We start from the raw sequence: 72,089 nt of genomic DNA, 5'->3' as shown, positions 1-72,089 counted from the left end.
TAATTGTGCTTGAAATTTGCATAAAAAAATTTAAGTAGTTGGAAAAAAAAGATGCGAGCCACAGCTTCCCCCCGAAATTCCACACCTCAACCCAGGACTTTTAAAAATCTGATTCAAAGCTGTCCGTACACACACCCACTTTGCTCTGTCCTTGGGTTTGCTCATCGTTTCAGTTTCAATTGACGTGTAATCCTGCCTTGTCCTTGGCATTTTGCGTGCAGCCACCAAGGACAACTCGATAATGCTCTCTTTTTCGCGCTCGGCGGGTGGGATAGTTGGTGGTTTTGCTGGGGTTCGGTGGATGTCAAAGTCAAGGCGAAAAGTGCGCGTGCAAGGACTTCAAGGACTTCTACTGACACTTAGCTTAGTACAGCGAATATTGATTTAGTTTTTGTTATTTGTTCTCGCTTTGCCCTTTCTGTGGGTGCTTTTTTCCGAGATTTAATTAGCGTGGCAGTGTTTAAATTGAAATAGTAGCTGATACTGTGGGTGAGGAAGTTGTAATGGATAGTAATTGCTATGGAAAAGTGTATGAGTCACAAAGTATGGGTAATGCAAGAAATAATTCACACAAATGCGAATCAATCTTTAAGAACATTTCCTTATTTCCTAAAAGTGCTGGATAATCGATGCACTTTAATTTTATTGTTGAACATGCAAAAATCTGATGGCATTATCGCCCCCCAGAAAATTCAATCAGCTAAACCCATTCACTAACTGCTAGAAAATGTATTTCCACCCAACTCCAACCCCAAATTCCGATTGATTTGTCTCCGTTTTCGCCAACGAGCAACAGCTGCATACAAAAGAGGCGGTCTTCCTATTTTAATTTGGTTAGAAAAGTTTTCCCCGACCAGAAGGATGCAGACGTATCTTAAATTAGATACAAGACATCCACAATTGAATGACCAAACAGGCGTCTTTTGCTGCTGCACTTTTCTAATTTTCTCTCTTAAGCTGAGCAGAAATTTCCCCACTCAGGACAATAAAACTTTTCTTTCGCTTCCTTTCCCAAGCTGCCACCAATTGCAATGAAAGAAAACTTATCTTTTGTATATATACGTATATAAATTTGTGGTATGCCACAGAATTTTTTGGTTTGGGCCAGAGGAAAGGAAAAGAAAACTTTATGTTGGCTGAACTGATAAATTCTTGCCGTCTCGGACTTGATAAAAAGGCAACGAAGGATGCCTCCTCTTAAGACATTCAATTGAACAAATTCCGAGCCAAAGTTTCCTTGGACTATCGGAGCTGCTTCCTCCCAGGACTTCTGCATAAATTGCATATAATTGCTTTGCCTGGGACTCAGCTCCTCCAGAGATTTATGCGCACATACTCTGGGGTCGGTTTCTTCGTCTCGCTGGTGAAATGATAAAAATTTTATTAAAACAAAAGCTGCATAAATATATTTTCTCAAATGGCGTTTGTTCAGCTGCCCGCTGTGCACTTTTATACACTGAAAAGTAATAGTATACACTAGTTGAACATATTTCCAAATGAAGATTGAATTAACAAGAAAACTGTTATCAATTCTAAGCACAATATATAAATATGTCAAGTATTTATTTTCGTTTTAAAATATCAGCCAACTTTTGTTGCAGTTTTTCGAGTGTACATTGCTCTATTCGCAGTATCTTATATGTTTATATGGCATAATTAGATTTGATGTCCCGCGGTTCATTTCGTCTGCACCTCCTCCACCTCTCAGCACTTTTGCTCAGATGGTTTTGCTTTCATTCACACTTTGGTAATCCGCTTTTGCCATGGATATTTTTATGACTTAATACGTTTTATTTCATTGCAGACGGGACAGGACTGTGGAAATAAATCTTCCGTGAGCGTCATCACCAATTCAAATGTCCTTTCGCTTGACCAGAGCTCAACTCGGTTTATATCAGTTCACGCTGGGGTTCCAGTCCTGCGACATTTGTGGCCATTTTCTCTGCATTTCCTTGCTCATGTTGTTTCGGTTTATTATTGACCAGTTTGGCTGGGATTATTATTACACTCACACAATGCTGACAGTTGGCCATTGATTTATTAGCCGTCTTTGGCATTTTCATTCACTGTTTGTGGTCTCCAGTCAGCGTCTTCCCAGTGTCTCAGTTGGTTGTCTTTTACTGCTCCCTTAGTGGGGACTCCCTCTCTTTGTCTCCTGTGATTAAGGCATTGACAGTTTGCGAAGGGTCAAAGCGTCTGCATAATGGGATAAAGTAGCAGTAGAGATATGGGAATTTGTCATGAAATTTACCCAAACAATAATTGTCTTCAGATTATTTAATTTGTGCGGGGCAGTTTGAGAAATTATTACAGAGAAGATATTTAATTAATTATGTTTAACTATAATTATAATTAAAAGGAAACCATTGTATATGTTCTTTCCATAACCATTTTTAAATACAAAATGGGAAAATGTTCTTTAAAATATTTGATCTAAATGTAAAATAAATAAATGTCTGAAAAATCTTTATTCGTCACTAAACAAATAGTTTTGGGTGAAGTCAGAAAATAACTAAGAAAATCCTCGGCAGTTGTCTCAAAAGTTACTTTTGATGGCATACCAAAATACAATAAATAAATGGGAATTCAAATTAAAGAAGACCGGCAGCTAAATAAAAGTACCAGAGACATTCCGGCTCCAAATGAGCTATCTAACAGATGCCGTGCAGGAGCGTTTGGCAAATTGCAAAAGTTGCAGACGCACGGGCGAAAAACAGACGCCAGCGCAGTTAAAAGTAACAATAAAAACGGTTTGCAATGTTTGAGATAAAAATTAAAAGACGACGTCATTTAGTCTGAGTCTCACTTTGCCCGCTTTCCCATACCTATATCCACCTCGATGCCCCAGAGAGAGATCTGGATGCGATGGTCGCGTGTGTGCTGCCCTTAAATGGCACACAAAATAGACATTAAAACCTACAGCGGTTGCGATACGGTTCCAGCAGTCCAATTCCCACCCGAAACCTGTCCACCCCTCACTAAGTTGGTCCACAACACGTTGACGAGGTGTGTACACATAGAGAAATTGCACATAACTTGAAGACTTTAAAGTTTGATATCAATTTCTTTTGCATTTTTTTGAGATGGTTATTTATTGGTTTTGTAATGCGGCTTTTTTGGGTTTTTTAATTGCTTTTTTTAGGCATTTAAACTTTTTCTTGTATTCAGAAAATAAATCTTTAGTTTAATTCATTAATAAATTTTAAAAATTATCTATTAATATTTTTGTTACACATTTATAATTTTTTCTTCGAGTGTTATCGTTTTTGTGCCCGGGATCCTGGGCCGGATTTTGTTTAATTTTATTTGCCCGGAGCTTAATGTAACTTTTATTGTTTTCGGTTTCGGTTTTGGACTTTCGGCTAGGAAGTTTCTTTATTTTGGGGACTGGAGACCATCGACCGTCTGGGGGCCAGTGTCATAAATTCGATTTCTGCAGCATAATTTAGGGCGCTTTGGCATTGATGTTTTGTGCTGATTAGATTTAAGCACGGCACGGGACAGAAGCGTTTTAATTGTTCCATTCGGGGCATTCAACGTCACCTCATCAGCAGCATTTACACGTAATGGCCTCGTTAAACTGACTTTTGGACTGATGAAATCCTGACAGATTCAGATCCAGATCCAAAGCCAGATCCGAGACAGCCTCGAATGGACGCCATTAACTTGCGTTTAATTGTCTGCACTTTTACGAGAAGTGCCACGGAGCTGGCTAAAATTTAGGTAAGCCAAGGACTGGAATAATCGTCGCCTGGCCAAAGCTCATGTGGCCAAGGAAAATGCCCTATCTTATGGCTTTTAGACAGGGGCTTTTATGGCGGGCCAAGAAGTGACTGGCTGTAAAATGAAGCGAAATGCATTCAAACACCTTAGGAAAAAGGGCAATTTCATACTGGCCGATGATGGTCGGATAAGGATAAAGATTTGCAGTTGGTGTGGGAAAACGGATGACGATATGGGGTGGTAAAAGTTTCGGTAGTAATATAATGAGTTTCGGTGTGGTTAGTCCTTTTTCTGTGTAAAGTACACATTCAACATGAAATGAATAGTGCTATTCTTTAACATTAATATAATAATATATGTAGATATATTTTAATATTTACAATTGAGAATTCATTTGAATAAATCAATTAGCTTTTAATATTCTGCTTCGGTTTTCTAGATATTTATTATGCAATACATTGTACAATGAAAGTACATTTATCAAGCATGAAATAGTATGAAAAGAAACCGCAGATATCAAGAGTTATCGCTTGTAAGAGATACCAATCATATTTATAGTTACACCCGCATTTAAGTCTCTGGAAATATTAAAAGTAATTGCAACAATACATTTTGCTTTATTGTGGACATTTCATTACAGCTCCGCATTGAATCTGAATAAAGATCAATTCATGTCCCCGGCAATAACTTTTACAACGACTGCAGTTAAATCATAAGCCGACCCCTATGCCCACTCCCAGATTTCCTATAAAATATATCCCCTTTCTTAGACTTCCCCCTTTTCCCAGCTGAGAAACCTGCCCAGTTGGATTCGTGACCAGCAAAGTAATGCACAGATTTCGTATTTCCATTCGTAAAGTAACAAAAGAAGCCGCCCAGCAGCACTTTTATGACTGACTGAGCGACTTGCAACAAAATTGAATTTTATGAATGGGTATTTATGAATTTTATTCTCCGTAAGTTATAAAAAAAAGCTCTTAGTTCTATACTTTTAGGGTGGTGGACTGCGACTCCGATGACAAGTCGAATTCCACGAATGAAATTGAACATGACAACTGCGATGAAACTTGTTCTGCAAAGATTCCTTCTAATATCTTAACAGTGGAATGAAAACATATATTTTTGGTTTGAAACTAATGAATTTCGTTTATTTTTGAATTTTCATTTTTTTTAAATGTAATGAAAATAAAATGAAATACAAATATTTATCCATATTTGCTAGTTGGTATAATAATAATAATCAAATAATTTGTAATCTTTTATATTTGGTTTAAAATTAATTTTTTTCTTAATTAGAAGGGAATTTATACATTTTTATGCTCAATAACAAATTGGAAATAATTTAATTATTATTTTGCATTGGTTTTTTAAAATTATGAATGAATTAAAAATACAATTAATTAAATTATTTCCTTTCTTGTCCCACGGTCTACGTTAAAATCCATCCAGCTATTAAAAACGCCAAAAATGCGACGACATCTTTTGAAATCTCCTGCAAAAGTTTCCCATTTCAGTACCTCCCAGTCTCCATTCCAATTTCCTTGGTTTTGCGACCCCCATTAGAAATTTCAGCCATTTAACTGCAAGGCAAACAATCGTAAGAAATGCTTTTATATCAACCAAGAATATAATCCGGCACACAAATTTTTAAGACCTATTCGCCTAACGCTCGAAATTAATTTCACTAACAATCGAAATGAATGTCAAAGGTGGAGGGATGATTTTAAGGGGGAAAAGACATCCTCCAAAGCTCAATGAAGCGCTTAACCATTAAAATCAATCAAAGCACAAATTTATTAGACAGCTACATTGTGAGAGAAAGGAACGAAAAGACAGCAGCCAGTTTTTATTAGAGACACAAGTATGCACCATAAAAAGCCCGAAACTGGCAATGAAAAATCAAATCAGCCAAAAGCGATCCAAAAAATTATGACCCGCCCAATAAGACGAATAAACTGTCCAAAGATAAACCCCTTGAAACTCGAGATTGCGGACAATTGTCCCAAATGGTCAGCTCTAATTCATACTTTAATGGGGTGTTCTCCAAAAAACCCCACCCATAAAAAAGTTACTTTTGCATTCGTTTTGCCTCATATTTTCCGTTTCCCTACTCAAATTCTTTTTAGAGCGGTAATTAAAATTCATTTGTCATACTTTGTAACTTTTTAACAATGGTTTCAAATAAATTTAGATCTTGACTCGTTTATGGGCATATTAAAATCAATTTGGCATTCAGTTTTGACATCATTATTTTTTAGGGCTCTTGGCAACATTGTATTAAATTATTTGGGTTCGTTAATGAAATTCAATTCAAAGGATAATATATTTAAAACAATATAAATCTTTGGAAGAATTAAACGTGAACTTAAAATATATCTATACAAAACAAATGTTCCTTTTTAAATAAATAAAGGAATAAGAACATACACATTTTATACATTACTAAGAATACCCTAGCGCACAAAAAACTTCGCCTACCGCAAAAATTGTTCTCCAAGATTGCACATTCTCCCTTGTGTACAACAATTTCTTCCGGAAACTTTTCATTTTCGCCAACAAATGTTACCAACAAACGAGATACAAAGAACACAACGCTATTCGTCTGCATTGGCAATTTTTCTTGTTGGCCTGCCTCACTATTTGAATATTTTCCCCGACTTTTCATTAGCGCCAACTGTTCAAGAGAGAGAAATATAACAAAAATATGCAAATTTGGTTTTGGCAAAGTCACGATCTTGGGCAAACAATTTGCTGATTACGCGCCAGGAAGCCAGCCGCGGCAGGATGAGGAATTGTTGTCATTTTTGCAAACGCATTGATAAAATGATTGATTACCCGCAGCCGTCAACGACCCTCTCCTTGGCGAAAATTCAAACATTTTGCAATCAAATTAACTCTTTAGACGCTTAAGCTGAAAAAAAGGAATTTATCAAAAATTGTAAATGGCCAAAACCATTAAAATTATTAAAATCATGCTTGCCTCGAGGGGTGGTTAGCGAAAAAACAGGGCGTGTCCTTTGAAATTTATCAACTCGCTCGGCAATGATATGCAAAATCATTTCCGCTTTCCGTCTTTCGTTTTTTTTTTTTGGTTGCGCATTTGTTGATTGAAGGGATTATCGAGAAAATATGCGCATCTCTCTGCTCAATTGAGTTGGTCAAATTCAAAAATTTACCACAAGATAGCAATTACACTGTGCAGCATTTTTAGTGCTTTTTAAATTTACCTCGATGGATGCTATATTTTTGGATTCGTTACGAATTCCCAAGATAAACTGCGTTTTCAAAAAAGTTCCCCGACGCAAGGATTCTTAGCAAAAGGACCTCAAAGTTCGAAAAATTCAGAAATTGGCCAACTTTCCGGAGCTCTCAGAGGCATATGGATTCATGGTTTGATTCGATGCTAAAGTTTTTTAAAAGATACCTTCTTTATATTTCAAACCCCATACTTAGAATAATTTTAGGATTTTTTTTAAGGCAGAAATAGATTCCAGAAAACATAGTTAAAAAACTTAAAAACATACAGCTGCGGTCAAAATAGTAGTAGTGTTGCCGCCCTGTGTTTTTAAAAGTTTGTTGTTGTAATTCATCTTCTTCTGGTGATATTGTATTGATTATAATTGTACTATTAGACTAATTGGATAAGAAAAGTGACAACAAAAAACTTTTAAAAACACATGACGGCAACACTACTACTATTTTGACCGCAGCTGTATACTTTTATGTTTTTTGACTATGTTTTTTAAAACTTGTTTCTCCCTTAATAAAAATCCTAAAATTATTCTAAGTATGGGGTTTGAAAGATAAAGAGTGTATCTTTTATAAAACTTTAGCATCTAACCAAACCATGAATCCGTTTGCCTCTGAGAGCTTTGGAAAGTTGGCCAATTTCGGAATTTTTCGAACTTTGAGGTCCTTTTGCTAAGAATCCTTGCGTCGGGGAACTTTTTGGAAAACGCAGTTTAACTTTGGAATTCGTAACAAATCCAAAAATATAGCATCCATCGAGGTAAATTTTTGATGCTGCATAGTGTTATTGAAGGCTTCGGACGACTTTTTAATTAAAGCTTCTTTTTTAATATACTAACAATATTTAACAAATATAATACTCCATTGACTTTATAATAACAATTAAACAATTATTAACAAACTTCATAACGACTTAAATTTTTAACTTCGTTTGCGTTTTAAAATTTCTTGTGGAAATCCGAATTTTTAACTTATAATTATCAGAAATTGAAGAGGTTATACAAGCTATTAAAAACGAAACTTATATGGCTTTACAATTTTGAACTAAACATATCATCGTTCTAGTCCATTAGTGCTAATTCCCGTCAGCTATCAAAATACGATTACTAAGCAACGAATAAAAAAATTTCACATATTTGCATGTTCTCCGGTAGTACTTTTTGTTAGTAATTTTTCCTCACTAATTACCCGCCGACTACTAAGCCCACCCACCGATTATCGCCCACTACCAATTACCAGGTTCCATTCACCTTTTTGGGGGCCAACAGCGGCAGTCAGCAAATAACAAACAACAAAGCGACATTGCATCGAATGGGTTTGGGGATTCGGATTCAGATTCGGAATAGGAATGAGTATAGGTCTGGGGCATACGTCAGAAGTCTGACGCTTTGGCGCAAAACGTTATGATTAATGAGTGAATTATGCGCGAATAAACAGCAAAGGCAGCGAAGCAGGAGTCATGGCCTGAGCCAAACTGAAACTTCTCTTTGTCTGGCTTGTTGGTTTGTGTTGTGGATATTCCGTATATATTTAATACTCTCCCCAAAGGTTTTTCTGTTCTAATCAGAAGGTAAAGGAGCACTCAAAAATAATTTAGATTTTTAATACTAATTACAGTTTAAACTTTAAAGAGAAGAATATACAAACGAAAATTATACAAACAAGTAAATTATTCTTAAATCCTTTTAAAATATATTTTGACCCAACTTAACAGTTTTATTAAAATCTAAAATATTAGGCCCCCTATTAAAAAACATTTATAATATTTTTGTTTAATTTGTTACACACTGATTTTAATGCAAGAAATACAGCAAGAGTACTTGAGTCTTCGATTTTCGAAAGCTGCCCTTTCTAGTTGTATTTTTTTCCTTTGATGGGTAACATGCCGGCAGCAAATTTGCTCCAGCAGACGGCGGCGCGCAGTTCAAATGATTATGCACAGAAATGTTGTATGAATTTCGCTCTTTTTGTGCATTTTTTCCTGAGCTACCTTTTGAGTTGCACAACGCGACGTATACGCAATAAATCTTGATCCCTTTGGGTGGGAGTCGCTTACAATATGCAAACAGCTGCTCCAAACCGTGTCCTGTTCTGTGTCATTCGCCAACGGCAAAAAGTTCTCATCTTTTATTTATTTTAGATTTTTAATAATGATTTTCGCAGCCTCAGTTGTTTTTTTCCGTTACATTTTTGTTTCATGTTTTTAGCTGCTGTATTTTTTTTTGCGCATTTTAATGAATTTGTTGTTAATATATGAGTATACAAATATAAATTTATATCCCATTCTTTACGCTTTTCGCGAGACTCTTTTGTTGCTGACATCGCTTTTCCACTCTTCCCTTTCTTTTTTTGGCCTGTTTCCGGTTCGTTTTTGGGTAAATTTGCGCTTCGCTGCTAATTAAAAATTGTGTCTATTTGCATATTTGTAGCTCAGCATCGGTAACGCCCAGCGGCCGGCTTGGACCTGCATCTGAGTTTTGTCTGCCCGCCTGTCTCCTGCAAGCTTCCCCACCCAATCCTTAAAAACCAGCCACTTGGCCACCAATTCTCCCCGCCTGTCTTATGCCTTTTATTTAAATTTCCCTACCGTAAAAAAAGCTGTTTTTTATAGAAGCTAAATTATCTTCAGTTTTATAGAATTTTAAGAAAATGTAAATTTAAATGGCATTACAAAAAAATAAATAGTACCTTTAAAGTTAATCGAGAGGTGTTTGAAGGACGTGAAAATTCCACCCAAAAGATTTATGCTATTATCAAATGTGTTGCTGTTCTTAATTGACTCCAAACTAATTCGAAAAAGACATTGTACCATCTTCCAGCCAATCCGGAAACCAATAAATACATATGTATGTCCACGTTGCCCCAAAAGATGAGTTTTAATACTCCCAAACGTTTTTGGGTGAGGCACAGAAACTTCTTATGTGTTTGTGTTTGTATTTCTATAAGCAGTTATCTAACCTTGTTGTTGACAAACTTCTACAGAAGGCTGTGTACTTTGGTCCAGCATTTTCCTGTTGAAGTCCTGTAAGTTATATAATCTCCGCTCAGTGACGTAAACAGGAAACGAAAAAGATGTACATATGTAGATGTACATACCACAGTTTGGTTTGACTTAAGGATCGTTTACACTGTAGCAAAATTAAGGCCCGTGTATACAATATCACAAAGATTCCAGCGGAATTTTTGGTGAACTCTGAAAACTTTGGTCACACTAGCCGATGTGAGGACTAATCTTAAGGGCTAGTACTCAATCCAACAAAAAGTCGTCCAAAACAAAAACTTCATATGAAACAAAATTTTTTGACGTTGTTTTTCATATGAAGTTTTTTGTTTTGGACGACTTTTTGTTCGGTTGAGTACTAAGCCTTATTGGCAAAATTTTCGTATTTTCCATTTGTAATAGCCTATTCCCACAGCTTAAAACCCTGTTCCCACGAAGGGATCCTAACTGTTTCACAGACAACTGTAATAGGGTCTTCCGTAAGGTTTTGCCGTCCCGAAAATTTCCCAGTTAGTCCGCCATCCAATTTTGACGGACTTTGACGGGCTCTTTTATGCGATAGTTAGGCGAGAACAAATCAAATCGATGGCGGGAAAAAATTAAATAATGCTTAAGTTCATTGTTTTTTGGATTTTTTTTTAATTATTTGTAGTTTGTTATGAGCGGAAAAGCATTTGCAAACAGGTTGCTACGAGTGGGCCAAAATGTAAGCTGTTCTGCGTACGAAAACATCAATGTTTGCAGCAAAGTGTCAGAATATGTTTTGCACTTCGTAAATATAACTAATATTCATTAAAAGTGTACTTTGTACTCCTATAAAGCTCCAAAGTTGCTATAAATTACCAAAAACAGCACAAATTTGGTTTTGTTTACAAAATTGTTCATATTAATAGAGTCTAGGCAGAGGCGTAGTAAGAGCGGATACGGGAGGTTAGGCTCCCCCCAGTCAGCAATATGTATGCATGCTCGTTGTAGGATATGTTTTAAACGTTCAGATATGTTTTTAAACTATTATTTTAATCTATTTATTGTATTATTCTACAATAAAATTAGGAGAACGCAATTTTACGACAGTTTTCCCGAGTTGAAATCCCCCTTCGTTAATGTTGAGCTGAGCAACTGCTCTTCAGTCAGCTGTTATTGGATGGTAGATGGTGGATGGAGTTCTGTGGGAACAAGAGTTTCACATTCGTCAAAAATCCCAACCGTTTCAAACGGATGGACTCTATGGGAAGAGGCTATAACTGTACTCTGTGGGATAAGGCTGTAATGTAAAAATAAAGTGCGTGTAGCAGATGTGCCAGTGGAACCCTGTTATAAGTTGTTATAAGTTGCTTATCGATATCTTTTCGATGTCTCGTAATTGCAGTCCTAGTAGCCATACTTTTTTCGCGTGCATTTGGTTTCCGGATAAAAAGTTTAATACGCAGAAGTTAATTTTATTAATACGCGAAATGAGTAATTGTAAAACTTTGTTGGATCTGCCACCTGAAATTCTGGACTTAGTATTCCAGGGACTTTCTCTTAACAACAAGCTCAGATTGGCTGAATCTCATCCGATTCTGGCGGATGCATTCGCTTTCCATGCCAAAATGTTATTTGGCCAAATTGTCCTCCATGAACTGCCGTCGAAGGATTGGTTACGACTTTTGCGTTTGTACGGGTCCAACGTGCTTCAAATGAATGAAGGCTTATATGTTGTGGCAGATATAATCCCTATTTTGAAAACAATAGAGCAGTATTGCCACAATATAAAATCTATTAACATGTGGATTCATAAGTTTAATGTTGACGCGGTTTGCTCCTTGCTGCTTAAGTCGAAAGAAATGAATTCTGTCGGCCTACGAATAGTTTACTGCGGAAAAAATTATCCTTTTGACCCGACGCATATTATCCATGTTTTGAGCCAGTTGCCGAATTTGAGATCATTAAATATAGGGTATATACCCGATGTAAAACGTGAGTTGAAATAGACGTCTTAACATACATATGTACGTTATTATTATATTTATTTTCAGTCCATCTTGTTCAGCAACTTGCGAACCTGGAAGAATTGAATCTGCAATCAAAACCACAGAATGATTTAAGTTTAAATATTTTCAATATTTGTGCGCCACTAAAAAAACTACGTTCGCTTCGTGTTGTCGGATGCAATGTAAATGGGCCATTCCTGAATGATAGTCCGTCATTCCAAATTCTAGAAGATCTTAGAGTTTGCGAATGCGAAATAGTTGATGAACTTCCATTTTTTCCAATGCTAAAACATGTTGCGATAGAAAACTGCCTTGGAGCAGATGTACGCTATCATGAAATTTGGTTGCATAAACATGCAAAGACCTTGGAAACAGTGGCATTGTTTGTTGATTTCTTCTGCGAACACAAAATGATTTATTTGCTAAGAGCATGCAGAAAATTGAGAAGACTATTTGTGCAACCTGACCACTTTGAAACTATTTCAAAAGCATGCACTTCCAAATTTATTAAACTTTTGGCGAAGAATGGGGTTACTCCGGAAAAACCTTTCATTTGGATAATTATTGGAAATACAAGACGTAAAGCAGTCAAAAAAGTGGTAAGCACCTAAAATAAGCTACATTTACTCACATAATAACATTTAAACTGAACACATTATAAATACAGTTTTTAACAAGTATCTAGTAATGCTAAAAATTATTTTTAGTTCCAGGAGGAGCCAATCTCGAATCTGTTGCGATGTTCAGGAGGACTGATTGTGGAGGAATAACATAATTTTACACAGTTGGAAAAAAAATAATTATTGAAGATAATCTTAAAAAAACATTCTTCCAAGTAAAACATATTTTAATAATTTTAACTATTGTAATTTTCTCAAGTAGGGGAGAGTGGGGGAATTTCGTCACAGGGGCAATTTCGTCACCTGCAATATCTCGGAATCCATAAGTCGTAAAAATATATAATTTTTTTGTTTTAGTCCTTCATGACGGCCAGACACAACCAATGCATTTGTTTTGCACAGAAGGCCAAGATAATTAAGCTATAATATTAAATGTGTTTTAACAGTTCAAAAGCTACATTTAGTTCTCGACGAAACTTTTTCTGTATGCCACAATTCAAAAGGAATAATATACACGATTTTTTATATAATACACAGTGCTATAATGTGCATTTCTGCGTCAGTGATTTTTAACTTCGCGCCTAATTTCGGAAGAAAAATAATTATTTCTAAAAAAGTACGGTCTGGGGAAATTTCGCCACCCTACGCTAAGGGTAAATTCGCACCTAATTTAAATACATATTTTTATATTTGACGAGCTGGCTAACGAACAGACTACCAGCAGCAGCAACAAATATAGGACGTCAACAAAAATGGTACGCTTGATCAGTGTAGCATATTTTCAGGCGTTAAACTCCCTACATTTTTCAGGTGACGAAATTTCCCCAGTTGTGTGGTGATTTTACCCCCCTATGTGGTGAGATTGCCCCTGTATATTGGTTTTACTTTTTAATTTTTTATAAATCACCAAGTTAATTAAAAAAATAGGGGAATGTGACATTTTAAAGCTTAGTGCTAACCGCATTCAACAATAAAAATAGAAATATGATAACGTGTCTCAAGATGGACAATAAATAGCTTTGAAAAAATGCTGACGAAATTCCCCCACTCTCCCCTAACGCAAGAATTTTTCTTTATCACCAACCATCATTAAAATCAATTTGATCCGTGAAATATTATTTCATCTCTCTATTTACTTAGTCGCGATAATTAAATACATAATAATTATAAGTCAAGGCCTCTACTTGGTATACGCAACCCTTCAAAAGGTACGCAATTAAATTAACCAAAAGTTGATTGGGATCATTGAAAAACGAACAGCGAGCACCTGTCTCACAGGTCAAGGAGAATTTAAGGAACCCCTGTTCCGGGAACCACAACGGCGTCAAATCTAATGACCTCTTTGATTAGTTACCGTGCCCGAGGGACTTTTCAGCCGGGTAACGAATGTCAACGCCTCGACTAATAGTCCCGTTAGTGCGGCCTGTCAATAATGCCTAATGAAAGCAGCTGCCAGGAAAACTCGGAAAATCACCTGTATGTCGGGCGACTTTCACCCAACTGTCAGCGTTTAATTTACAGCTGCGGTTGCGTTCACTTCGTGGCAGAGTCAAGAGTCAAGTGCCAGGGTCAGTTTTAGATTAGTTTTTTAAATAAAAAAGCACTCCCTGAAAACTATGTAATTAGCGTGTTTTATGACTGCATTCCGTGCGCGAAGTTTGGCCAACTCCTTTGGGTGCAATTAGGCAACGGTTAGAAAACTTTTTCAATTGCTCTCTCGGCGGTGTTTATTCACTGTCGGTACCACATTATTGTTAAACTATGACAAGGAAGTACCACAGATTTACCATTCGTTGTACACATGCGAATGAAAATAAAATTACATTAAATTGGGAATTCAAAATTAAAATATTTTTTTTTAATTTTTTTAAACTATAATGTTTGATCATATTTTAAACAATATTTTAGGCAATACATTTCAATTTTCTTAAATTTAAATTTATTATTATATCGATTCAAACTTTCTCATAATTCTCAATATATTGAACTACCCACAATTTTAAATAATTTATAATTAATAATTATAATTAATTTATATTTTCAGAAAAATTAAGACGCACTTTTACAAATGTTAAACGCTCCAAAAGTAGATCAAAATATTCTACAAATTCAACTCATATAGAAATATATTTCCATAGGTTAAACGATAGCAGCCACAGTCAAGAGACCCAGCTAATAAATTTATTAACATGTGCGGCTAAGCGGATTAAAATGCGCACCCGAAAAACATCAGCCAGGAGAGTATTTAAAACTCAAACATATTCAAATCCAAGTTTATGGCAGACCAGGAAAAAAGGCAAAGGAGTCGGGAGAGAAAGCCAAGTCAAGTGCAGACGGGGCCCATCGAAAACACCCGTCGACGTCGTCCTGGGACTCGTAATAATAATTAAGCCGATAACACTCGCAGATTTTGCACTTGTTGGTTTGGTTTGCTCGGCGGTGTTAATGATATATAGAGCGGGGGTTGAGCGGGTCGGAGATCATAAAAAATGTCTGGCTGAGGCAAATGTTTAATTGTTACACATATGCAAACAATAAGCAACCCCAAGGACCTCGGTGAATCTAAGGGGATCTAAGGTCTAATGCGCTTACTGAGGGCCCAAATTGCACGTGCAGCATTTTGCTCTCTGACTTGGCATTTTTTTTTAAGTTAATTTCATCTAAAAACACTTTCTGAGGGGTAGTTTCTGTGTTTAACCCCCCGCTGATTAAATTTTTTCTTTTCACTTTATGGTTAATATTTATCAACGTGCCAACACGAAAAAACTTCATCAGTTTCGAGGGGTTAGTTAGGTAGACCTATAGCTATATTTAAATGTAACAGATGTTGCAATGAGGGATGCTAATCATCAACTTCGGTGTCTTACGGGTATTTCTTATTGTGCGAGTGGAAAATAATGTTGTATCATGGCAATAAATAGTGCGATTATGCTAGCAGGGTTCGAGGTTTAAGAGGAGTGGTTAACAGTTCGAAGAGTGGGATGGTCTCATGGCAGCGTAAACCAATCCGTAAATAAAAAACCAGAATACTTGGATAACCTAATCAATTACTATATTTTTATATTTGATATTAAAATTTTTATATAACAAAAAAACAGAAAAAGCATTCGATGGTACACAAATTTTTGTATTAATATTATTATTAAGTAACTTTGATTGAAAAAACTAGTTTTAATAGTAATTTTTAAAACCAATATTTTAGGTTATACACAATATTCAACAGAAAAAATCATAATAGCTACACATTAAAGGGCAATACTCCCACGGAATTCTCGTCAAGCTATCAGTTGGTAACCGATCAAAATTAGGCGCCATTAACACATCCTTTTGGGCCAGAATTCACAGTTCAACCAAACAAAGCTGGCCTAACAATGGGCGCTAATGTCGGGGCAATTAATAATGGTCAACAAAAAGTACAGAAAGCAACTGAACTTTTGTATATTTCCTGCTAATATTTCCTGACCGAACAGCAGATAAGGATCAGCTAAAAAGCAAGGATTGCCCGGGGCGGATGTGTGCATTAGTTTGGGCTGGAGCGAATACATCATCGGGACACAAATGAATCCTTTTTTACTGCTCGGACCCAGACACACGTGGGCACCAATAACTCACCTTTTTCGGACACCTGACGCCGCCAATTTGCGGCTTTGTTATCGACGTCACTGGTTTTTTTCTCCGGCTGGCTGGTTGTATATTTCCTCGGTTAGGAGTCGGCCAAAACAAACGCTGACATGACATTCCATTAGCACACAATTTATCAAAGGAACGGCACTTGGTGGTACCTGTTCCCCCTGTTTTTCAGATCTTATCGCGGTCAGCGCGCTTCCTTTTCGGTGGGTTTTCGAAGGGGAAGTGCAACCCCGAGTTGGGCAATTAGTCAAAGTTTCCGACATTAATGTCTCCGTTTTATTTATATTTTCGGTGTGGTCGAAAATAGTTTTGCAGCTCAACGCCTCCCGAAGAACCGAGAAGACGAGAATTTATTCCGCCGATCTTTGATAAGGAACCTTTTCTGTTTTTTAATTTCCTCGGCACCCTCGCTCTGGCCAGTTAGTATGCTAATTTGCACAGCCTTTTAACGCCTTACGACTACATTTTATGGTCAGTCAGGTGTCGGAAAAGGTACGACGTGTCCCCTCCAGGCCCATAATTAAGTGTTTAGGCGCTCAAATAGGCGTAAAACTTTCAACTCAATTTGCATTTCCCACATTTCAATTTTGGACATTTTTTTTGTTCGGTTCAAGAAAGAACTTACTCAGCTATAAATGACGGTTTACGGTTTTTTAAAAGTTTCTTGGTGCGATTTTTACGATTTTTGAGGGCAGAGGTGCCGAGAGGTGGGAGGATTTAGCAAGCGGTTGAAGGTGTTCCTTTAATTAGTCGATTTAAAAGCCATAAGCCGCGCCACCTGACTCGGAACTAACTATAAAACTTTGCTTCAGGAGTTTTAATTTTAAAGAACAAATTAATTCATTAAAATTTGGTTGTAAAAAGGGGCTTTACGATCGGAAGTTATTTGTCTAACTTGTTTTTTTTTGTAAGCTTCTACCAACAGATATTTGATTCTTTTTATATACTTTTATACCTTCGAGTCAGTGGACTCTATTAATACAAGAATCTAGAAAACAGTGAAGAAATCAATTTTAAGAGGTCTTTATTCATTTTTAAATGTTGTTCTTTGTAGGAAATTTTTTTTTTATTGATTGTCCCAAGAAGTTTTTCTAAAATGTATTCAACCAATTTTTTTATACATCTTTTTACTTTCATTTTCTATGCAAGCTTCTAACGATTTCCCATTTTTCGGTATCACTTCCCACTTCAAACTCGTAATGCTTAGTTCTCAATGACAACAAATAAGTCTCTTTCAGAATGATTAAATGACAAACATCAAAAAAACTGCAATAACAAGTTGCCACCCCCCGGTAAAATCCCTATAGCCACCCTCTAATTGAGTGGAGTAACCAAGGGCCGATAGGCCGAGAAACAATATGAGCATAATTATTAATTGCGAATAATTTTTCTTAAGACTCATTAAGTGCGGCCGACCAGCCGACGCCTTCGAGGACCACAATCAACCACCGCCCACGCGTTCTTTGCCCATTGTTGGCCTCCTCTCTTTGTCGCCAAAAATGACAAAAGAATTGACAGGACATAAATTAGAAAGTAGCCCCGAGAAGAAATGAAAATCGGGGAGGTTGGCGAAAGTGCTGCACAGTGGCAGTGGCGAGCGGGATTAAATGTGTTAAGCCAGCGGATGTGACATTTCTCTGGTTATCACACATAGAAAAACGGAAATAGAAACTAATTCTAAAAATCTTAATAATTAAAATAAATAATTTAGTCCGTTAAAAGTCTTATTTTGTAAAGTATCAGTTCTTTGACAAGATTTCATATGTTTTATTAATTTAAGAAAAATCTGTGGTGAGTGTAGATTTGTTTTCAGTGTGGTGATGGGGATTTCCTTCATCTCCTCATCGCTGGTCACGTGTCCACGCGTTTGTCGGCGTGTCTTCCGATTTGTTGTTGTCACTCTGGCGAATAACTCCGGATTTGTTGATCTATTGTTCGGGCTGAAACACTCCGAAATTGCTGAGGTGTGTATGTTGGTGAAAAGATTGGGCGTGTCCATTGATTGGGATTTGTGATTGGGCTGTGATTGTTTGAAAAAAATCCTTAAAGAGAAGTAAAATATATACTTATCATTTTTTTTTTGTTTCCTTAACTACTTAGAAATATTTAATTCGCTAAAAATCACTTTAAATTCGAATTCGATTTTTTTATTTGGATCTCCAAATTTTTCTCCTAATTACCACCCCATACCATCGATTGCTTTCCCAGTCCTCTTAGCCCGAATCTAATGAGATATTTTCCCAGCTTCTGGTAGGCCTACAACAATGTTGACCCTACGCCTAAGTGACGCCATTGTGAGACACACGTACGTACACTTGGCAAAAAAAGTAAACTTAAACTAAAAACTGAATAAAAATTCAAAACTTAGATAAAAGTTCGTGCTAAAGTTTATTTATTTTTTAGTACTTCTCAAAATAAAAAAAATATATTTAATAAACATCTAATTTGTCTTTCGTTTCTAACTTTAAAGCAAAGTCCTTATCTTTTATAGAGAAAAGGGTTAGTGATTATTAATCCAATAAAATCGTTAAGAAATAAGACTTTATTAAACACTACAAAATAAAAAATTCTGCTGAAATAAGCCTTTGATTCTCCAACTTCCCAATTCAAAAGGATTTCTCCCCGTGCTCGGGTATGTGCGGTGCACAACGCGTGATAATGTTAAATCAACATTATTTAGGCACCCATGCATGCGTAATGCGTCTCGAAATTGCAACCAAGTCGATGGGCACTGGGGGTTGGGGTCGAATTGCAAGGGTTGAGCTCGGGCAAAGACAATTTCGCAGTTACCGCTTCGAAAGTTTGCATTTAAATTAGGGATACAGGGTGTCTGTAACTCTCCCGGCCCGACGATAAAATTTTAGCACCTAGGCGAACGGCAAGTAAACTCAAGCAAACATTGTCTCTGGTTTTATGCATTTTCCATAACGACATTCTGTGGCCGAACGGCAACGAACAATGGCCAAAACAACACTTGACTTGGGCTGTCATTCAAAGTGACAGCACCTCCCCCATTTGCCGCCCAAATGGGCCACAAAATGTGCAACCGGAGTCTATTTTCACAATTCCCATGTTTATTTAGCCACGCACGAAGCCGTTCGAGGAGAGAGGTCCTGCGAGTGAATGTATCTTACGGTTTGCTTTGGCATCAAGTGCAAGGTAAATAGGAGATATTTTACGCAAATTCATCGAGTGTTTGCCCAGGGGACGTGGAGGATGGAGGGGTGGGTCCTGAGCAAATGGCATTTATTGTGATTTGCATTTTAACGCTTAGATGCGTTTTTTGTGCAATTGCATTTCAAATTGGTCATTGCCCTGCGCCAATTCTGGTGTGAAGACTATTCAAAACAAATATATATAAAACGGTAAAATAAATATTTTACAATCTGTAATTTAATTTTAATAAGATTTTTCAATATTTTTTTACAATTTGGAAAAATTAAATAATTTTAAAAAAATTTTCTCTGTTTTATAATTTTAAATAGATTTCTTACACTTACTATGTTTATTGTAAGCTAGTTTAATTTTAAAAGCACTTTGCGAAATATTTAATTTATTTTTTGTTTGCAATTTTCAGGCTTAAAGAGCTCCTGATGAAGTCCAGTCCCTTAAAACTCATGTTAATTAAATTTATTGACTGTTCCACAGCCTTTGTCTCAATTTGTACGCAAATTAACCAAAGTATTTTTTTAAAAACACACTGTTGCGAACAAAAAACAAGAAGAGCAAATTAATATATCAATATACAAAGTGTATTGAGTGCAATTTCAATCAAATTGAAAAGAGATTCCCCGCTGCGAGGGCTGCCAGACGCAAACCGACACGACTGCCACCCAAATTGACATGTTTCGGAGCGAGCATATTGTATTTCATATGGAATTCACCTCCCGCTTTTATTCAGCTGGCCACCAAAAAAATGTAAAAGAAAATGCTCAAACGAAATCAGTTGAAAAGCAGGAAAATCTGCTTGGAGTTGTGCGTTTTTTCCCTCCTGCTGATCCTGCTGCCGCTTGTCGCATGCAACAAATTGTTTCAATTAACTAAATTAAATTTACACTCCTGCAGCTTCCATGTCGACAGAACAACAATGGCCATTGAATGCATTTGCCTCGAACGTGACATGACACTGACAGATGCAAAAGGAAGCCAAGGACCTGGCTCGGCAGCCCCCCAAAAATTAAGCCCGAGATATCGGATGCGAAAAATATATAGCCCACGTGTGTGCGCCGAGGAGGCAGATGAAAATGGCAAACATCCTGCAACACGGGGGCCCGACATGCAAATTTATAAAAATTAACTGTCCCAAGTAGGCGCATTCCGAGTTGGAACAAAGTAACGTACACTTGAAAAAATAAGTGCATGGTATGACAGAAATAAAAGAAGAGTTTAAAAAGATAAGTGGTTTTTTATATCGGTGTGCTAAAAAATGGTAATCCCATAATTTTTTGTTATAAAAATTGGAAAATTGGAAATTCTGTGTACTACGAACCTTTTATGATCTTATGAAATTAATAAGATATTTAATAAATTAAAAAAAGTTTCTACCAAAGATGTCGTTTTAACTAGTTGATATCCAAATCGTAAAACATTTTTTTAATTTGTTGAAAATTGAAAATAAAGTTGTTTGTATACCGAAAAAACCAAGTCTAAAACGGTAATTTTTTTTATATATCATTCACGTTTTGCCAATTATCTTCAAACTATCTTCAAGTTTAACTAAAACAAACATCCGTTATCTAGTCCCCCTCTTAAATGCTATTAAACGAAAAACCAATACAAAAATAATTACAAGAATCCACTTACTCAACTTTCAATCAATTTTCTGGCAGTGTTTAACTTTCCAATACCCTTCCGCCTTCGACATTGTTGCAGTGGCATCAACACGGCAACATTGTTCGTCAATATCAATTATGCGTTCAAATGAATATTGAAGTGTAGCCGCATGCCAGGCCCACTCCTCCCCCTCACTGCTCACCCGTCGCCACCCTGTACATCACCGCCCTCCCGAAAACACCACAAAAGCCACCGCTTCACTCCCACGCAACTGAAAAGAGGGCGGAGAGGGGGGGGGCCGAGGCGGCTCATCAAGCATTGCTGGCGAAAAATTGGCAATTGTACAAAAGTGTTAACATGGCGCCGCATCCTGAACAGACTGACCACAGGACACAGGACTCTTGGACACATCCATCAATGCCAGCAGATTTAATCGCCATTTAAATTGTACGAAGGGAGCACACTGGAAAAAATTTGTATAAAGCATTTTTTGTTTGATTTATGTTTGGCAATTGAAAAGAATTTTCCAAAGGGGTTCAGAATTAAAAAAAAGGCGCTTAGATCAAAAGGTAAAACTATTTTTAAATCATCTTAAATCCTTTTCATTAATATATAAAAAATTCAATTGATTCCAAAATATTATAGGTATGTTTTATTTTTTATTTTAAAACGAATATTGTTTTCAGTGCACTAGAAACGAAATGAGAATGGACACCGAGTGCCCTGGACAGCATTTACTTAAGCGTGTTATCGGCGTAAAATAAATCTCGATGGAACGGTCAAGGAGGAAACTCGGCCCACTGCAACCGCTCTTCGTATCTGTTTTAGTGTTTTCCAATCAGGGAAACCCGAAAGGACATTGGTCACGTGTCAGCCGCTGGTCAGTTGTATTCTGGCCTGGTCAGTTGAGTGTGACGTGCGTCACATAATTGCAATAAATTAGAAATTGTCAGGCGGCATTTGAAACAATGTGTGTATGCTCCCCCTATGGTCACCCCTTGACCAAAGCCCCTCTCCGCCCGCGAACAGCCCCTGGAATAGAGTTAAATCTTTGCAGTGGCCAAACAATTTGCGCTCTACAAATTTGCCTTAACGCACCGCCAACGCGGGTTCGGTTGCATTTACCTCGGCAAACAAATTTGGTAGCACACGCAGAACGGCAAAATATTTGCCCAAGTCAACCCAGGGACAAACTGGGTACTAAAAATTAATGCAGCACGGAAAGCGAAGGAATGGTGACACCAGGAATCGCGGGAAATTAAGACGCACTGAATGGAAATTCAAGGAAAAAATATTCTCGATTTAATTCGCTTCAAAAATTCCCTTTATTATAATAGTATAAAAAGTACATATACAAAATAATACTAAAAAAAAGCAACAACTATAAAATTGTATGCTAAAAAATTACAATCTTAACAGTTAAAAAATTATATTCTCTGTATTTCAAAATAAATCTACCACTTTAAGTAATCTTAAACCTGTGTCAAATATTTCCATAGAACGAATATACCCAAAATTATTTTTTGTATCAATTACAGAAAAAAATTAAATCGGAACACAAAAGGCAAATCCGAGGAAGTTGTACAAATAAAATTTTATGATTTTCCTGCAAGTGCACGGCAGTGGAAGGAAATTAATCCCGAAAGACAATGAGCATAGCGACTTAACATCGGCTTAACATATTTCACGTTGTACCGGAGGAGAGTGGGCCACGCCCATAATTCTAACCAGAGCGGAAGTGCCAGGCAAATGGGGCGCGCCAATAACAGTAAAAACCAATTGCCAATCGTTAGTTTTTATAAGACTTTTTCCTTCCGAGTCGGCCTCTTTTTTTCGGTTTTCTTTTGCGTAGTTGGAAAGTTGATGGAATCGTCAAAGGAAAATTCATTTTCACTTGACCGAGGGCTACACAAAATGTCTGCCTTGATTCTTCCTTCCCCCATGAAAAATCAAAGTCAATCACCGGCAACAGATTTGGTCAAAACGGAAATGTGTCGCAATGAAGTTGTGGGTGGTCCTTGGACTCTTGGCCAAATTAGACTTGGACAAGTTGCTTGTTGTCCTAGGAGACTGACTTGAATGGATTTTTTCTTGATGCGTCATTTGGGACTTTAATGAGTTCTAAAGGAAAAATCGGAATAAATGATATAACATAAATAAATGTTAAAGCGAACCTTTAACTTTTGTTGCTCCAAAAAAATCTCATTTATCCAATAACTTTCACCGATTAAAAACTTTACCTATCCGTACCAATAAAATAGTAACCAATTTCACTCACAGTAACAAAACGAAATCAATCAACAATTATCCATTTATGATTATAAAATTACCAATAACAGACAAAACCGCAGAGAACAAAACCAGGCAAACGTAATGGGAGCAAATTGAAAAGCAAGCATGAAAAATGAAAAACAAAAAGGGCAATATCCCAACTGAAACCGAATCGAAATGAAAGACAGCACGGAGATTATGCTCCATTAACATAAAACCGCAAAAGCGAATCACGAGATCAATTAAAGGCCTCACAGCTAGCCGCGTTATCGATAACTAATGGATCACAGTGGCAAGACAGTTATCAAAATGTTAATGATTTCCAATCACAGCCGCAACGATCCGACCCGAATTGTAATTTTTCGTCATGCCGGAGGGAAACTCTTTGACAGGGGTCCCATGCACTATGGGGCATTTGACCACTTTGGTTGGCCAAAACCCATTTTTTAAAAGTCGTTAAAACAAAAAATGTTGTTTGGGGATGTGTTAACAAAAGACCATTTAACAATGTTACGTTTACAGAAATCCGATAGAGGTCGCCTCTGTTAAGGTAGGAGCTGTTAAATCAGCTGTTCGATATGCAATTATCGAGCTGTTGAATTTCGACTTTTTGCTTGCAGTTTTAAAGTGCTTTAAATTTGAGTTTTTAAGCAATCTAAGTAAACTTTTTGGATTGGATTTAAAGGATTATGCTATTTACTAAGTATTTGTGTGGTTCGACGACAAAAATGAGACGGTTTTTTCTTACAAATGAGTGTTAAAGGGAGTGGTCTAACAAGTACATTTTTGTAAGAAAACTAATTTTCAAATGGAGCAACAAAGTGAGTCCAGCGGAGTCCACTTCTGGAACCAATTGGGATTTGTAGATTATTTAATTGTTGTTAAAATGTATATGGTCAGAATCGCCACTTATTGCCACTTTTTCTGTAATTTAATTTTTTAGACCATAACCTCAAATTTCACAAACTCCTATCGTTTGCAGTGGTGGCTAAGGAAGTAAGGACTTTCGTGACTTTAAATTATTATCAAAATATAGTAGAAATACATAGCTTTGTAATTGACTAACTTAAGTGGACTTTAGCGGCTTTAAAACGAAAGTTCCGCTACAACTTGAACAAAAAGTCGTACAAATGTAAAGTAAATTCTTTCATTTGCCCCTTTGTTTGAGAACTTTGGGATATAGTCGTCCGATTTGTACAAAACTGTTAATATTGTTTTAAAAACTTACATAATTGCTATTTCTAAAGTTATGTGCATTTATCTCCAAAAACAGCAAAGTTAATTTGATCGTTTCTATGGCAGCTATATGATATAGTTTTCCGATCCGGATGATTATCATATATAATATGCGGGGGGATAAGAAATGGCGACTGGTAAAGTTTCAAGTCAATATCTTTTGAAATGACCGAGTTATTAATTTCGGCCAACAAAAGTGGTCAAATGCCCCATAGTGCCATGTCTTGGGCTCGGTTCGGATTTGGTCTCGCCTGGTGTCACATGTCAATTTGTGGAAGACTTCAGGACACTGAGAAAATGTGGGATATCTTTATCAAAATAATTGTATTTGGCTTAGAAAATCTATATCTATATCAATTTGATACATTATTTAGTTTTCTACATTTTCTGATTTTATAATTTTGGGGGTAACTCTTAAATCTTTTGTTAATTATTTAGAGTCCTTAAAAGTATAATGTTATAGCAATAAAAAGCAATTTAATACATAAATAATGAAATAAAAAAGACTTTGAATTATTAAACATTAAACGGTGAAAATATTTAATATTACAATTACTATAAAATTTTGTTTTATAAATTTTCATAAAAATGGTATACTGGTAAGTACATTTCGGAAGTCCTTCTCATAGAATTTTTTTTAGTGCACTTCCTCAAGGCGACACAGCTTTCTGATGGTCTGACAGGCAGACAGAATCCCCGAAAACGAACTGCACCGCCCAATGTGTTAAAACCAACCATTAATATTAATAGTCTTGTGCGTGCTGTACGTGACTTTTCCACCGAACCCTTTCTTCGGCGGCGAATCTTTGGCAAAACCTCCTTTCTTATCGTTTGATTTGTAGACATTTTATTGCTTTATTGATGCGTTCTTATCAAAAGCGCAGCGTTTTGTTTGATGGATTGTTTTCGGGAACTTGCCCACCTTGAGACCTCTTCTCAATCCGAATTCCATTCCCCCTGGGCATAAATCGTCAGCATTTTTATGCTGGTAGCTAGACCTCCATCACCGCGCACGCAATTCGCCTTGGGAAACTTTTTCCTTTGTCAAATTTCCAAATATTTTTCGATTTGATTGGCACTTACCACCAAGCGAAAGGGTGAACTCAACTGCAACGCAAAACGATTCGTTTTGTTGTGGGAAAATTGAGCGGGGAGTTTTTGTTTGAGTTTGTTTTGGGAATTCCATAACCTAATAGTATACAATTAAGGAGGATCAATAATTGGAAAAGGTACAACTTTCATTACAATATTTCATTAATAATATTGCTTTGAAAAGTTTTAATACGTAAAAGGTGTGATAATGTAAAAACATCGAAATATGTGTTTAAAAATGCAAAACCCAACTCCCAACAATTGTTGTTAAATTTTATGCATTCCTTACAAGGATTTATATTTACAAGTACTTATACATTATACAGGCACCAAAGCCTAGCAATAAATAACTAATTCTCACCGAAGGAATTTTCAAAAGTTTCGGAGAAAAATATTAAATTTTACGAGCTTAATTTGTGTACGTGCTTAGCTTAGTGGCAATGCAGAAGGAGATCCTCTCGATTGTCAATTATAGCGATTGAAAAGTGGCCAGCAACTTGAATAAACCAATTTTATTGATGGCCGTGCCGGCGAAATGAGGCTGAAACTAATCTCCTTAACAAGACCAGCATTAGAGGGCTAAAGAGCCCGGCATCGTCTGCGTCCATTCATATTTCAAAAGAGCCAACTTTGCGCGACTGGCTGAAAACCTTGCCCCGAATGGCGCCATTAAAGTTTACGATGCTTGGGGGCCGTAAAGTATGCAAAGCTATGCCCTGCTATTTTGTAATAAAGGGTATTCCGCAGACACTTCGCCCAAATGCCCGCCACTTGTGTTTGGGGCCATTGTTTTGGATTTGCTTGGCCTCCGACAACTTGCATCAGCTTCGACCGCTTTTTGTACTAGGGTTCCGAATCTATAAGTGCACTGGGAAGAAAGTTATCTAAATATTCCTTGAGGTTTCTTTACAGTAATATATCTTTAAGTAATATGTCTATCTTGTTCCTTAATTATTTGAATTAATATTATATTAATTGTATGTTTTTTTTCTTGTTCATTTTGAGATTTGTTAAATTTCTGGCTCTTACTAGGTTATTATTATAGCACTTTTATAAAAGTAATTATTATTTATTAAAAATTTCGGATAGAATCTCAATCCTTTAAAACTCCAAAATAAAAACAGATAGCCAACATTTAAAAAAATAATATCAATTCCATTGTTACAAAGTGTTTAATATAAACCAAGTCAGCAATTAAATTTGCATTTATTTTATTTCAAAAATGAAATTTTATTTAAATTGATAACATCTTTTTTTTAATATTATGTTGGCAAACTATTTGAAAGCTTTTGTAAAACTTACAAATTAATTAGCTACTTTTTTATTACAGTGTACATGCACAGATCCATCTGAGCCGTGTCTTGCCGCAAAATGTGTTGGCATAAAATCAACAAAAGTCATCAAAAGATATGCGCGCCTCCACGCCTCCAGTTGCAGTTTAGCTCCCTTTCTCATACTCATTCCCATTCTCAGCTTCAGTTTCGGTTGTGGCTGGCAAAACTTTGCATATTAAATGTCATTCGGTAAAGTGGAATTAAGGAAGCGCAGATCCAGGAAATGCTGAAGCCTGTCACAGCAAATTATGCTGAAGTGCGTCTGTCAGGATGCGTTGCGGATCCTGTGGCTCCACATCCTCCGGCTGGAGAGGACTTTTGGCTCCGCCATTGAGCCATAAATGAAAACTAAACAAGATTTTTGGCCAAAAGGAGAAGCGGAGAACACAAGTTGCTGCAAATTTTATGAGCTAATTTTAATGAAGTTGTCGAAAGGCCAGAGGAGGGTGTGGAATAACTGACGAGTTGATGAATGTCTACACGATGCAGACAAGTTTATAAATTATGCCAGAGTTAAGATAACGTTGAGAACGTCATTAAATAATTCAATGTTTTCGGAGATAATCAGATTTTGTGTGTGCTTTTTGCATAGTTTATTTTTTTTCAAAGGTAATAAGCTAAAAAATGAATATTGTGAAAACAATTCTATAAACTAAAAAATTCCAAAATCTTTCCTCATTAACCTTCAATCAAACACCTGTGAAGATTATTGTTAGGAATATCAATCTACCAACCTGTGATCTGGTAATAACCTTTGTCACGGCTATTAGCAAACCATTTGACCACACACTGGGATCCCGATCCAAGGATGCTCCCATTAGGAATCCGTCATTAGCGGCCACTTTGCAACGCTGTGAAATCGTATCAAATGTTTGAGAAAAGAAACACAGAATTTCATGCTCCATTAAATTATCATACGATTCCCATTTCAATAAGCATCCGAATCAGAGAAGAAATCTAATTAAATTAAAGCCAAATTGTTGGATTCGGAATCTGATCTCTACCCAAGAAGCTACCCATGCCCTTTGACCCTCTCCTTTTTTTGAACCGTGACGACTTCGATTTGAGTGTCAAATCAACATCATTATTCATTATCAAATACATTTCTCTCTTTCGCTTTTTGGGGTTTTGCGGTTAACGCAAACCGATGCCGAATTCACAGCTGGAATTATTTTTATTTTTCTGAAGGGGGTGAGACCTGCATTGAAGGGGGGTTATATTTAATTGAACTTTCCCCGGTCGAGGGGGTTAATATGTTCTAACAAAGCAATCAATACGAAGGGCATAATTAAATAAAACTAATGATGCCAATGACAGACAGCTCTGCCAAGGGGGCTAATGAATGGAAAGTAGAAAATAAACGGGAATGTTGGTGTTATTTATATAGGCTTCAGTTATGCGGCGATAAGTGGAAACTATTTAGAGATCGACTGGAAAATGAAATGATACCCTTTTGGTTTTTTAGTTTTATATACTTAGTAATAAATATGTATAGGCAAATACATAAAAAGAGGTCTGGCCTTTAGATCACACAGAATAAAAGTTTATGTGCAGTTTTTTTTATTTTATTTGATTGTTTGTACAAAAATAAACTTAAGGTGCTATTAATCTAATAATGACACATTACCCTAAACCTAAAATATATGCTTATTAAGTTTAATTCACAATCCAATGAAAGTGAGGCTCACATCGTCATTAGATTATACCTCCACCTTCTTTTAACCCCCAAATACTTGGATCTGGACCCAGACAGATTTTTATGTAGCGTAGCTAAACGTTAATTTATGAGTAGAGTTCCCTTCTCCGCCATCCAGACAATCGCATACGGGGAGGAGACTTTCACTGGAGTGCAGGCGGAATTAAAAAGAAATTAACACGCTTCCAAAAATGTCTGTTTTCTTTTCTCCAAGTGGGTGGATCGAGTGTGTGTAGCCAAGTGAATTTTACAGACGCCTTTTGGACTGGGCCTTTATCTAATTGAGTTTGTTCCTGTTTGTTTGGCTGGTTGCCGCCGTCTTAATTTTAATGCCCTCGTAAAAGCAGCGCAAAAATTGAGACCCATAAAACGTCCGACGAAACATTGAAAATTAAAATAAACACATAAAGAGCGACGCCGTGTCTCCTGATGCGATGTGATACGGCCGATAACAAGTGTAATACACATATGCATTCCTGATCCTGACTCTGACTCCACCCCCGATATGATCCGATCCGCCTTTCATTCGGGGAGTTAACCCTGCGCCTATAAATCAAACGAAGCGTGAAGCGCGTTTTATCCTGTGGAAGGAATCGAAACGGTGTTTCGTAATTTGCATGCAAGGAAAAGTTGTTAAAAATGATTTTAATGGCCGTACGCGTCACATTTTGTATGCTTGTAAAACTTTTACGAGTTATGCTTTCATTTCAGTAATTTATTTATAATTTTTGAAAATGTCTAGGGTTTATTATTATCTTTGTGGAATTTGTATATATCTATGTTAAATGGGGAAAAATAAAATAACTTTTGTTGAAAATTTACTTGAAAACTGAATAAAAAATTTTTTTTAATAACTGTGTTTATTAATAACAGTTCATTTTTTAATATTACAAAAAATTGTTAATCACGAAAAAGCATAATTGCTAACTGAGAAGTCAAAGTTAAGAAACAAGTAGATCAGCAGAAAAGTTCTCATTTTAAGTAGTCCGGAAAATACTTACAACTGCATATTCATAAAGTAAAAAACATATTTAATGCGAAACAAAAACAATTGGATATAGATATTAACAAGAGGTAAATAATAATAGCAGCAGAACACTATAGTGACAGCTATTACATTACCGTATCCAAAACAGTTTGAAGTTCTTTTTTAGAAGTTTTTATTCTATTTGTAATAAAAATACAAGAACCAGGTTATTAAATAAATATATATTCAAAAAAATTAACTGTTTAATATTTAGAATTAAATCTTCCTTTCCGTCATTTAAAATATCTTTAATAAAATATACCAAAAATACTCTAAACTAAAAGTCACATTTTATTTTAATTATTTTTAAAAATAGTTAAACACTATTTTTGTCCAGTTAAAATATTTTTTAAATTGCGGGAGAACTATTTTTAATTTGCTACGCAAATGTATAAATCACCTCTTCCATTACCCATTGTTTCGACTTCCCATTGGCGATGAGCCCAAGCAATCTACATTAACAAAGCAAACAAAACTACTCAAGCGACAACAAAAATATGTCATTTAGAAAATTATGAAATATCAACAGGGGAAGCCCCGAAGAAACACTTAGCAGTAAATGGAAAATTATATGGTGTGTGTTTGGAGAGCTGAGGATGATGATGACTTCCAGGGTAGGAAAACCAACAAACGGTAAAAAAAAGACAAACAAACATATGACAAGGCCATAAATTAGCCCGCATAGTGGCATCAGGTGGAAAAGCAATGATTGGGGGGCAGGAGTTTGGGTAAAAAACTCAAGGCTCAGGGCAAAGTGCGATGCGTCAGCTGGCCAAGAAACTAGCAACTAAAACGGGGGAGTTAGTGGGAGGACATGGAGATACATATTGGCGGGGGAAGCTGAAGGTCGGGGAAAGCAGTTGAGGTGGCTTGTTGTCAGGCCATAAAACAAAGTGCTGTCTACAAATAATTTGACTTATTCGTGCAGAACAAATCGTACGTCATTTGTTGGCATACTTAAACTTTTCAACTTGCCTGCATCTACACCGCAAAAAAGTATAATTTCTGTCATTTAGTGATTAATTTTTAAAAGAAAAGGTGTTTGTAACAATAGAAAGATAGATGTCTTGCTCTAAAATGACAATTTTACATTTTTTTTTTAAATTAATATTTATATTTGTTAATATTCCAAGAAAATAAAAAACTTTGAAAAAAATCGAAAAAACTCTATTTTTACTTTTGTAGATCTCTGTTAGTAATTGTTATAGCAATTTTAAGAACATTAAAAATTGTTTACTTAAAATTAAAATTAAATTTTTATACCCTTGCAGAGGGTATTATGATTTCAGTCAGAAGTTTGCAACGCAGTGAAGGAGACATTTCCGACCCCATAAAGTATATATATTCTTGATCAGCATCACAAGACGAGTCGATCTAGCCATGTCCGTCTGTCCGTCCGTCTGTCCGTCTGTCCGTCCGTCTGTCCGTCCGTTTCTACGCAAACTAGTCTCTCAGTTTTAAAGCTATCGGGATGAAACTTTCGTAAAAGTCGTATTTCTATTGCAGGTAGTATATATGTCGGAACCAACCGGATCGGACAACTATATCTTATAGCTCCCATAGGAAGGATAAAAAAAAAAAAAACGTAAAAAAATTCTAGCTCCGGCGTTTTTTGGAATTTTACCTTCTACTCTTGGGAATATTTTTTTTTATATATTTCTGAATTTCGGTTTTTTTGTTTTTTAAATCGGATCACTATATCATATAGCTGCCATAGGAACGGTCGAAAAATTAAATGGAAATTAATGGGAAAAAAATTATATCTTTGTTGGTTTTTATTATATTCCCTTCTACTCTGGGATATGACTATTTTTAAATATTTCTGAATTTCGATTTTAATTTTTAAAAGATCGAACTATTATATCATATAGCTGTGATAGAAACGATCGACAAATTAATGTGAAATAATAAGAAATTTAACATTTTTGTGATTTGTAAATTAATAGAATGATCTGCAAGGGTATATAAGCTTCGGCTTGCCGAAGCTAGCTTTCTTTCTTGTTTTTAATCATTTAATTAATTTACTCTTTAAATATTTTAAATGTTGCAATTCTGTTTTAAACCATAGAAATTATTAAATCAAAACTAATAATATTTAAAAACAAAATATTTAATAAATTGAAAATCTAATGGAGTACCTACCTATATATTTGTAATGGCAATATTTAAAGTTGATAATCACCTCTAATGGGAGTTTTCCTCTCTGTACAACATCACCCATTCCAGGACACCTACTCACCCATCCTCTTAAACAATTGCGCAATTAATGTTTTTGCACAGCGGAGAATTATGTTCGTGACAGTCGCAGACAAGAAGACGTCGATGAGATGGCATCGCCACCAGGTCTCGTCTCCTCCGATGATATGGATAGAGTCATAAACGTTGGCTTCAATTTCCAATTTCACGAGTTCCAAAGCATTTTACGGCTTTACACATGTGCCCCACGTCCACCCATTCCCCGTAAAGTGGTTGCAGTTGACAAGCCAAGTTTTATGGAGCTCACAGGCTCGACGAAATATCCGCGATGATGGGTTTCGCTTTTGCCAAAATGAAATCATAAATTCCGTAATTAATTTGCATATGCACTTCTCGCTCCACGGGGATATTTAATCATACTAAATTGGCATCATTTCTCAATTTTAATGGCCCACAAAGCGGGAATTTCGAATGGAAATTAAATTCGTAGATTGCCTCTAAACTAATGAGCGGCATAGAACACATTTAAAAGCACTATATGAGATCATTAAAATTGGGGAAATAACTCAACTTTTGTACTGGCATTTTAATTGCTGTCTCTGGAAAAGTTTTAAGGGCTTTTGAGGGGATGGGGCTTGAAAATGTAAAGTAATTAATTAAATCATAATATTACAAGGTATTTCAATATGTTGAAGTTTTTACTTATCAAAGGATTTGTATCCTATAGGATTTCATGTTCCTTTCCTAATAATAATTGTAAAGACAATCCACTAAGATTTTACCTAGTTAAAGCGTGAAAAATAAGAAAGATAATATACAAATACATTGTTATATTCGATACTTAGAATTATATAATGTTTGTTAATTGATTAAAATAAAAAGAATTGACATAAGAACTTAATTATATTTTTTAATTCTTCCGAAAGCGTTTTAAAGTTTACTTTTCTAAAACTTTCTAGGGCTCACAATTGACTTTAAATCTATTATATCCTTTATCCCCATCCCGTTGGATGTTTATGATTGTCAAACCCATTCCTGCTTCCTTGGCAGATCCGTGGACAGCACGTCAACAGTCACTTCAGACTACCGAAGCTGGTTTTATTGTTATTCATTAATTTTAATGTTTGTACAACCTGCGTACTGCGAGTGCCGGGCGAATTGAATTGAATTTCGAGTGGCCAAGTGCCAGAGTCTGGGCGGCCTGCGATAAAGCCAAAAGCCAAAAGAGCCAACACGGAGGGCCAATGAAGCTAAGTGCGGTTATGAACCCTTTTCGCATTTGGGCGGCAAACAAAGGATCCGGCAAATGGGCGAGCAAATGGAGCCACCTCTGGTTCCCCGTAACATTTGCGTAATGAAAGTGTGAGCTCGGAGCCGAGGAGGAAAGTTCAATAAACCCTTGAACAAAGTGCACTCAGAAAAATTCAAAAATCCTTTATATATTATTAGTTTCAAAGGCCACAAGATAACTAAATTAAAAATATTTTAAGTCTCTTAAATTTATAATTAAAAAATGATTATAAATATAATAAATTATTTTTAAAACATATGATAACAGTAATACGAAGTCTTTCTTTTAGTGTGGAGTAACAAAGCTGCAGGATAACAAAACAATAATAATCCACCCAAAATTGATGCGCAACAAACATGCGAAAGGAAATCGAGGGCAATTAAAAAGCATAAAAAATGTCTGTTTATTATTAGAACTAATGCCGAATGACAATCGTCCATAATGACATCCCTCCGCCCGCATTTCGGATGGTTTTGGGTACAGTTGCGTCCCACCTGAACATATGCCATTTGGGCATTGAGTTGTCAACACAGAGTCCCGAATACCCAATACCTGTATCAATGTCCGATTCAGACCAGCCTCACACTCCCTCACCCATCGTATCTTCCCTCTAGAAGGACTCATCCCTCAGAGCATCCGAACATATGTGCGTGAGGGCGTTAAACTTGCCCGATCCCAAAAACGCAACCATGTAATTTGTTATCCAACAATTTATAATTGCATCAGCAGACAACACGCACATGCCAACCCAGAAACGGGGGGAAAACAAGATGACTTCGAGTCAAAATTATTATGAAGTAAACATTGGGCTATATTTGGACTACACTCGTGTCCTAAGTGGGCAGACTTCTGACTCCGACTTTGGATTATTCCCCCCTCGCCATGGCAAACTGTCCGATACAATTTTATGCTATGCTTAACATTTTGAACATTTTTCGGTTTTTGGTTTTTGTGGTTCCTTGTTCTTTCCCCCATTCCCATTTCTAATTTAATTTTTCCCTTCACAGAGAGTAGAGTAAGTTTTAGTTGATTTATGAATTTTTAAATCAATTTGACAAGATACTTTTCAGTTGGATAGAAAGGTTTTGGAGTAGGAGTCATTTTATTGAAAAATATTTGTCTCATTTATTATCCGTAATGAGATTATGGCGATGTTTGGGTCAATTTTATGCTTTTAGTGAGCAGTATTTTCCTTAATTGAATAATATGGATTGTAAAGGAAGGTAAATGAAAGATTTCCCATTACATAAAGGACCATTGAAAGTTGAAAGTATTTGTAGTAATCATTTTATTTTCTAGAGTACTTATTCAAATAAAAAAGCTCAAATGGAAGTCCGATTTGCCATACCTAAAAGAAATAATTCCAAAATTTGTTCTGTCTAATTTTCTGTTTCCAAATATTCCCACAAAAAGTTATAGCTTTTATTTAAAATTCGTCATAAGAATGGCCAAAAGACTTTTGACATTTAGAAGTTCTGACAGCCATTGAAAATCTTGTACATCCCTCAAAAATAGTCTTTCATAGTTTCCCCTCCTAAATTTTCAGGCTTAATCGCTACTTAAAAATTGTTTATAAAAATCGAAGCACAAGTATCAAAATAATTCCAGGGCGTGACGAAACATGTTGAAATGTAACAACTTGCTACCCGCCCGCCTGATCGACAGCAACTTGTGCGGATAGGAAACTCCGGGACATGGACACGTTTTTCTACTCGCCGGGCGTCGCTCTTTTGACAACTCAAGTGACGTATTACTCAATGGGTCTCTGCCTTTGGTTACGCCTGACAAAAAAAATTTAAAAAACTCCCCCACCACCAGAGGAACTACCAGTACCACCACCACCTTCCATCATCAATCTCAAACAAAAATGTTTGATAAATCTCGGTTGCAGTTTCCGTTGCGGGTAAGTTTAAAATGTCGAAATGCCCTTTCGCTTTTCAACTGCGATTACGAGAACTTGATGGAGGAGCGTTGGTCAGGAATTTCATGGGAAAGTGTTATAATTTAAATGGGAGAGGCATAGTAATTGATTCGCAGTTTTGATTTGATTGGGGGAATCTTTGGAACTGGTGGGAACGGGTTGGTTTCGCTTCGGGAAGAGAACGCATAGTTTAGTGGCGTTGAGATATTTGAAATTGATTTAAAGGTTTTTAATTGGTTGAAAGTGATTGAGTAGAGGATTTGGTAAAAATATGCAGTAAAGGAAAAATTGTTTTAGGTCTTTACACATTATTGACGATTTTTAAGATTACAATATTCATTAATTTTTTATTTATAATTTTTATATTTATTTTTTTAACAAATAGTTATTTTAAGTAAATTTGTACAAGTAATAGCAATAATAATGAAAATTTAAGAACTACTTATAATTACTTGAATAATTAATAACTAAAAATAAATTAGAGATTCTTGAGATTGTAAAGCTTGTTTTTATACATTTTAAAGTTTAATAAATAAGTTAATTTACACTTATATTAAATATCCCTTAAGCCCTTTTCATTAACGCAAGCAATTACTCCAAGTCTCATTCGGTTTTCACATTGAACCCAATCTTTTTAAAGAAAATTCCCAGACCCGCCATTTCTTGCTGCCACCCTCATCAAACGTTATGAACCCAACTCACCTCGCTGGGCAAAACTAATTACAAAGCTGGACCACAAAAAGCATCGTGGCCAGAAAGCAGAGTCGGAGGCGGGCCAAAAAATGGTTAGCTCTGTTCGCTGTTTTTGTCAAGCGTGCAAAAATGTCAGCAAGTAAAAGGCAAAACCAGAGACCCCAAAAACAGAAAACAGAGCCCTGTAAACTGAAAACCCAACGAAACCACTCGACATGTCAACTCGAATGGAAAGTCGATGGGATGGGGGATCGAGGAGTTGGCAAACTTTTTGGCGAGTGACATGAAAAGGACATGTCACACCGTATGCGCACATTAAGTGTAGCCACAATTTATCAAGCCGCATAAATCTAAATCGAGTCTGGGTTATGCCAGTCCAAGCCAGTCGCATCAAAAAGTCAAAAAGCTAATTTGCATTTAAAAGGACCCGAAAGGGACGCCACAACAATGCTGCCATGCAAACGGATACTCGAATGTGTATATATATTTTCAGCCATATATTCAATTTAATAAGCCAAGATAAATGAAGGGAAACCTGTGTTGAGCAGACTGAGACGGCGACTCCCGACTTGTCAGACGTATCCTTCCTTATTTGCATAGTTTTCGTTGGAGCCCTGGCCATTTCCCTCCCTTTACCCATCCATCCACTCGTCCTTTCCCCCCGTCTGTCAATATGCCACATGTGTGCATTTGTGCACATGGTGTGCACTTCATCAAATCGTCTTCGTTCTGCTCCTGGCTTGGGTCCTCGTCCTGTTTCTGATCCTTGTCCCCAGTCGATAAGCGATTTCTGGCTGAGTTGAGCTCGTATCGCTTACAGCGAAAATGGGAAAAGTTAAATTACTTTTGCTTATTTTGGTTTAGATTTTGCCAAGATATTAGCCTTTACAATCGCACATTTTTTGAATATTTTTTAGCAGGTATCTTTGGGAAACTTTGACCAACTAATCGGTTTGATTTCAAATTTCATCGTATAAAATGTTTAAAATAATTAATATTTTATTAATATTTATTCGTCCAGTTGTTATATAAGTTGATTTAATTTCATCATTTACTTATATTGAAAATTTTCCGTTGACCAAATAATTTATTAAACACCTACTTATTATTCTTTTTTAATACGTATTTATTTAAATTTTTGTATTTCAATATCAATTACTTTTTAATTTTCTTATAAATACGTTTTTAATCTGATAGGAAAACTAGAAATATGCCTCATTTCCAAAAAAATATAAAAAGATTTGCCAGTAAGAACATTTTTAAAATACTATATTTAGTCCCGTTTTCTCGTCCGCATGTTAAATTTAAAGTAGCTTTAAACTCAGAATTCCTATACGTTTTCAGGATTATATCCGTACTTTAAGTTTAACATGCGGGCTAGAAAACGGCCATTAAGATTCTATTTTATCACTAAAGGCAAACTTTAATATTACCCACATACTTTTCTTATTAATTTCTTACCATTCCAGTTATCCCACCCATCGCACACAAATACTTTGTTTGGGTCTCTGAGTCTATCGCATTGGCAAAATTAGCCCATAATCAAATAAGTTAACGAGGAGTAACCAAACTGACAATTGGCGCATATAATTGCAGTTTGGTCCGTCTGCTCTTCGCTTGTCGTGTACCGCAAATACAACAAATCAACAATCAGCAAATTTTCAAACCTAATTACATCACTGAGTCTGGCCTGTGAAGCCCCCAAACCGAAGGTCCTTCCTGGAAATCACAGTTCCGGGTCCCTGAAGTCTGCGGTCGCAGTTCGAATTCACCGGAGCGTGTCGCAAATGGCAGCCAATAGAGCAGAAAGCACAACTCAAGTGGCCACTGGACGTCGGACACTCTCCGGAGCGCAGGACATCGGGGTCCTTTGGCCCTAAGAAAACCACTGAGGCGTAAACTCAGTTTCGTAGGCGTCGCCCAAGACAAAATTGAGTCATTTCTGAAGCGCTGGCAATTTGATTTTTCAATTGCTGCTAATTAGCCTCAAAAGTCTCTAAACTATTGACAACTTGTCAAGCATGGAAAAAGACCGTCAATTGGAATAGATAATGACAGCTGATAATCGATGGCTGTGGATTGGGAATGTGGACTGGGGATGAACAGTGGCGGATCCAGGATTTGTTTGGGAGGGTTTTTGAAACAAATTTATTATGTCATACTTTTTGAATACCATATTCATTTTTACCTTTCACCTGAGTGGGGGGAATATATTCCACGCATGAGTCTACGCATCGGACGTTAGTCAACTTTAATTTTAAATTTGCAAAAATAATAGACAAATTGCATAAATAAATGTATTGTTTTATTGATAATATATACATATATATTTTTGGTTTGTTTATCGTATGGCCTAGTACTCACTTCAATCGAAAAGCCTACGAAATGAAAATCTCCATACAAAATTTTGATCACGAAATTTTCCGCCTGTCATTTTTGTATGGAAATTTTCGTTTCGTTGCCTTTTTGATTGAAGTGAGTACTAGGCATAAGCTGAAAAAAATTATAAATTTAAAATATAATTTCTCCTTTTTGAAATTAAATATTCAATTTTATTCACTTCATCAAACATTTTTTAGTAAAGTAAAACTGAAACCCTTTTATTTATTTTATTTTTTGTATTTTGGAGTTAGATTCACCGTATTCACATTTAATTTTTCCCCTCTATGCCTGAGCTTTAGAAAATGCTCTTAAAGTTACCCCGTTTTTCCTTTTTCCAGCAACCCCTTCTAGCTTTTAGTATAAAAGCCCCGAGCCTAGTTAATGGACACAGAAGCCTATTAGCAACTTTATTCCGCAGTGCCATTGCACCTTGCTGTCAATGGTTTTTGTATTTTTTCCTGCACTTTTATGTTGCTGGCCGTTTTCCTTCTTTGTTTTTGCTAAAAGCGGGTAAAAGTCCGTGCGAATGACAGCTGTCAGTGGCGCTTTTGCAATCAACGAGTGCCTGTCAAACTGACAGCCTGTTGCTCGACTCTCCTCCAATTTTCCAGAGCCTTTTGCCTCAGGAATTTTTCCGTTCGTTTCAATTTGCAGAGAAACTTTTTCTTGCCTTCGACTTGGCACTTAATTTGCACGTGTTTTTGTCTTCACACATACGGTCAAACGCCTACATACAAAATGCGTTTGGATTGGGGAACAAAAATATTAGGGAGGGTACTCCCCTGGTATTCGCCCCACCAAGTGCAAAATGCAACAAATGTCATTAAAAACGTGGCATAAAAATATATTTTATGCGTTTTCCGCATCTCGGTTGCACTTCTGCTCCTCACTTCATTCGATTTTATGCTGCTGAGGAAAGTTTGCTCACTCATTTCCCTTTCCTCCTCACTGTGCTCATTTTATGCTGCATCGCATCGCGGATATAAAATAAAAACACTCCGAAGTGGTTGTCTATTGAGACTTATTGATATCCTGTAAATTACAGATTTTGTACATTTTTCTAAAGGTATTTTAAAATTAATTAAAGATAGCATTGGGAACGAAATGGAAATGAATAGAAGAACAAATATACATATCTAAATAATTTGTAAAGGTATAAGAGGGTATTAAATAGTAGGTATACAAAACTTTTATCTAGTTTATAATTTAATGAATTTTTCTTTAAAAAATTTCCAGGCACAGAATACTTTTTAAAGGTTCCCCAACAACTTAAAGTTATCTTTCCAATTTTTATTGGATATTATAACTTTTTAATAATTTATTATTATTATTATGAAAATAAATATTTTAGTTGTGGACTATAAGCTTAGAATATACCCCAAAACTTTACTCGTACCTCGCAAAAAAATAGAAAGAACGCAGAATGGCATTTCGCATGCGTTTTCGAGATTGCGACTGCTGGATTTCTGAAGGTTGAGGCGGTTGATGAGGATGGGAATGAGGTTGAGGTTACTCGGCACCGAGGTTGAATGACCTAGGACAATAGATTTATGCTTGGGGTAGTTGTTCCATCTTGATTCCGATGCCAACTGCCCGCTGTGCTGATTAAGGGCGTTTTGCCATCTTAAAGAAGGGTTATTATGGGTTATGGTCTGTGGGCTATGGGAGTGTGGGTCTGTCCCGTTTCGATTGCTTCATTAAAAGCGGTTCCGTTTCAAGGGGCCGACTGTACTGAGGACCAATTTCCAGGCAATTTGCAAGCAATTTGATGGGCCAACCTGGCGCTCGAGCTTCTCCTAATGAGCCAAGAAATTCCCAAGTAACAATGCCCCAAAGTGAAATGCCAAAATGGTACGGATTCGACACATCTGCCAACGACTTTCGGTCTGCTAGCCGAATGCATATATTCGTATTCCCAAAAGCACATTAGGGCCAAGACGAGCCAGGAGCTGCAGTTCTACTTGGCTTCGCTCGTCTCTGCTTCTCTGTGCATATTAAATATAACACAAAATGCATATTAAATGGCATAAGCCACAAGCAACGAAAGGTGCATTTGGCCAAAATCCTCCGGGATGGCTTAGCCACTAAAACCTTTAAGACTTGACGGAAACGCTACGGTGTTGTAAAATTTTACAAGTCAACTAGTTTGGTGGTTTTCCATTCTTCATTTCCCGAAATGGGATACGTGAGCATCCGAGTCGAGTTAGCTGAGCTGAGTTTATGAACCCCCGAAGATCCCGGGCTTAAGATGATATTCCTGGCGTATCGAGTGGATTAACTTTTTTAACTGTTGTGCGGGAGACTTCAATTTTGTTAAAGCTTCCATAAAGGTAAAGGGAAATAAATTGAATTGTCTCTGAAGTTTCATTACTGCACTGGTAAATAAATTAATAATGAGTAAAAGTAATTAATTAAGAAAAATAAAAAAAAAGAAAATGACAGAATAATTTTTAAATATTTATTTATTAATTTATTAGTTACTTATTGAATTATTTATTTTATTATTTAAAATTTCTTTTAATTGCAGTGCATTGCAATCATCAAATGAACTTTTCGGCCTTTTGCAGCTTATCAGTCTGAGGTCTCGTCAGTATCCTCTGATTGCACTTGCAGCTCATTAAAATCCGGGTCTCAGTCTCATTTGGACGAATCAAGGAAAAACGCATTAAAAAGGACCAACAAGGACACTCGCGCAGAGACAAAAGCGGAGCCAAAGGGTTGGAGATAGGAGGGAAAAGTGCCCTTTGCACATTTGTGCGTAATGATTTTCCATTAACGTAAATTTGAATTAACATCGAGTGGCATCAGGAGCAGAGAAAACGTAATTACAACACGTTCACTTCCATTTCCACAACAAAAATCTCCTACACCGCCGACAGATTCATTTGATAAATGCCAAATGACATTAACTGCATAAACCTGTGAGTCCTGCCCGAATGCCAAAACCGGAAGGTTGGAGGCTCCTCCGGACGAGCCTGCTGTTTATGGTAATTATTTATTTGCCACAGCCGTTGCCATTTTGTTGGACTTTTCATCATCGGCTATTAACATAAAATTTTATTATAATTTCACTGTTCTTTTTCGGTTGTCACGTCGTTTGTTTGGCCACTGTTATTGCTTTGTCTGTTTTGCATTGCACTTTCCAAAATGTTGTCGATGGATAATGAAAATGTAATTGAGAGTTGTAAGTCTCACTAGCTGGCAAAAAAGTTTCGATTATATAGTCGACAATACACCCAACAGACACTTTATATGAAACAATGATCAATTTGATATTATGTGGTATCAATTTTAACTTGATATGCGAATTGAGAGAATTAGTTCTTCTCGCTCCTACTCAAGTAATTTAAGTCGCCATTTTCGCTTATTGGCTTATCTCCGAGCGAGATAAATAGGCAAAAGAATATTATTTAATATCAATGCGTTATGCGATATGCGTTTAAATACCAGAAACTTACCATACTCATATCGACCACCCTGCGTTTTTTTTGTGTGTAGTATATAGTTTGGTATGCCTTGATATAAACAACCAGTTACTTATAATTGAAAAATCATAATTATTCATAGGAACCCCCTACCAAAACCTTTCCTCCAATTTTACCCATTGACTCTTCAAGCGAATTTCCTCTGCCATTTTCCGCAATTAAACACAAACAACCTGGATAAGTTCCTAATGCTAAAAGCTGGTAGTCTTCCGCCACCCGTTTTAACCACTCCGCATTCCGTCTAAATAAAATCCACACCGTCTAATTAAACAAAAGCTCGAGAAGTCGAGGTGTAACCAGCATAAATGAACATTAACTTGAAAATAATAAAAGTGAAGTAGCTGTAGGACGCCTTGGCTCGAATTTCATGGCATAATAAATGGCTCGCAGACCAAAGCGAAAACTTTTCCTCCTCGCCGAGTGATGAAGTAATGAAAGCGCTGGAAGAAAAATTACAATTCACGAGCGCAGCGCAGTTATGAACTTTTTCACGGTGCTAAATAATGCACACGAAAGTGCTCAGCCAGTCAGGGGTTAAGGAATTGGTTGGGGCAGCAGTTCTTCATTAACTTCTCCAGTGCCGCCAGATGATGATGATGAATTTTGTATAAAATGCTTAAATACCTGCAATTTAACTTTTGTCGGGTGTCGTCCATCTCCCCGCGATTCGCGGCTTAGCCCCCTTAGTCCCTTAACCCCACGAGGGAGGGGGTCTCTCGAAAGGAGCCAGTCTCGTCCAGGACATTTCAATATGCAGCTCCGCGTGTTTCCTTTAATTTAAATTGACTTCTCTTGGGAAGGACACGGCGATTCCCAGCGGATTTTTTCGGAGCTCGCCAGTCGGGTCAGAAACTAATCAAAAAGCTATAAAAACTTTTTCATGTAGTGTTTGTGAAGATTTTAGAGAGGATGAAAAAGGGGGAGATTTTTCCATGTACTTAAACTATTTTTATATTTTTTAAGATGGGGCAAATTATTTTTTTTTATTTTTTAAATTGATTATTGAATTTTAGTAAAATTTAACATGCATATATTAAATACTTATAGGAAATGAAAATGGCTTTCAAAATTCTTATAAAGGGAACTTTAATATCGTAATCAAGGTTTAACTAGGTCTTGGTGAGTTTAAAATTTCTTATATATTAAAGAGTATTTTCTTCACAGATTTAAATCAAACTTACAGCAATTACAAGAAATTTTCTCACATTTGCCAGCTACTTGCCTTAAAGTTCAATATAATTTCCGAGCTGCACTTTGCAGCAACTGTCATTGCAATTGTGCATACAAGTACACATAATTAATTAAGGAGCTGACATATACCGCCTCCGGCATCCCTGCAATCCCTGCCAAGCCCCTCATTGTCCTTTTCTTCGCGCAGTCATCATCATTCTTTCCCATCCTTTTGCTAACTGAAATGTCAAAAATGCAAGTGACAAGTGTGAAAAAAGGACGAGCTGAAGAAAAACAAAAGCCAAATGAGGACACACATGGCCGTGGGGGCTGTGGTGGCTTTTCCGGCTGGGAAAGGAGGGCGAGTTTCCATTTTCTGAGGGGCTTTCCTTTGCCCTTTTCCCTTATGCCATTGTCTGCTTGAAGACGCAGCGCGTTCGTGCAAAGCAAAATAAATTGAAATTTTAAAATGTATGAAATTAATTTTTGGCGTCGGTGACTGGGCTAAAAAGTTCTCTCCAACGCCTCAGATGATATCACATGATTATTTATCTTTTACGCACACTTACACATCGCCCGACACATATGCAAAGGACGTGGGTCCTGGTCCTTTTCCATTTTCCACTCTCTAAGTCTCGTGTCCTGGGCCTGACACTTGCCAACACACTTTGTCAAGTTTTTAGTATGTTGTCAGCGATTTCCCACTCCCCGGCCAACACTTTTGCCTTTTTGTCTTAGCCCTTTTAAGCCATTTGTCAAACACTTGGCATGACGTCATGTGTGGGTGGAGTACAGAGAGGAGAGTAATTTTTTGAGATATCTTAGGGTATTTACCACTTCGATTTGGGCGGTGTTGGTCGCAAATTTACATATAGATTAGCAACAGCACAGACACACGAACGGACACTTGATGCGGGCCTTCAATGCACTTTGCTCAGCCCTCTACCGATTTTGATGACGATGACGATGTCTGCAGTGCATAAGTGGAAATCATTAAGTGCCCGGCCGCATCTTGTAAACCGGTGCGTAATCCTGCAGACCCATCCAAAACGGAGCATGCACTGAAAAAAATAAGAAAAATAGATTATAAAATCACACTTAAATATTCCATATATATATTTCTGTGTTATTTTTGTAATTTTTATCGTAAAAATATTAAAATCTATTAATTATAATACTTTTACTAGAACTGAACTAAAACCATTTTTTATAAACGTTTTTTCTTTATCTTTTTATTAACCTTTCATTTTTTCCCAGTGCACGGTCAATTGTTTACAGAACTGAACTGGCAGGCTCGGCATTGTTGCCATTTCCGTTCCGTTTCTCTCTCTGGAGCCCATTGTCCATGGGTTGAAAATCCCCTGACAACACTTTGGCCCTTTCACAATGTGCAAAAAGAAAATTTCTGCGAGCAATCCTTGAACAATGCATGAAATAATTGCACAGACCGGACTGCAGAACCGGGATGAGTGGTTAGGGGCGGGCAGTCGAGGTCCTTGCAGGGAGACATAATGATGGGCCGCTGGATATTGGCCGATGATGGGCATTAAAACGCGTATGATGAGGCTTAAGTAGTTACACACACACACATCGCACAATTGGGACTCTTTGGCTGTGTGTCCTGGAAAAGGACTCGTTGGGGCTTAAGTGATGCTAACATATTGTCCATACATGCAGTTTCCTGGGTTAGGGTAGAACTTCCTCTGAGATGATATTTCTTCGCCATGATTACTGTGACTGCATATTGGCTAAATGAAAATCTGTAGCAGAAATTATAAATAATGTTACGGTACGGGAAAAATTATACATGGCTGATGAGCAAGGTGAATGCGGATTGATGTATTAACATCTGTCGTGAAATTCTGAAGGGGGAATGAACATACATGTAAAGCGATAGATAAGGTTGGTTAACTTTCTATCTAACAGGTTTTGCCTTTTAGAATTTTGTATGCCTGAATCATATTAGTTTATTATATTTTATTTATTTATTCTTCGCAAAGAAAACTTAAAATCAAGATTATAAGTTATATTTTTTGTTGGATTAAACAACTAATTGATATGATATGTTAGAACTGCAAGAGAAAAAATATTTAATTGTCTTTTTGGCCAGATTAAAACTAGCTTTTCAGTGACTAGGTTTAGGGTTAACTTTTGTTTTAAAGCATTTATGTAGTTATTCTAATTGTAAAGTTTAGGAATAACTGAAATGTCAAAAATGCAAGTACTTAATACAATTAAGTACAACGAAGTACTTAAATACAATTTTATCAGAATTATTTTAATAAATTCAGAAATATTTGTATGGTGCTGGCTTTAAAATAAGAAAAGGTAACTTCACCTACTTTTATTTTTTATAAACTGATCTATATTTTGATAACCATATTAAAAGGTTTAATTTTAATCACGTTCTGACATCATTAAACCCAGTTGTTTGAAAATACAATCGAAATGGGAATTTAAAGCTCTGTTCAGCTCATTAGCTGTCAAACGCCAAAAGAGATATTATCCAAGCCATAGCTTTTATGCTAACTTTTCCAGTCCCTTCAAGTTGGGCAAATCGATACCCAGCGACCTTGAGCTTGGCATTTATATGTGTGCAAGAATATAAAGAGCACGTGCTGTCAACTGTGTCAAGAAAAGCTCACCCACTCTAAACCCACAATTTCTTTGGAGGAGCTGTGCTCCCTAAACGAATTTCATTGTCAAGGTCGCACGCACAAAAGTGGAGAAGAAAAGCAGAAAGTGGGAGAAAACGCCGGCCGGCATGACCTTGAGTCCGAGTGAGTGAGAAAAAGCTTTTGCCGGTAGGAGACTTGTGGAATAGCACCCACAAGCGGCGGACCCTTGGCCTTCGCGATGGCCTTGAAACTTTGTTACAGCTCCCTCGGCAAAAATGTTACATGGAGGGAGGAAATAAGCTCAATTGGCATTCTGCTTCCTGCTCCCCGGGAATCTTTTTCTAAAATGTTAAAGTGCTACAGCTTAAGTGACATTTATTGAACATGGCAAAAAGGGGAGAAGATTGGAAAAAGGGATTTAAAATGCTAGTAACTACTTCTAGTTTGACGGGTTGAAATATTTAATTTATTTCTAAAAAATAAACTAATCTAATAGTTGAAAGTCATGCAGTATGCATCACAAATTTGTCACTGTATCTAAAGGAAAATTTTTTAAGACCCTTTAACTCCGCCACTGTTTTTCTGCGCTTGCAACTGTACGGGAACAGCTTATCATAATGGATGAGCTGCAGCTCACGCAGGAAAATAGGGGAGCTATACAGGAGCCAACACTTTCCAAGGTTAATATTGTCGTCAGCGGAAAATGTTTGCGGGTGTTGGAAATGATTTAGCTTGAAGGTCAGTCCATTTGGATGTTCTTTGGGTTGGTCAAGTTTAAGGTTGCTAGGGAGTAATCCTCAAGGACCATTTAACACGGTTTTTGCTTTAAGGATTTGGCTTTCAAGCGTTTTTGAGTTGAAGGAGGTTTATCTTAAAAGCAGGTTACTGGTGCGGTTACAAGTTGAAGGCGACCTTATGGAGAATTACTTTCTTTTAATTACGTTTAGCAGTGCTAGCTACTTATAAATGTTCTTAGATATATGACACGATAAATATAACTGTAATGTAATTGTTTAATATTATTTTATTAATTAAGAAATACATTAATCTGAAAATGTGAATAACACAGACTTTTCGGGTCATGGTCTAATAAGTCACAAAAAATCAGTTTCTATGTAAACCAAAAACCCCTAACAAACAATTGTTGATTCATACGCTGAGGAAAGTGATTCTGCATCCAAATTCGAACTTCGAAAAGGCAGAACTGCGAACCAACTTCCCCTCCAAATGAATAGACTCAGCTAGGCCAAGCAAAGTCAAGGAAATCCCTTAAATTCGAAAGGAATTCGAAACCACCCCCTTGAAAAGCGAACTCTCGACGAGCTTACGTTTCAATTGACGTAACAGTACTACGTAAAATGTTTTTCCCCAATTTCTCTCTCATTTTTTGATTCTCTCTCTCCGTTTCCTAGCCACGTTCCCTCCCCCTTTCAGTTCCGCAGTAAAGGTAACAAAGGCAACCGTGTCTTTTGGGGTGGCAAACTGGCGGTGGTGGTGGCACTTGGTCGGTGGTGTGAGTCCCTGTGGTTGGTGGCTCAATTGGTTGGTTGTTGGCATAAACAAAGCACACACACAATACAGACACACACACTTCCTGGGGGGTGGTGGCAGTTGGGAGGGTGGCATTCACCGCGAGAGAGCAACGCTGCTTCCTATAGGAAAAGGCAGAGAGCTATTTTATAAATGTGACTGCAGCAAGGATATTTACAGTCAGTCCACGCTGAAACCTCGAGCAGAGAACATTGAATAACAAGCGGAAGCGAAAAGCGCACAGCCAGAAAAGTTCGTCGAAAAGCGACAAGTTTTCCTCGTACGTTTTCCCGCCAAATGAGTCAGAGAAATTATCCAAGTGCTTGTAACTAAAAATAAAGACTTGAAAGAACAGAAAAGTGCAAGCAGTGAATGGAGTAAAATATTCCAAGATATAAAAAATCAAAACTTTTAAAATATATACCGTACCAGCGATATATATTTTATACAAATTTATACAAAAAATTTAAAAATCCAAATTTTGTATAAAATAATAAACTACAATGGCCATCGCCTACTTTATACCCGATCAGGCCCAATTGTTGGCCGGCAGCTATCAGCAAAATAGTCAGCAGGCGACAACGAGTCCGAGGACAACTGCAACACCTGCTGCTCCACCGCAGCAACCGCAATCATCGCAGCAGCAACATCAGCAGCAGCAACATCGTCCTCAGTTCCGTGCCAACATTTCCGTGCCGTTGGGAAGTCAACAGGGATCGATGACCATGTCGGAGTTCGGATGCTGGGACCTTCTGGCCCAGATCTTCTGTTACGCGCTGAGAATCTACAGCTACAATTCCAGCCAGCGGCGACCGACGGTCATTCAAATATCCTTCGAAATCAGCAGCGGCAGTCAGAACAACGATGACGACGATGTGACCGATGCCAGCTCCAAGGAAAACTAAATTCGATTTCCATTCTTCATCCGGATGGAGGGAAGGTCCTTGCGATTTTCCGGGAAAGGCAGGCTCAATCAAAGCGCATTGTGATTTCTTTTTTGGGTATGGACACACGAGGAGGAAAGAGTTTTGTAAAAAATGGGATATTTCCACAACAAAAAAAGAAAACTATTTTTAAACTATTTTTGAGAGAAAGGAGAGAGGAAAATTCAAAATTTGTCATCGATTTGCTTAAAGTGATATTGATTGTTTGTTACTTTTTTGGGTGTCAAATTTTCCGATTTTAGTTTGAGGAAAATGTTTATATTTGCAAGCAAAGGTTTCCCGGTCGGTTCAAATGCATTACTACTTATCATCATTTTGAGAGCAGCAAGAAAAGTGTGTGTAATTATCATTAACCTAATTGGTGTCTATACATACGAGTACTCAAGTAAAAACTAATTGTCAAATTTTTGCATTTCAACTACTTACATATATATAGTCTAAACTAATAAATACAGAACTACAGTACAGAACCAACAAACAAACAAAGATGCAACCGCAGCAACAAGAACAACAAAAGACAACAACTCAATTGTACAAAATAGATTTTAAGCAAACAGCAAATTTTATATGTTTACAAAAATAAAAGAAATTGAAAAAATCTAGCTACAAAAAAAAGAATACAAGAACCGCCGAACAGAAAAAATAATAAATACATTGTAAACCAAAATGAAACAAAGCAACACATTTAAGCAATTTTGATACGAATAATCAAGAATATTAAAAGTCGAAATGTATTTTACCATTATTATTGATTTTAGCAAAATTCAAAATATTTTATTTTCATTTTTGGCATTGCAAATTAAACAAAAAAATATTTAAATTAATCGAATGTAAAGAATTAGTATTTGTAAGCATTTAAAATTTTTATAAGACAAACATGCAAAAAATAAATACAATTTTATAAAAAAGAAAACCTGTATTTGTGTTTTATTCTATTTTTTCATATGAAAAAATATTCTACAAGATAAGAATGGAAACTAACTGAAAAAAAATGAATTCCTTAAATTTCCCAAATAACTTTCCCACGACACAAGCCTTAAAAATCTATCAAAATGTAGAGGATGAAGAAATCATTAAATATTTATTAAATATTTGTTTATATGTATGGTAACTTTCCAACAAGTTTATTTAAAAAAGCTTAATTTATAAAATCGAGCTATCCGGATATCATCGTTTAAAATTTTATAAATGGTTTTCTATTTTACAGACGTCGTTTTTGGCTCAGCTCTATTTTATAAAATTTTAACTTTTACTTATAAATATTTCAACAAGAGAACCATTTTTATTCATACCTTTAAAGTCAACCACTATTGAACTAAACCCCTTAACCCCTTAAACGAAATGGCAAGGGGCTACCATTCAGGCAGGAAAAGGAGGAGTATGCAGACATTTAGCGATCTTTATCGTGAAAACCAATATGTCACCTTGAAAGGGAAAAACCATTTTTGGTTAGGCGCAGACGGGCAGAGAGTTTTCCCGTTGTGTCATGCCAGGCACACTCCGCCCAAAAGGGTTAAAAAGCAAGGGCTACGCTTAACCGCAGATCTCAGTCTGTGGCGGCAATGTCCAAGTCATCGGGGTCAAAGGGAAAGAGGGTGTACCCTTTAACGCACCCGGAAACCCATTTAACCCCGGCAGTGGAAAAAGTGTAACATCTGTGGCAGCGAGCGATCAGCGGCGCCTGATAAGTTCGCCAGTCAAATAATAATTATGCAAACATTTCGGGCCGCTAATTTGCCGCCTATCTTAATTTAAATCGCTCAAAAGCGCACTGGAACCAGCGAACAAAAAATTGTTTAATTGTCGTGACATGACAATAAGTGACCTGGAAATTAGGGTCCTTCGCTAACCTTTTTTTTCGCGTGTGGCTTGATTTTTTGGCGATGATAAGCCAGGGTTAAATTATAGGGTATGCAAATGCTCTTATAGTGTCGGTCGCGTGTCCTGGATCGAGTTTTTATTCGGCTTTGTTTTCAACTGGAATTCCTTTTTAGCGCCTGCAATTATGCTCAGCAGAGAGACAGTTTATGATAACATATTTGTAGTTAATTTAGTTAAATTAGTGCCACATATGTTAAACTGATCTGAGATAGCTGGGAAAGGTGGAAATTGAAAGTGGCTGGATCTGTTATCGAGTCACAGGTTGTTTAAACGCATTTAAGAATGTTTGAAGTTCTTTGGTAATTTATAGGATCAATTCAATTTATAGTAATCAATTCAAAATTTACAATAATACTAAATCTTGAAAATATTGTTTTGGTTGAAATGAGAAATCCAAATAAGTAGGCGAACAAGAACCTTTCATTTCACTTATTGACTGGAACTACCCATTACTAAATCAAAGCAGGCAAAGATAAAAAGGATATAAACGTAAAATATATCATTTATTTCCAAAAAGAAATCAAAATTAAAAAACATTGAGGTAGGAGCTAGATACCTTATAGGTGTCATAAGGCAGCGAGGCTCGACAAATATTTCCATCTGGTAATCATTATGAACACCTCGGAAAAGAACGATGATAACACCGATTCCTTGGGCCCCGATCAGGATGAGGAAATCCGCCAAGTACTAGATTCGATCGAAAGCTTTGAGGATGTCTGCAAAACATACAAATCGAAGAGTGCCCAAGAATTAAGCGCTCAATGGACTAGGGAGATTCCAAAATCTGATCAGGAAAAGGTTAAAACGGCATCCCCGGAAAATTGTTCTACACCAAAAACTGAAAAAACTAATACTGATCCGGTGGATCAAGATAGCGATTACACCGGCTTTCTTAAGCAGATGAGCGTTCGTTAGTGAGTTCAACTAATTTTAATTAGTTTATGTACACTTTTACACAATATTTGTGCGCCTTTAGTTCTCAATTTCGCATAGCTTCGGGTCAAGTGGTTCAACAAAAAGGACAAAGAATGGATTACCGCGATTACAGCTATAACGAATGTGAGTTTTAGTTTAATCAACGAGTAAAAAAATCATCAAATTAAATAAGAGTTCGCTTTTAAGCTAAGCTCGGATTAAGAAATTTAATAAATTGTTTAAGACTTTATGGTCTCTTTACTTTAGCTAAATGATTAGTAATAATATATTTATTAATGTTAATTAAATATTTGATAAATAATTGAAGTATGGATTTCGTTATATCTTTTGTTATATATTTGATAAATAAAATCTTCCCATCGTAGATCCAGCTAACTTCCCTCCTTCTGGATGGCAGTCGACTGACACAAGTGGGCAGGACTTGAGTTCCCAAGTTTCTTACGGACAGGGACAGATGGAATCTCCATCCTCCTCGTCTCAAAACTCCAGCTATTACGGCTATGGACATTCTCTGCCGGAGATTGGCTCAGGATCGGATGAGACCATAGTCAACGGACGACCCAGTGCGCCCACTTTAGCGGCCTCTGAAAATCCTTGCTGCTCCAAGGATTCCTGCGGCTGTTGCTGCCGTTCCAGAGACTCTGGTCAGCAGAACGCCTGTTGCCACTGCGATCAGGGAGTTTCTGGCCAGGCACAGCAGCTGATGCCTGTGCCCATAGGCGTAGATCCGAGTACCGGGTTTCCCATCTACTGCTACTCGACACCAGGCAATTATCCTGGCAATGCCATGTACTCCATGCCAGTCATGCAAATGGATCAAGGTCAACGCGGAGGCGGTGGCCAACATAATGTGGAGATCGCCAGCACATCGAGGGGAGCTTCATCATCTTCCGCTGTTTCGTCTAATCAAAATCCAAACAACTTGGATGTGGAAGCCTTCATGCGAAAGTACCAGAAAAGTGTTCAGCAGTGCTATGCGACTGCCCAACAAGGTAAAATAATTATATATTACTAATACTAATCAATTTCTATATAATTTTCCAAAATACAGGAATTCAACACTCCTTTGCCAACGCTCAAACTCAGCCGTATTATAGCAACTTCCCTCAGGGAACTCAACATTTTTTTAACAATCCCAATGAAGGGATAGGTGCTCAGCAAATGTTTGGCAGCTTTAATCCAGGTATGCACTATATTTTAATTAATTACCTATTTAATGTTGTACATATGTTTATCTCAGGAAATCAGCTGGGATCTCCCTATCAAGCTTTTGGCTCCGCTCTGGGTGCCCAACCATATTATTCCACTCCTGTTGCAGGTTCTGAACTATTTTTTATTATGAAAACTTACCACAAATTATATCATCCCTTAGGTCCCCAACCATTCTTACCCCCTTCATTCGCAATGCCAGCCCAAAATTTCTTTGGAAATAATACGGGTTTTATGAATGATTCACTGCAGGCCCAAACAGTATATTCCGCTGATTACAAACCATTTGCCAACGATGGCAACCATTTCAACCACTTCCCCAATGGCATAGACATCGGGATGACCCCGGAGTCCTGTCCCATCTACGGACCAGCTGGAACCGCTGGCCTGGCTGAGATGGGCTCCGGTGGTCCGGTCTATGGCATGGGCGGTGAAATGAATATGACTTCCTATCCTCTTAGTCAAATGAGGTAAGTTGTATAATTCCCTCTAAAAAGATTTAATTCTACCAATCTAAGATTACAGTAAATTTAAATAAAAATGTAAACTAAAATTATTACTTTCTATTACAGCTATTCAAGTCCTTATAGCTACGAGATGCCTGCTTCCTCGCCTGGCTACATTCCTGGAACAGGAATGCCTATGGCCAGTCCTCAAATGCAAACTGGACATCTGAGTGGTGGAAATCCAGGTAGATATAGACCAAATATTTCGAAATGTTTTTATTAATTAATATTTTTATCAACAGTGTTACCTGGCTAAAAAAAAGGAAAATCGTTATTTGTGGAAATGGAAAATGATATAATATGTATTGAGTACATTACAAAACTTCAAACTAATAAATCCACAATAAAGTAAAGGGGGTTTTTAATTTCCCTCAAAGAAAAAAGTTATCACAGGTCACATAATCTTAACTTTTATCTAAAAATTGTAATCTCTAAATAGGATGAACTCTATGATTCCGAAGGAATATTCCCATATACACCTCAAAGCCATTAACCTCTCTTGGTAATGACTCAGAACAAAGGAAGTTCCACCTACCCAGAACACGAACTTCGCATGGCATGCACTTTAAGTCAAAGCTAATTACAGTGAGCTAGTCTATTGATTTTAGCAGTAAAGTACACTAACCCGTGAGGGAACCCTCGCATTGAACCAACAAACGGGCGACATCAGTGACCCAGTTTTCGTGCAAAAACTAAGTCGGAAAAGTGGAAAGCGGAAAACGGGCCAGGCAAACAACGCCCCCAAATGCGAAAAGCCTGTATGTGGAGCGAAAGTGAAACGCAATATGGCCACAAACGAAGATTCTCGGGATGGGATGGGGGTATTCGCATATCTATATCCACTTGGTCTGTCAGGGAAAAAGAGGCAAATCAAATATCAAAGTGCCGACAATGAAAGCTTGGCCGGTTAATTGTTTGATGTTAAAGACCGAGGCAAAGTTAAGCCAAGTCAAGTTGAGCAAAGCCTTCTTCCCCGGATTCCCGGATTGACATTTACTGCCAACTATTCATTAATCTCATGATTCATAGACCCAACTCCAAGTCGGAAAAATCTAAACTATTTCCCGCCGAAAAAAAACGTGTGTCAACACCCACAAAACCGCAGGAGGTTGTCTAGAGTCTACAAACAACACGCGAAAGAAAGAATTTTCAAATGATTTATTCCTACGGGGCAACACCTTAAATTCGAGGAGAAGAAAAGCCATGAGTTTGTAACTCCTTCGGTCCCCGAATATGATTAATTGCCCCAACGAAATTTGTTTCTGACCATCAGTTGAACACAATTGCGCTTCATTATCGGCATTTTGGCCAGTGACCATCAGCGGCAGTCAATTACCGGTCGACAGTCTCGTTTCTATTTTTCGATTCTACCTACCAATCTGCTTCACAGTGCCACACTGAGAATAATATCACATTTAGATAATTTCATACATATTTTTGATAGATTTTTTAGTTTAAATTTAAATGAAAAGAATTGAGGTGGAATAATGCTTAGGTGATTAGGTAATTTTCGAAATACTAATTTACACTGTGTAATATTTTGTTTAAAGATTTTTAAATGCATTTATTAAACTTAAAATTGTTTAGCGATTTCGCGGAAACAAATATATGAGATCTTTTCTTTTCGTTACCTAAAATTGTTATAATTTCAGGCAAAGTATATGTATTTACTTGTGAATTTTTCTCTTAGTGCATTCCTCTTCTATTGCCTGGGTGTTGTTGTCAATGTCCTGCTGCGCTATTATTTGTCTTGTGTGCGAGACTCCGACTCGGTATAAATTGGTTTACGCCACTTTTGGGTCATTAACGAAATTGAAAATAGAGACAGACATAAGGAGCGTATTTGTGTGGAGGGAGCTGTAGAAGACCTGGGAAGACGGAGACCACCGAGCTCCTATTAAATCAGTGCCACCTATTTTGGTAGTTGGCCAATCATAATCATTAGACACCAACGGTGCTCGAACTGTCGGGAGTCCAGGGGATATATGTATAAAATTCTTCTTGGGAGATTTGGAGCAGATGGTGGGACTTCGATTTATCAGTTAAATCGGCGGTAATTGATAAGGCTTAAGTGCCATAAATGTAGAATATAAGTAAAGTTATTTGAAATCCTTAGATTTATTTAGTAATAAATTTTATAAGTTATTTATTGTTGATCTTTTTTAATTTAATGGAAAAATTTAACTAAATATCTTAAAGTTTTAAAAACAAAACAATAATACCGAAATATATAGAGCAATCTTAATAGATCCCTTAAGAAACTCTCAGCAAAAATTCCAGAATCCGCATAACCCTTTTTCAAGCCAACAACTCAATCCAAATCGGTTGGGAGAAAAATCCCACAAATAAAATTATCTCCGCCACGAGAGCGACTCACTTCTAGCCCAGGGCTAAACTCGTGTAATTTAATCAAGGGCACGACTTCGAGTAGGTAGCGACCAAAAGTCCAGACAAGACAATAAAATGAGGAAAAAGGGATCACGTCGAAAAAAGGAGAAATCAAAGCGTAACAAATTCGCCAGGCAGGACTTTCACCCGGGAAAGAAAGGAAAGTAGAGGACACGGATTAAGAGGCAGGCACGTGACTTCTCCGAGGCAGCGTCCTTTTGTTCGGACTGAAAGCCGATTATGCCCAGGGTAGCACATAGGCATTTGCACTTCATTACTATGAGTTATGATGGAACGCAGGCTGGTCAAGCTGGTCCTCGAACAATTATGTCACCCCGGGCCAAAGTTATTATTAGTTCTCTTCCATGCAAATCGATTTGTCGTCTATCCGTCGATATTTCTTTTGACATATGAAGGGTGTGACCAATTTGCATCGGCGAACCGGACACGCGTCGCAATCAGATCAAAGGGAGGGGACTCGCAGATAACTCCTATGCAAATGGTTGGAATCAATAAATGAGCTTGGACATAGGTCAATCGTTTCCACTTAGTCAAATGTCCCATAGAAGTCGAGTGCCTGCTTAGCCTGGGAACATTTATCCCGAATCGTAATCTGATTTTTCATGCATTTCACATCAGAGATTGGGAGAGGCTCTCGGTGATGCTGTCAACCGTTAATTGAATCGTCTATTATTCCTAAAATTAATATTAATACAATACATTAAAAGAAATAAATAATATAATACTTTATAAGTGAACAGTGATTGAATAGTGCAAGCCAGATTTAAAAAAAGTAAAAATTGGTGAAAGAAATATTTATAAAAAATGTAAAAAGCAGGAATTTAAGAAAGTATTTATTCACAACTTAGAGCTATTTGTTCTTATTTTTATACCCGTTACTCGTAGAGTAAAAGGGTATACTAGATTCGTGCAAAAGTATGTAACAGCTAGAAGGAGGCGTTTCCGATCCCATAAAGTATATATATTCTTGATCAGGGTCACTAGCCGAGTCGATCTAGCCATGTCCGTCTGTCCGTCTGTCTGTCTGTCTGTCTGTCTGTCTGTCTGTCCGTCTGTATGAACGCTGAGATCTCAGAAACTACAAAAGCTAGAAGGTTGAGATTTCCCACACATATTGTTTGGTTTCCTACGCAGCGCAAGTTTATTTTAGCCGAGCGTCACGCCCCCTCTAACGCCCACAATCGCCCACTAACGATTTTAAAATGGGTCCTGCGCCCACATCTTTAAAGATTTCCGAGAAGTATAAATGCAATTTTGTTGTGTATATTTATACCTATCGAAATGTAGAAGACATTTTTCAAATCGGACCATTCATTAAAAAGTTATACGCAATCAAAAATTATATATCTATCTCCCTCGCACTCCCTTTAGCTGAGTTACGATTATTCGTCGGGACACCAACCCGACACAGCGTTCGCACTCCCTTTAGCTGAGTGACGGGTATTAGATAGTCGGGACAACAACCCAACTATAGCGTTCTCTCTTGTTTTTTAAATAAATAAGTTATTATTTGACACCTATAGTATTTTATGGCAGTTATTGAAATTCTTATTCATAATCATATTGAGTAAAATTTATATTAAACATTTTAGTAAAGCATATCTTTTGTATAAATTTAATTTAGTACAATTACCTTTAAAAACAACAAATATTATTTATTAAAGAATTTGTAAAATATAAAAGAAAATTTGTAGTCAGCTCAATAAGTCAGCGCTAAGATTATGCTACTTGAATTCTGCAATCCAGATGTCGAATCTTTAATCCCCTTTTCTCACGGTTATCAGATTGCAAAACTCTTTTTACGCACTTCCAATACATAAATTCGCTGGGATTCGTACTCGAAACATTGGCAATGGATATTGAACCCTTTGCTAAGTGGCAAACATCAAGGGAGCATCGCTGGGCGTTGCAAATGACGACAAATTACACACACCAACTGCTAGGCCTGTGTCTTCGGTCGGGTATTTACAAGAAATTTGCAAACAATATTGATTTCGAAGCGATCAAAATAAAAATTAATCAATGCACTTAAAAATTTCAAAAAACACACATAAAGAAGCGAACTCAATGACGTGGAAAAGGGGGAAGGGAAACCCCTTTTTTTCGAGCAACCCCTCGGGTGACTTTAAAGTGCTCGAAAGGAACTTAACTAATTTATAACTTATGACTGCACGGCCATGGACAATTTTCCATGCCACTACAAAGGAGAGCAAAAGCCAAAATTTGACATGAGTAGCGGTCGCTTAACCAAAACCATGTGTAAACCCCTTACTTTTTTAAATTTCAAAGCAAACCCCTTCAGTCGGGACATGTGAGTGTGCACATGTCAGCAAGCGAATTAATCGAAGAGAAATGATTTATTTAGCGCTCGGACAGACGAAACGCTTCGGTGACCCAGGGAAAGGGTTAGATTTCGATGCAACCCCTCGCGCAATTTCATTTCGCACCCAAATCAAATTTAAACTGTTTTCAAAACTGCACCTTTCGGCTCATTGATGGGCATTTATCGGTCGAGAGGGTTGGTCCTGCATTTTGGGTTTCTTTTTTCCGTTTTACTCGCTGTGAGAACTGCAATTTTTTATCCGCAAATTCACACTGCAATTTGTATTGCTTTTTTCATAGGAGGGATGCCGTTTTTTCTGTTGTGAGTTTCTTCCTTCAAAATATTTACGACTTTTGATTTGTAATGGCATTTCTTAGCGGTTTGATTGATTCGAGTGGGGATGATGTTTTGATGCATTCAATTTGCTGAAAATTTACAATTAATAAAAAATTGCAGTAAATCCATAAAAAAGACTTTTATGGGAGTATTCTGTGGGAATTTTTCTTCATTTATAGCTTGGCACAATTCTAAATTTGGAATATTCAGACAGCTAAAAAAATAAAGATATTTATTAAAAAAAGAAAAAATAAATTATTTTTTCCTCAAAGCTTAAAATGTCTATCGTATTTTGGTATTCTCTTAAAATTAAGGAATTAGAATATTTTTAATATATTTCATTTCAATATTTAAGAGAATAACATATAAGATTAAAATATTTAAAAATACTTTTCAAGTCGTAGAACATATTTGATCAACAGTCAGTACTTGGTTGGGCTTTCAGAAATAATCAAAATTGGGTTGTGAAAATGTCGTACCCGAAACTGGACAGTAAGGTTTTGCAGAGCCTGAAGGACGTGGCCCAGAAGCTGCGGATCCACTCGATCACCTCGACGCAGGCGGCCAAGTCGGGCCACCCGACGTCCTGTGCTTCGCTGGCCGAGATCATGACGGTGCTGTTCTTCCAGCAGATGCGCCTGAACCTGAAGCATCCCCGCGATCCCTCCAGCGATCGATTGATCCTGTCCAAAGGACACGCCGCTCCCATCTTGTATGCCGCGTGGGCGGAGGCGGGACTCTTTCCGGTGGAGGAGCTGCGCAACCTGCGCAAGGTGGACAGCGATCTGGAGGGACATCCAACGCCCCGGCTGAGCTTCATCGACGTGGGTACCGGATCCCTGGGTCAGGGCATCTCTGTGGCCGCCGGCATGGCCTATGTGGGCAAATTCATTGACAAGGCCGCCTATCGCACGTACGTTCTCGTCGGCGACGGCGAATCCGCCGAGGGAGCCGTCTGGGAATCGCTCCACTTTGCCGGTCACTACTGCCTGGACAACCTGTGCGTGATCTTCGACATGAACAAGTTCTTCTGCTCCGACATTTCCACCGAAATGGAGGTCTACCGGGAGCGCTTGGACGCCTTTGGCTTCAATGCCCTGGTTCTGAATGGCCACGACATCGACGAACTGGTCAAGGCCTTCCAGAATGCGGCCAACACGAAGGGCAGGCCCACGGCTCTGTTGGCCAGGACCATTAAGGGAAAGGACTTTCTGGGAGTCGAGGGGGTGGACGAAATGCACGGACAGCCACTCGGAAAAAGAGCTGAGGCAGCAATCAAGCATTTGCAGGTAAGATTAGATTTAGAATAAAAAGGAATTGATTGTGAGGAGATTTTAGAACACATTTTGTTGTTGCACATTTTTTGAATACTACATTTCGTTGAACTGTTTACCAGAGTAGGGCTTGTTCATCCCCATATCCTCCCCCGTGGATTCCAGCATTATATTGTGGCATCTTTACTGTCTGAACTTGAGAAAAGTACAATTTTTACGTTAATCCTTATCCTAATATTAATTCATACAAAATCGGTTAAAAAACGTACGCTATTAAATTGTTTGTGGTTTAACTCTAAAAACTAGAACTATTAATAATATTTAAATTCATTGAAAATTCCGACACAAAAATAGAAAAATAATTTAAGTAGAGACAAAAATTTAATATCTTTTTTTGTTTTGTTTTTATGGAAATTTTTTCTAATTACCTATATATTTCGTTGATCATACAATTTTTATTAAAGCTACCAAGGACCAAAGGGCCAATTACTGGCATTGTAAGGTAATATTTTAATAATATTATTTATTACCCCCTTTAGATGATGATTGCCAATCCCAACGTGCGATTGTCGCCGAAGAAGGTGGGAAAGTGTGGCCACGCCCCCGAGGTGGATATTAACAACATAATGCTGTGCAGTCCGCCCAACTATCGGCTGGGCGATTCGGTGGCCCCTCGCTTGGCCTACGGCACCGCCTTGGCCAAAATCGCGGCTGACAACTGCCGGGTGATAGCCCTCGATGGCGATACGAAGAACTCCACGTATGCGGACAAGATGAGGAATGCATTTCCGGAGCGATTTATCGAGTGCTTCATAGCGCAGCAGAATCTGGTGGGCGTGGCGGTAGGCGCCACCTGTCGGCGACGCACGGTGGCGTTCGTCTCGACCTACGCCACCTTCTTCACGCGGGCCTTCGATCAGATCCGCATGGGCGCCATTTCGCACACGAACGTGAACTTCGCGGGCTCCCACTGTGGCTGCAGTGTCGGCGAGGACGGACCCTCGCAGATGGGCCTGGAGGACCTGGCCATGTTCCGCAGCATTCCCGGCAGCACGGTCTTCTATCCCACGGACGCCGTCAGCACGGAACGGGCGGTGGAGCTGGCGGCCAACACGAAGGGGGTGTGCTTCATCCGGACCACCTATCCGAATACCACGGTGATATACAACAACGACGAGATCTTCGCCGTGGGCCTGGCCAAGGTGGTGCGCCAGAAGCCGTCGGATGAGGTGCTGTTGATTGGGGCCGGGGTCACACTGTACGAGTGCCTGGCGGCGGCGGAGAGACTGGAGGAGGACTGCATCACGGCCCGGGTGATCGACCCGTTCACAGTGAAGCCTCTCGATGTGCGACTAATCGTGAAGCACGGCAAGCTGTGCAAGGGCAGGATCGTCGTGGTGGAGGATCACTACCAGCAGGGCGGACTCGGCGAGGCAGTGCTCAGTGCCCTGGCCGACCAACGGAACTTCGTGGTCAAGCATCTCTATGTGCCCACTGTACCGAGATCGGGACCACCGGCCGTTCTGCTGGATATGTATGGCATCTCCGCCAGAAATATCGTTAAAGCTAGCCTCGCCATTATGAAGAAGTGATATATCTTGTTTTTAAAGAATGAGAAAATTATGACATATCAAAATCTTTGCAAATAAGGAAATGTATACTACAATTTTAAAATTTAACCATTAGCTGTACTGCAAAAATTAGAAGTCAAATTTTATTTTCTACATTTATGACAATTTCTAAATGTACTTTATATTAAATATACAGGTATTTTTTAGGTAACTGCAGGGTAATTTATTTACTAACTTTTCATATTTACAAGGGTATAGAAAAAAATAAAAAAATGTTTTTCTTGGTCTTTTTAAAACAAACAAGTTTTTGTGTGTTCCTGGTAACTATGTTTTAGTTTGACAAAACTAACCCTTTTTAAGTGTGACCTGCCTCTGTCCCATTCATTTTGGCCCTTGAACTCTGGCTTTATGTTTTGCTCTACCTGAACTAATGAGCGTGCAACGTGAAATGCGCTACATGCCACCGAAGTTCAAAGAGAAATTGCATTTGGCGAAAATCAATTGGGTGGAACTAATTTAGGGACTTTTCACAAACGATCATTGACTGCGTTGGCGTTGGTTTCGATTTCGTTTTCGATTTTGATTTTGACATATTTATTTGGAGTGAACCTTTTGCTAAGGCGCAACCAATTGTTGTCGCCCTTGGGTTCTGGGTTGATTCATTTTTGGATGTGGTGCTAATGGCTTTTTCGAGCTTTAAAATTTAAAACCATGTTTACAGAGTATTATCTAAATTTTTGGGAATTGTATATGGATGAAATTTCCTTTGTAATAAACAAAATTACTGTTTTCTTTAAGTTTATTAATAATTTCACACACCGAAAAGCGGAAAACTTAATTAATAACCTAAAATAATAAAATAATATATTTTCAGAGCCAAGATAACAAGGGTATCTTGTGGTCGAGTCACTTTAGTTTCTCTCTTCATATCTTTTGACTGACCAAGGGCCACTTTAAATTATCCGTAATGACATCCGTTGCCATCCAGTGTGGCATTCATCCATTCATTCATCTGCCTCTGCGGCTGGAGAGATCCATTAATTGTTTTTCGCTTCCTAATCAGTACTTTATATTGTTTGTTGGTTTGGGCTTGGGTCAGGAGGACAACAGGATGTGCCTCTGTGTGTGGCTAAGGGTTGGCCAAGTGGACAAAGTATCCCTTCCGTTTCGATCGAAATTTACGATAAATGCTTTAAAAATTCTATACACCTCAAATGCACAATGGACGAACAGATAGCGGAGAAGTTTTCAATTTCTGTTAAGTGAGCATGGCTAACTAGATTGGTTAGAGATCATAAATTCAACAACATGAAAATAGATTAGATGACATCATATGTGGAGTGCCTTTTGTTCGCAGCACACACATGCGAAGGAGTTGGATGTGTGATTTGGGGTAGATTTATGAGGGAACGACTGCACCTGCTTGAAAGTCTCCCCTCCCCACACACACATATATCATTTAATGAGGAAAATCTGAGCCGCGAAATTTGTAAGCAATTATTTGCGGCCAAAAAAGAGCCCAAAAAACAATCATCAATCTCTGTCTGCAACTGTTAAAAGCACATGCATTTAAATTAGACATTTAAGCCAGCAGCCCCCCCCAGAATGTTCATTCCCCAATATTCAAATTGAAGCAATTCAGTAATACTTGTTAGGTTACAACAGTAAATTACCCTTTGTAAAATATATTATTTTATATTTTTTAATTTTTCTGTATATATTCTTTGAAATTTATAATACACAAATATTTGTTGAAGGTAGTACACAATAAGTCTAAATTCTAATTTAAAAACAAATCTAACTTCCATGACATAAACATATATCCCCCAAGCACTTTACAAAATAAAAGGTAAAAAGGAGAAGTGTCAAAAGCAAACGCCGAACAGGAGTTTCGCCGGAAATGCTTAATAGGATTTTTACAATTTTTACTATTTTCCTGTGGAAGCTACTGGTTACCAGTCAGTCCCCCTTTTACACCACTCTCTCCTGCCTTCTGCTCTGTCTTTTTTTTTAATTTTCCAAATATTTTGCCTTTCACCGGATGAAAAAAGGGGTTAGAAAAATGCCAAAAGAGCGCACCCCTGTGTCGCAATGGAAATTCTTTTACACTTTTGCTTTCCTTTTTCCTTGGCTGTTGTTACTCACAGGATATGGTTATTCTTGTTCCTGTTGTTAGGGTTTCATGCACCGCATAACATTAAAATTCAGATTTTGATTGATCATCCTGGTTGAAGCGAATTAGAGAGTATGAGTTCGGGGTCGTAGATGTATTGAGTGTAAAGGATTTTGTATGAAGGATGTGAGACGAAGGTATTTTTAGAGGTCGGATACGTGTCCGCAGTTTGTTAAAGCCTTGTCTAACAATGTTGTGCATGGAGGAGGAATTTTTAAACTTGATAAGGAATATTTAATAAATAGTGGCAAACGTGTATTAAAAGTCTTGAATATAGATAATGGTAGCTTAAAATAAATGGATAAATGGATTTAATGAACATATTGCTAGCTAAAAGTAATGCAATAAATTCTATAAAATAATTTAATTTATTCTTTTTTGGATTTACATGACCCACAACTTCTTTGACATTTATTTTTTCTTAAATTTAAATAAAAAACGTTTGTAGGTAACGTAGAAAGAATGTTGCCAAAGGATTTAAACTGAATTTACATAAACTTACGATTGAATTCTATGAATCTATAATTTATACACCATTTACTTCCCTTGCTAAATCAACTTTAAAATATTTATGCAATTGCTGGATCCTTGAAAGACACATTTAGAGGGCGTCACGCTAGCCAAACTTTCCCAGGGAAATTTACAAACATTTGCCCGAACTCCTTCCCCGCTTTCTTTTTGCTTTCACACAAGCGTCAGTGAAATCCAACGAACCACTTAAATATGCATGAAACGGCTACAAAAATTCGATTAACAACAAATGCATATTGATGGAATAATTGAGCAATTCTAATGAACCACAACAGCAGCGGGGCAGCATTGAAAAAAAGCCAAACAAATTGCAATTGCCAATGGCTGGAAGTTTTTCCAAGGAACCGCAATATTTGCATTTGATTGACAACAAAGTTAATTGAGTGTGAGCCGAACATTTGCATAGAGCCAAGTAAAAACAAACATTTATAATATTTAACTATGATTTTTTTTAAGCGTTAGCCAGAAACCCTTTGGGTGGTTTCAGGGGGTAGAACCATTAATTCGCCTGACAGGGCTGAGGTGAGGTGACTGATGATAGGGTGTTGAGTCGACTCGAGACGAGGTGAGAGATCTCCCAGGCCTAAATGTCATTTCGATGAATTTATAATTGGAAATTATGTGAATTTTTCTATTCGGGATTTACTTTTTTTCCCGTTTGCTCGAGAATTAGCATATTTTTTCGCTCTCCTCGGCAGATCCTTTGTGTGTGTGTGATTTAATTAATGATCTTATGCAAAGTTCGCCTCCGATTCTGTGATATTTTGCATACATGTGTTGGCAGCTAACTGCCGATCATTAATCAGATCGTCTAAGTAGCTGCTTGAACTCATTAACCCTTTTGTTCGCCCAGACAGCCCAACGAAATGGCAACAAAAGTTTTGTCTTATATAAATATTTGCATTGCCGCCAACCATGAGAACGGAATTTTCTTGCAACGCAATAACGGAATACAAAACGAATCCGAAAAAACAGATATCCTTATTAATGATCTTGCGGATGTCACACAGGAGAAAAATCCTATTTCCGCACTTTTAATTAGTGGAAACCCGACTGCCAGCAACCCCGAAACTTAGAAACCATTTTTTCTCGAAAAACCCCAACCCGCTGTGAAATCTTTGCCATATATCAAATATTTCTTATTTGCCTCCTATCAAGATGCCCATTAAGTCAATAAGTGGACTCTGATATTATGCCATATTTTGGAAATTGCTAAAAAAAGAAAGAAAATCAAAACGAAAAACAAAGTTTGGCCAAAAGTGCTGCCGCGGCAGACGTGGAAAAACTGCCGGCGATAAACACGAATAAAACATTTGAGGTACATTATGTCAGGCCTAAGAATTATTGTCACAGATTGTTTTTCCCAGATAAATCCTGAGTTATGGGGGCAAACGCAGCGGGTAATAAAAAACACTATACAGAGAGCATGGAAATATCTTGGTTATGGGGGTTGCAGATTGCATAACATTTCGTATTAGAAAAGTTGGAAAGTCACGTAAAAAATTTCACATATTTGAACACATTCAAATTTTTTATTGGCAAAAGATAAAACCTTTCTAACGAAATGATTGCGATTTTTTTTCTAAAAAAGGAATTCACAATCACAATAGCTCTTTTTTTATGGTTAATAATTATGACTGAATTATAAAATAAATGTATCTTAATCTTAGAGAATTTGGTTTTCACAGATATTCCCAATTTGTTATGGAGATTTTCACTACTTTCTAAATTTAAGCGCTATCTCTAAAGAGATATATTTCATCTTAATTGCTAAAAATGTATCGACTCACCTCTTTCCCAATAATTCATAATTAAAACGCAGAATAGATATGTTTTACTTTAAAAAACGAAACCAATGAATTATGCGGGTAGATAAACAGTTAGCTTCAGCTTAACCCCATCGAGCTGCAAATTAGACCCAGGGCGCTAAGTCACGCGAAAAGAAAAAATAACCAATTGGGGGGATAAATCAAATAATTAATTGTTTCGTAATTCGGTTGTGTGTCCAAACATCATTAATATCTATAAGATTTGACGAGGCCCAGAGCTACCGCAGAGATCTTGTTGGCATTAACCCACCACTTTGACTTCTGGGACCCGCATAAAGCCTTCGGGGCATCGGTTTCGCAGCCAATTTCAATTAAACGCGCGGATTAAAACACAGAAACCGAGTTCACGGCGACTTTCGCACTTTGTCGTCTCTCCGACAAATTGGGATAAAATATAAATACATAATGGCATGCATGAATCATTAATAAAAATCATAATAAAGGCGTGGCGAATGACGTCACGTTTTTGTGATTAGCTTCGTGGAGAAACCAAAGGATTGTTGTGGGTTGCTCGGGTGAAAATGTTCTTAATTAGTTTTTCCTCATTTCTTTTCATCTAATGCATTTTGATGGGCTGACAGTCGAACGTCTTACGCTCGAATGGGTTTTTGGCTTGAAGGAAAACGAAGGAAGCGTGGCGAATTTGATAAATTGCTGAATTTGTAGCTAGTGTGTGGGCTAAAATAAAATATTTTTGCTAAAAGCGAAAAAAAAAATTTAATAAAAATGAATTTCAGAACGCAAGTATATAAATTGTCATAAAAATCAACTTCTGGTCCATTTATTTTACCAAGATCAACTCTATAAACTTTATAAGACAGCTACAAAATTTGCATAATTTTTAGATTTCCGGAAAAAATCCAGCACATAATTATGCCTCTTTAAAGAACATAATTTAAGGACATTTTCCGTCTTAAGAAACAAGTTTCCAAAAAAACAAATAAATATGAGTAAGCGACGGGAAAAAAAGAAATAATTTTATGCAACAAGATCATAAAAATTTCCGCGCCATATATACATGACCGTTGGTCATAAATATTCAAATTTCACACACTCCGAAAATTACGAAGCACTCGCAGCATCCTAAGCATTGCATCAATCATAGGGCAAACCAAAAAAAGAAGGCTCATTAAAAATCATAAAGAGGAACTCGGTTTTCAGTGTCTTCGCATCCTGTCCAGCTGACCAGGATATATTTGCATATAAAAGGCATTTAAACGCAACAAATTGCATGTAAATGGAGTTTTTCCCCACGAACTGAACTCGCCACCACTAATTATGCTCATTCACAGGGCGTTGAGATAAATCTTTGGAAAAACTGTCCCATGTCGGTGGTGGGTCATCATCGTTCTCGTCCTTATTTTCGGCCGGCTGCTGGACCGAATGTGTCCTGCCTATAAATTCTCAAATTATTCGTCCTGTTCCCAGGACAACAACGTGTTAATGCCGTCGGAATCTAACCCTTTCGGGATGTCCTTGTCATCGCCTGACACTAATGTGCCGCATTACAAACTGTTGAGCAATTTAATTTAATGCTCAGTGCTTTGGTCTCGCCGAAATTCTTGTCCCATCTTGTTGCCCGATGCTTAAGATTTATTCCAGAAATTTACATGGCACATTTTTAAGGGTTAAGTTTTTCGTTTTTGCGCTTCGCAATGAATTTGAATGAATTTATCGCCCGATGTGCTCTTTTTTTGCGGTTTTCGGTGTTATTTTTGGTTCATTAATTGTAATTTTATGGCTGGGTTTTGATTTAATTAAGTTGCGCTTTTCGGTGACTGAGAGCGCTGAAGAGCCCTCTGGAGAGTTGTTTCGGGCTAAATGAGATGGAATAATGTCCTCCACCGGGATTCTCCTTAGCATCTGGAATGATGAGTAGTGGTTGGATTTAAATGGATTTTGTATCACCACTTACTCACCTGGTATAAAATGTTTTTTTTAAGTTTGGTGCTTTTGTGTATAAATTACTACCTTTACTCAGTTTAGAATAATATATACATTTTTTTATTGATGGAATAATTTATGTACCTACTTACTTCAGTTTTTTTAAATATCGAAAATAGTTTAGAATAATATAAAATGTAATATACATCCCAGCTAATTTAGTTTATTCCAAAGAACCAAATTGCTAAATTCCTCAGCACGATACAATGCAACAGATTAAACAAAGCTCGACTTCTGCCATTGTTGGCCACAAAAAAAAAGTTCATTATACCCGACAGTCTAATCGCCGCACTAAGATTACCACCGACTGTCAATCAAGTTTATGACTTCTAATGACAATTCACATTTTTGGTTTTTATCGTGCGTCTGTCATCAATAAATTAACTCGATACAATGCCAAAGCCAACACGCGATTGAACAGAAAATCGGAAAAAGCTCAAATGAGCTGCGATTTTTTATTGCCTCCTCGTCGTCGTCATTTCACCTTTTGTGCACGTCACTGGCAAATCGAATCCAATGTGAATGCCAGCGCAGACAAACTTAATTTCATTTTATTTATTTATTTAGCCATGACAGCCAAAACCGATTCGGTTCAATGTTTCGCATTTTACAACATTATTTAATATTGGCTGATCAGTTGCAGCACTAGTGTATCCTAACCCATCCTATCCTGTCCAATGCTATCCTATCGCCGAAGTGTCATCGTTTTTAGCGTCTCGTCTCTCCGTGACTTTTATGCGCAATTGCCCGCTAATGGCCAAGACTTTTCTTCTGGAACGTCATCCGCATCATCATCATCGTCACATCGCCATCAGAGAATTCTCGGATTGCCAGCGGCCAAGATGCATTTTTCACTTGGCTGTCAACGCAACGACACATCCACATCAGCAGCAGAACATAAAAGTAACTTGGTCCAATCTCGAGGGCAGCTTTAACAATTTGAAAAACCTACTATTTACTTTTGTTAAACAGAAAATTAGATCCAAACTGCTTAGAGTTCAGTAGTGTTCTCTGATATTTTACAGAGCACAAAATCAAATAAAATGAAATGACAAATATTATTTTTCCGAACAATGAGAGAGTCTTCCCGTTTCAGACACTTTTCACTTTAAAAAGAATCATCTTTAGTATTTTTATCTAAATCATTTCATATAAATCCATTAACAAAAATTAAATTTAATAATTCATTCATTATTTTTAGTTTGTATTTTAAAAAAACATATTCGTGAACTTTTAAAATCTAAGGTTGGCGGAAGATTTCCCAAAATAATATTTTAAAGATCTGATAAAAGTTATAAATATCAAACATCGTTGTTTTAACTTCCAAGAAAGCTTTGTGTAACTAAAAAAAAAAGTTCAGTAATACAAAATATACAAGATTCTCCATGTTAAAGTACATTAATTTAAGCTCACTAATCCTTTAAACATCGAAACTGATAATATTATTATTTTACGATAGTTAATTTACAGAACCTATTAAACGACCTCCTCAGTAGCCGGTTGTTCGCCAAGTTCTTGGCCAAGTTCCCAGATAAAATAGTCCGTCACTGAGTGGGTGAATGGATGACTTGGCCCCCGGCTGCCCAACCTCCAACTACTCCACCTGTCTGCACTGATTGAATGACTGAGTTAAAGGTGCAGGAGGAGCAGGAAAACTTGCGGTAGCTCCATATAGTTTGATTATCCTCCAGCTAATCCCGGGCACCCCTGGAAAATAAGTTCGTTTTAATGGAGGGGGTGTGAATGAAGCAGACACCTTTCTTCACTCCCTATCGACGTCATAAAGTCTTAATATATGAAATTAAGCTGCCATAAATTCGCTTTAATGCCCTTTAACTTAATTGCCAGCAAGGAAAATCGCAATGAAAATAAAATTACTTCAACTCTTGAGTGCGGCAGGTGTCATTGAAGGAAGCCCGTAAAAAGGATGCAGTGCATCGGGGTAGATTATTAAAATATATTCAAACTAAGACAGCTTCGAGTGCTGGAGGAATCCAAATTTATCTCATGAAAAATTGAAACTTTAATGTCCAAGAAAGTAGGAGAAAGAAGAAGCTCTGTCTGGTTTTCTAATTAGGGACTGCTCTCAAGTCTTCATTAATAACCCGACTATGGAGGAGAGGGAATGCTAGGCAAGGCATTAAATCAATTAATTTGAATAGTTGTGCCAACATTTAGAGCAATTTTTCAGTGACAAGAAGCGCGTGTCTCCTTCGGAACCCTTGACATTTAGAAGTTGCCATTGATTTTTGGAGGGGCCCAGAAATTTGTTAAGATTTATGAACGGAACAGATTCGAGGGACTCGGGGTCTCCACTGTGGGCACGCTTCACCGCCTGCATCCTATAATTAAGTGTCACCCATGGTTTTGTGACTTTACAAATTCCAATCAGCAGACCAGAATCCCAATTGATTCCTTAGACAAGCCATAATGTTCCGATCATGATCCACATGGCCGACTGGCTCCGCTCTGCGGATCATATGATTTATGATCTAGGCGTAGACAACATGTATATTTTCGGGGGAAGTATTTGGATACTCGGGTTAGACCAGGAAATGATGTTCAGTGCAAAATGTCGGCATAGGATAGTTGTTAAGATTTTGCTAATATTATTTAAGATATTAATTAAGCTAAAACTTTAAATATACGTACGTGTAATAGATTAGGTACAATATTTAAAAAAATTTAAAATCTTTTTTTACCAATACAATATTTTCAATATCTTCTCACGATCCATCATCACTGCTCCACACCCTTCTTTTCATAGTGCAATGTATAATTTGTTAATTAATCACGTAAACTTTAGAGGAAGCAACGAAAACTTGAATTTTTACTACAAAACTTCTTCTGAAAAGCAACTGCATTGCTTTTATGTTACCTTAGCCAAGCCAAAAGAGGGGGAAAGATGCTCAAAATGTTTCGGCAAGATTAATGAAGTTTTTTAAATAAATCAAGAACAAAAGCAGCCAAAAATCAACATCAAAAGTTTCTGACACATCACTCAGTCGAGACGGTCGGTCAGTCAGCAAGTTCCCTTCGGTGGATGCAGCATCCGTTGAAATTTACCTTGGTCATGTCACGGAAAACGGACAATGGACAATGGGTGGCGTTAATAATTCATGTTTCAATTAATTGCCATTTTGTAGCCCTTTCCCGCAGCAGCCAGTCAACACCTTGACCAGACATTCTGTCTGCCAGGGAGATTGATTCCCGAGCGGGTATCTCTCCCGGATTCTTTGATTCTGTGTGAAGTGCCAAGACGAATTTCAAGTTTTTGTTTGCCCTTTCAGGTATTAGGATGATTAATCCTTCGGTACTGGCTTGGTCAGTTTTTATGCGCAATTTGCTATGATTAATTTTCCACCTTTTTTTTCGGCTCTGATGTGATCTTATGTATTCTCAGCTTCTCTTTCACTATTCATGAGCTTTACAAATGAGTGCACTTTTTGTTGCGGATCAAAGGATTAAGCTAAGCGGAAGATGTGTGTGGATAATGCGGTTGATGCTGGGAAAACCTGTGTTATGTTTATAGGCTTTTCAAAATTAATTGAAATAAATCCCGAAAACCCGAAGAGTACACCTTTATTATAGCTTTCAAACGTTTTACAGATTTATTGAATACCCTAGAATATTAATTCCTTAATATTTTATTCCCAAGAACTTTGGCCATGAAATTGGTTTATCAGCTGAAAAATATGACACTTAAATATAGTAATGGCTTCAGCATTGACTTTGACATTGATATTTCCCCGAATTGCTTATTTCTAAATCTCTATACTTTTCAGCGTTCATAAATTGCCATTAAAAGGCTTAAAGTGCTTGAAACCAAGACAGTCTCATAGTCGGCATTCAGTCACCGAAAAAATAAAAGGGCAATCAAGAAGACAACGGATTCACTTGAACTTGAGCTTCAGCGACAGATGACAGAATCCACAGACGCCCAAAAATAAAGCAGATTCTTGGAGAAATCGTGCGTGTAACTGCGCAAGCGACGACAACAAAACAATTTACATATTGACAAGGCTGTCAAAGCTTATTCGGAGCAATTCATTTCAAGGGATTGGGCTTGGGATTTTGATTTCTTTGTGCTCGCCGAGATGGCCACAAAAATGCTTTGACATAATGCAATTTTCAGACAGATATGAAGAGCTCCGTCGCTGCTCCATGGCTCCGATTGCATTTGTCAGTTGTCAGACGATTGTGTAAGGTAATATCCACTAGACGTCGTCGTCCTCGGATTCGCTGCTCCTGTCAGCACCTGGTTGTGGGTTGGAGGCAAATGTAATTCCTAGTCCCCGAAGTCCCCACACGAGAAAGTCAAACAAATGCAGTTTAACACTTGGCAGCCTCCAACCCCTTTACATCCACCCCTCAAATGTGGCGTGTAACTGAAACATGCAATCCAACGCATCGAGACCCCAATCTTCGCTCCTATCCAACACACACATCAAAGTGGAACTTTTTCTATATAAAAACGCACCAGGGGGTCCCGTCCGATTCGGTTCTATGCTCTCCTATGCAATGTTAGCTTCACTGTTTTGGATATTCAAAAATACTCTGCCACAACCAGGAGTCATATACAATACAGTTTAATTTCACCGAAGAAAAGCCTTATTTTAACTAAAAACTCAATAGTTTAGAATCAATGTACGAATAGTTGAGTTCTATAATCATTTTTGGTGCTTGCTTTAATGTAAAAAGATTTAAAAAAAAATAATTAAGGTCCAGCCTTACGTGTGTAAATTGATTTATATACCTACTAGTCTCCAATAAGCTTACTGATTATTTAATTCAAAAATAACAACACTTAAGAATTATAAAAACTTATTATTTATTATATTAACTAAAAGTTTGGACTTTTAGGTAAGAAAAAAAGTAACACAAATACATTCAAATATTTTTTAAATATTCATTTTGCGAGTCACTTTTGACTTGTCTTTTTAAAAGTATTAAACTTTCAAAACGGTTTTCAATTTAAAAATTTTTTTTTTTTTTTTAATTGATTTTTTCCTGAAAGGGTATCCCATATTTCATTTTACCATACTACCTCTCAGTTGGCTGCCCTTCCTGTTTGCCGCACTCATGTCATGTCATTTGGTGTGTCGCTTTCTTTCAATTGAATTCTTGTATTTTTTGTGTATTCAGCTACAAAGTGCTGACTGCTCCTACTCCCTTCCCCGCCCAATTTCCTAGTCAGATGTGATGTGCTCTTATTTTTCGGTTAGTGCTTCAAACACACATGCCGACATCGCCATCGAAATCGACCGGGGTGTCCGTGTCCGCCGGCTTCTTCGCCTTTTGCCTTTAATTAG

General features: G+C 37.3%; 3 protein-coding genes and 2 long non-coding RNA genes across 7 annotated transcripts; all 5 read left to right on the top strand.

The window, feature by feature from the left end:
• Window positions 1-11,352: 11,352 nt before the first annotated feature.
• On the top strand, window positions 11,353-12,806 carry LOC138912980 (uncharacterized). Its single transcript, XR_011418533.1, has 3 exons — window positions 11,353-11,932; window positions 11,992-12,545; window positions 12,654-12,806. It is a non-coding gene; the product is annotated as an uncharacterized lncRNA (long non-coding RNA).
• A 17,283-nt stretch (window positions 12,807-30,089) lies between these two features.
• Window positions 30,090-43,134, top strand: LOC138913179 (uncharacterized). Of its 2 annotated transcripts, XR_011418830.1 has the most exons (6): window positions 30,090-30,239; window positions 34,721-35,015; window positions 40,676-40,929; window positions 40,988-41,095; window positions 42,641-42,712; window positions 42,777-43,134. It is a non-coding gene; the product is annotated as an uncharacterized lncRNA (long non-coding RNA). The 2 variants fall into 2 exon arrangements; XR_011418831.1 differs by lacking the exon at window positions 34,721-35,015 and having other exon boundaries at window positions 40,636-40,929.
• A 3,973-nt stretch (window positions 43,135-47,107) lies between these two features.
• On the top strand, window positions 47,108-48,446 carry grim. The gene has a single exon (XM_017153111.3). It carries the CDS (start codon window positions 47,415-47,417, stop codon window positions 47,814-47,816), a length of 402 nt encoding a protein of 133 aa, XP_017008600.2. The 5' UTR covers window positions 47,108-47,414; the 3' UTR covers window positions 47,817-48,446.
• A 1,746-nt stretch (window positions 48,447-50,192) lies between these two features.
• Window positions 50,193-52,762, top strand: LOC108065188 (uncharacterized). Of its 2 annotated transcripts, XM_017153112.3 has the most exons (8): window positions 50,194-50,650; window positions 50,713-50,795; window positions 51,038-51,664; window positions 51,724-51,855; window positions 51,913-51,990; window positions 52,045-52,351; window positions 52,454-52,572; window positions 52,630-52,762. In XM_017153112.3, the coding sequence occupies exons 1-8, from the start codon at window positions 50,349-50,351 to the stop codon at window positions 52,641-52,643; spliced, it is 1,662 nt and encodes a 553-aa protein (XP_017008601.2). In that variant the 5' UTR covers window positions 50,194-50,348; the 3' UTR covers window positions 52,644-52,762. The 2 variants fall into 2 exon arrangements, with proteins under 2 accessions (XP_070071580.1, XP_017008601.2); XM_070215479.1 differs by lacking the exon at window positions 51,913-51,990 and having other exon boundaries at window positions 50,193-50,650.
• A 5,101-nt stretch (window positions 52,763-57,863) lies between these two features.
• LOC108065180 (transketolase-like protein 2) lies at window positions 57,864-60,478 on the top strand. Its single transcript, XM_017153103.3, has 2 exons — window positions 57,864-58,744; window positions 59,269-60,478. Exons 1-2 carry the CDS (start codon window positions 57,926-57,928, stop codon window positions 60,319-60,321), a joined length of 1,872 nt encoding a protein of 623 aa, XP_017008592.2. The 5' UTR covers window positions 57,864-57,925; the 3' UTR covers window positions 60,322-60,478.
• Window positions 60,479-72,089: the final 11,611 nt, after the last annotated feature.

This window comes from Drosophila takahashii, chromosome 3L (assembly GCF_030179915.1).
Source record: "Drosophila takahashii strain IR98-3 E-12201 chromosome 3L, DtakHiC1v2, whole genome shotgun sequence".
In the NCBI taxonomy this organism is placed as follows: Eukaryota; Metazoa; Arthropoda; class Insecta; order Diptera; family Drosophilidae; genus Drosophila; species Drosophila takahashii.
Note: the sequence above shows the minus strand (reverse complement) of the source record. Positions and strands in the feature narration are given on the sequence as shown.

Coding starts and splice junctions, on each gene's coding strand:
- LOC108065188 (XM_017153112.3), top strand. CDS start 50,349: ATGAACACCTCGGAAAAGAACGATGATAACACCGATTCCTTGGGCCCC. Junction 50,796..51,037: donor CGATTACAGCTATAACGAAT/GTGAGTTTTAGT, acceptor TTCCCATCGTAG/ATCCAGCTAACTTCCCTCCT. Junction 51,856..51,912: donor GTTTGGCAGCTTTAATCCAG/GTATGCACTATA, acceptor TGTTTATCTCAG/GAAATCAGCTGGGATCTCCC.
- grim (XM_017153111.3), top strand. CDS start 47,415: ATGGCCATCGCCTACTTTATACCCGATCAGGCCCAATTGTTGGCCGGC.
- LOC108065180 (XM_017153103.3), top strand. CDS start 57,926: ATGTCGTACCCGAAACTGGACAGTAAGGTTTTGCAGAGCCTGAAGGAC. Junction 58,745..59,268: donor CAGCAATCAAGCATTTGCAG/GTAAGATTAGAT, acceptor TACCCCCTTTAG/ATGATGATTGCCAATCCCAA.